The following is a 72089-nucleotide window of genomic DNA, read 5'->3' on the forward strand; positions in this document are numbered from 1 at the left end:
CAAGCAGTAGCAATATGTGGCTGACTCATCCCCTCTGTTATCATCCAGATGCTGTTAGAGATTTCAATTTCTCTTACAGAATATCTCTGTGGCAGTAGACAAAGTTTAGGAGATGGAGTTTTTCCCTTAATGTCATTAACTTTCTTCAGAAACCAGTGCTGATATTCCAGGAATGCAGTGGCTGGGGTGAGATATTGAAAATACTGATGATGCCAAGCTCTTGCTTTGGTAGCCTTCATTGCTTTGGATATCTCTCCTGTTCATATCTGGCTTCTTTTGTGCCATGTATACTTGGAAGCTGGGGAATTTAGCCCCAAAAAGTGGTATGTGACCTTTCTGTTAACAGCACAAAGATGTACCTAATCTACTGAAACTTTCTAGGAATGACAATGGCTCTGCTGGTGTAAATACTTTCTGCATCAAGAGCACCTACCCTGTACCATGGTAGAGGAACAAATCTAAGTGCAGAACACAGCTTTCGATTTTTTTCTTTCTTACTGTTGTAGAGTAAGTATTGAATTGCAAACTGTAAGCTGCTTCTCCTTTTGTATTCCCACCCAACTTTTCTGATTGTTAAACTTACTTGAAAAAGAGCCAGACTTAGCTTGCCCTTTCACATGTGTTAGGCAAAACCACAAACAACAACTATGCCAAAACTTGCCTGGAACAAGTTCATTAACATAGCCTAATGAGACTTGACATACAACCAGAAAAACAAGAAAATATTTTAGCAGTTGGGAATCCTTATTAGAAGAACTTGCCTTTCTTTTTATGTTTTCTTTTTTCCCTCCAAACTTTAAATTTTTTTTTAAATTTTATTTTTTTCTTTCCCCCCCCTTGGGGTTAACATCAGTAAAACATTATTTTTCAAAAGCACTAAATGAGATGGGGAGATCAAGGGCTGGTGCTGAAGGCACTGGTGCATCTCAGCTGGCTCAGGATCTGCCATGTTCTCCCTGTCTGGGCTGCACAAGGGGCTCTTCCAGAGGGTGATTCAGAGCATCTAATTTAGCCTTCCCTGGAGAGCAGTTCAGAGGTGTCTGCCTCTTTGATGAGAGAATTAAAAGTCTGAGGGCAATGAGTGGTTAATCTAAGGGGAATTCATACCACACACCGAGGTGCCAGAGGCATTTTTGTAATGGGATTGAAACCCTTGGCTCATGATAACCGGACTCTTCATTCTGTCAGGATGAGCATCCCCAAACTCTTGATTCCCCAGTGTAGACCCGCTCCCTATTGACTTAGGGCTGTTCTGGCAGGGGCACCGGGCTTTTTTCCAACGGCCTCAGATCAAAATACTTTCACACATATAAAGCACAGCTTTCCATGGTCAGACTACCTCTCTGCACAAAGGATGTAATAATTTCAGTGTCACACCGCCTCAGCTCTGGCCCTAGGATGTTGCTGGGAATATTGCCTGCTATAAAAGGGCTGAATCCTCTTCTGGCCGCAGATTAGAGGATGGTTTAAGGTCAACACCTTTTTGGGCTCGATCAAATGTTCTCCTCTTCTGACTCATACATCAAATTGTTGTTTTTACACAAAGCCATCTTCTCTCCTTCTGAACGTAATATTTTCCGTGTTCAGTGGTGTGACTGTAAGAACGCGCCTTTACTGAGACTTAGCTACTTATTTCTTTGCATGAGGCAGCCCGAGCCAAAGACCAAATACCGTGATCCCCAGAGCCCGCCCTTGGCCAGAGAAACGCGGTATTAGGAATTCAGCTAGCTCAGCCATACATCGCTTTTAGTTTTGCTAACAGCAGGGGGAGCTCAGATCCTGCCTGAATCCAAAGGAAGACGAGAAAGCACAGTTTGTTGAAATCCTTTTCATTTTAACCAGGAGTAAAACCCCAACCACTTGTGAGGCTCTTCTAACAAAATTGCATGTTTTTCCCAGTATGCCATAGGGAGACAATTAGAGCACGCAGAACAGGAGCATTACTGGAATGGTTCTTAGGACCTTCTAAACATATGTATTTAATCTTTTTTCTTTTATGGAAGAAGGTCAAGAGCAATTTTATTTTTTTTTTTTAATGGAATCAGTCCCTATCAGGTTCTGAACTTGGAAAAGGCTGAAATCATTCTTATTTAAAGGAAAAGTAATACCTGGGAATGATACCAAATCCATCCTTAAACCTGGCCGTTCAGAGGTGACTTTGGCTTGAAGGGGTTTAGCAGCATAAGGCTACTTTGTTCTCTGAGTTCTGCATGGGCACTACTTAATCCACTCTGCATCCTCACACTTCTGCAGGTAAATGAGCACAGCCAGGCTTTGTTTGGTGCCTGAGAAATCTGAACACACAGATGGCAGTGACTGATGCAAGATCACACTGTCAAGACAGGATTGGGAGATTAGGATCTGGCTTCTCTGTGTTTCCCTCAGAAAGGCTGGAGCAGTTGTTGTCAAGCTCTTTCATCCAGAATCCAAAATTCATTTGTAATTGCTTCCCCACAACCCCTGAGATTCCACAGCCTGTCAGATCTCTGCACAGGCAGGTGGGGAGGCTCGCTGGGGGCTGGCAGAGGATGACAGGGGCGTTGAAGAGCTTTTGGATGGGTGCACTTTTGGGGAAGATGGCAAGCATGTTAATCCGACTCTCTGGATCTGCTCCAGTGGGGAACCCTGTGGGAAAGTGATGATTTTGCTGTCCTTACATCCTGATGCTGGATGTAACATTGGGGATTCTCTCAGGTATCCCTACTGCATGCCCTCTGATTTGGAAATTTTCAAGTGAACTGAGCAGTCTCTAAGTCTGTAGAATTTTGGGAGTTCTGGGCTGTGCGGGCAAGGTGATTTTGTTGCTAGGCTTGTATGAGAGAAACATATAATCCACAGAGCCAAGAAAGGGAGAGAATAGTCCTAGATGTCAAGCCCTAGTCACAGTCTTCTCATTATTAGCAACATTTCCCTGTGAGATACCTTTGTGATATTTTTTGAGTAACTATATCATCACGAGTGTCTTTGGTAACACACTGCAGGCTGACTACAGTATCCAATGCAAACAATGCCAATGCAGTCTCTAAGGGGAGAAAATAAACTCCTGACTAATCAGGAAATGCAATAATAAAGCGAAACCCTTTTCTTTTTCTATTAATCTTCATTATCTGTTCAACTAATATTCTGTTATTATTTAGTAGGAACTGTAATTTCTTAGACAATTTAAATATAGATTTCTTTTTCTTTAGACCTGGCCCAACTATTAACTTTTGAAAGCCAGTTTAGTATTTTGGGAATTCTGCCTGCATTACAGGATTTGTAGTAAACCTATGGGTGGAAAAAGGAACAGTAGTAGGAGGAGAGAACAGATAAGGGATTCAATTATGAATTCAGTATTCCTTGAAAAACTCAGAGCTACTGATTATGCTGTCAGAGACTGGGGATACATAAAATATATCTCGATCAAGGACTTCAGCCTTTCAAGTGGGTAGGAGATGAAAGCTGGAAGAAGCAAATTTTGGTAGAAGCTGAACTGAGAAGGCCAAAGCTTGATGACAATCTACCTGCCTGCATGATGAACTCTCAACAACTTTGGAATACCTCAGAAAGAAGAAAACCTCAAAAGGGATGAGCAGTTGTCTCCCCAGAGCAGGGGACAGCAGGATCCAGCTGGCCTGCTTGTGTGAAAAGTAGCTTATATGGCAGGTGAGTGTGAAGAGTGCACTTTTACTGCTCTCTGAGGGAAATGTGTCCTTACATGCATTTGCTGCATGCAGCCTCCCTATCAAATGTAGTGAACACCAGACTGCTGTCTGTGAATAGGTAATGGTGCTTCCCCACCACTTCAAAGTCTGTATTTCACTTTTTTTTTCCACCATGATGTTGAAAGAGATGATTTTTCTCCTTTAAAAACCACAGCCAGTGAGAAATTAATAAAGGGTGCTGTTTTTGAAACTCCCAGGGGGGTGATCCTGCCTCTTCAAGCTTTGCTGTGACTTTTGCCTGGGAACCAAACACTGGACTGGATCCTCACTGCTGATTAAGACTCATAACTGCAAGCACAAGTGTCTGAGACAGCATGATGGAAGAGTCAGCACCTGATGTTTTGTTGGGACAAGAAGACAGCAGTCTCGTCATAGGTTTGTGTGCTTCATTGCCCAGCGGTGGATGGCACCAGAACTGAGGCAAATTAATTCTTGGATTGCATCTTGTTCACCCCAACCAGCAAACCCTATATTTGGGTAACATCTGGCTCATTTTCATAACGCTGCTGACAAATATCTGTGTCTTTTCTGTGCCAAAGCAGTGAGACAGCAAAGTCTCACTGTCTTAGAGGAGGCACATGAACACAGCTGAGGAGGATGTGAGGGAGTGGGTGAGAACCATGCTAGGCTGTCTTTTTGCTTTTCATTTAATGGTGAAGGAGCTTAAGGCTTGCTGAATCTTAAATACATTAATAAGTAATTTATAAGTATATGAATCAGAAACGGAATAAAAGAATGAGGAAAGGAAGAGTGGTTATTGACAAGGGGTCAGGAAAGGGAGCTGGGGAGAAGAAAGGCATCTTGTGCACGGTAGGAAAGGACTGCAAAGGGATGTCGGGCTCAGGGAGGGGACATGCCCCACCAGCCCTTCAGAGGGTGGCACAGGGCTGTCACCTGTGCCTGATTCGGGAGGTTGCTGACACCTCTTTTACCTCGGGCTGGTTTTTCCAGGGTGCCGGCTGCCAAACCGGTGTTGCAGAGAGGAGGAGGAGCCCTGGGGCCACAGGGAACTTGTTGCCTGCCTTGTCTGTGTGTGGTCTCCCCTATATAAGCCTGGCCCTGAAGGCTTTAGTGGAAAAGGGCAATCTCTGCTAGGACATGTTTCTTCTGCCTTATCAGTTGCTGCGGCTGTTGCTGTTGATTTATTGTGAGGAGACGCCGTTTGCTCAGCTTATTGACTGGAAATTGCACACAGCTGCAGCAGGGAAAAGCCAGCCTGAATTATCTTACCTGCAAAGGCTATTTAAATGAAAACTTCAAACTCCCCTTCATCCTCCCATAACACTATTTAATTTACAGCTGAGTCTGAGATTCAGAAAGCTTTTGAAACATGCTAATAGATAGTGGTGAATTAAAATTTGGACAAAACTGATCCTTCCTTAGTGTTGCTTTGCAGTTACATGCCATATGTATGCCAGGTAATACGGGATTATGGAGCAACTGATGCTATGGAGCCTGCTGCTGTAAAAGACATAATTTACTTCTTTTCATGAACTTCATCAAACAAGTCAGGTCTATTAACCTCCCCTCCTCCCCCTTAAGTCATATCACTATAATTGAAATACCACTTTGAAAATGTGTGAGTGCAGGAAAAAGCTACTGTCACAATCTGAACCTGGTTGACAGCTTTTTAATAAACCCAAATAAATATTGGAGTCGACGTATTCAAGCAGAAGAGGATTGACCTGGTTTAATTTTGGTTAAGGTAACTTTTCTCATTAAAATCTTAGGCTGTTGTTACCACATCAGGTCTATAACTGCATCTGTGGGTTTTTTTGTTTTTTGTTTTTTTAAGGGAAAAGTGAAAAGTGGAGCTGATTTTGTGGAGGTAGTGGAGAAGGGAGTGCCTAATTTTCCATAACTAAGTCAAGGGTCTCCAAGACAAGAGGCCTAGGCAATCAGTGGAGAGAGTAAGACATTTCTCCGGAGGGGAGTTTATGTATGTGTTAGGTGTCTTCTCTGGAAGCACAAGGGCTCACCCAGAGGATGAGCAGGGAGTGAGCAGCCTCCTGCAGTGAGGATCTGGAGTTATTCTGACAATCCTTGCCTGACATTTCTGCAAATAGGCTTAAAGAAAATTATCGAACCCACAACTTCGGATCCTGATTTTTAGTGTATAGCCTTCACTCAAAGTGAAGCAATGGGCTGGCAATCTTTGCATTTAATGGATCTGTTTAATGACCCCCTTGCAGTTTAAGCTCAGCACCTGCTACAAAGCAGAAGCAACAGTTACCTTAAAGCCAGGCAATAATAGAAGACTTTACACTTAAACTGGACTTCTCCCTGGCATTGCAGTAATCATTTCTGTCAGGTAACATTCATGTTGAAGTACTTATCCACAGCTGTGTAATCATGGCAAATTCTGCCTGTCCAGTAGAAAAGCTGGAAACAGAACTTAAAAAGATTGAACCACTTTTCCAAGAAAATTAAAATCTACTCTGTTGCAAAATCAGTTCTCAGCTCACATTTGTATCCCAGACAACAGGTTTGTGCATCACTGAAATGTCAAAGGACAATGCTTCCAGTACTGACAAGAAGAGAATTACCAGTACTACTATTAAGTGGGAAACCTTTGTGTTTAAGCTGTGATGTGCTTAGATGCATATAGAAATGGCTTTAAGGGACTTGACAAATAAAAAAATAGCAGGACGATATTAACACAAAGAAGTTAGGGAAAGTATTAACTTTTTCTTCTTCCCTGGAGTAGACACAGACATTTCAAAGGAATTCTGACCTGAAGTTGGTAAACAGATAAAACATTTTCATCTTACTGTTTATGAGAAAGAGAAGGCTTGTTGGAGTAGCCTGGCAAAATGACAAGGATTCAGATTCTTGGCCAGTGTCCACAATGGGACTCTCTCTCTCCTCACTGAGTACATCAGACTGATGTACTGCATGCACTGAAACAGCCCCAGAAGGAGCTGTAGTAATGCTCTGCTCAAAATAGCTCATGGAAAATACTGAGATGGTTCATTGCTGAAAATTTCACTAATGTGCTTGTGCAGACTACTATGCAAATATATTTAATACATTAATCTGTTTCCTTAGAAGTTGATTCTGCCTTACAGGGTATGCTGGATTGTGGCCTACTGTAAGTGTTTCAAAGAGTTGCACAGACCTTGACAAAAATAAGCTTAATTATAGCGTATGTAGAGTTCTTACTTTTCAAATGCCATGCATTTGGAGATATATCTAGACCAGCACAGAGGAGAGGATTTACAAAAGGTCACAATATGAAGCTACAGGAGTTTTCTAGGATGAGAAAATCTCAGCCTTTATTTACACCACAGAAACTCTACTAGCATCACCTAGAGTTTTGTGCCTGCAACAGTAACAAAAAACCCTGTGAATAACTGCAAGGGCTGGCAGCAACGAAGAGGAAAACCTAGTGATCAAAATTTTCCTTTCCAAGTAACTGTGCAATAAATGCAAGGGAAGAATAATTTGTCCAGTGGACAATAAAATGCAGCATCATAAAACTAGAGAATTTCAGGCAGCTGATTTAGAGATAGTGAAGAAATCTACTAAACTGTAGAATTGTAGTGGAGGAAATGAGTACTGGGGTTCCTTTGGGGAGATCAGTTGCTGCAACTTCTCAGGGAGATATTGAGGTGAGGTTTGTGGTAGGAGAACAGACACCATAAAACATCCTCCTTGGGCAAGTGGTAATGTATTTTGGATCAAAGGCCTGATGATCCTTGATCAGTACCACATCCTCTGTGCCTCCTTTTGCCTGCTCCCTCCAGGTCAGCACTGGACCAGGAGTGGAGCTGTGAAGGCAAAGCTGCTACAGTTTGCTTTTTTGAAGAAAAATCAGGGCTTTTGGAGATCACACATTCTGAACATTGGGAATCTGCAAAGGCGGGTCTAGTTCAGTGGTCTCCAGGATGAAGATGAGCATCTATTACATTCCCTGCTCTCTTACTGGTACAAGTATTTCAAGCACTGTCCCTCTAGTTTGTAATGTTTACTACGACATATTGAAATTCTAGACATTTAGAACAGTGATCAGGAATCTCAGATAATCTCAGTCAGACATGAAACCAGAAATTACTGGGAACATTTTTAGAGTATCTGTGATCACTGGAGTTCCAGCCAGTTTTCTATTTCAGTACAATTCATACATTACAATAGGAGACTAGAGCAAGGAGAATTCTGGTTTGCTGAACTGGAGGGAAAGACATTTTTGTGTGTTTTTATCCCACAGCATCCCAGATAAAAGTTGCTGGGTGCTTGAACTGTGTATGAATTGTGCAGAGAAGAACTTGATGCACCTCTTCCCAAGTACAAGGGATGTCATTCATAGAGCAAAAGGAGTGAGACCCTCATCCCTCCAGGCTGTATCATATTTTCTCATGTTTCAGTAGGTAATGAGCTATGAAGCTTGAGGCCAAAGGTTCCCAGCACTGGTTGAGGGTATTAATCTCTCCAAACCAATGGCCCTGGGGTTGTGATTCCACTTTCAGTGATCAAAACATTCTTGGGGAAAAAAAGACAAAATGACTTTTGTGTTTTTTTAAACAACCATCATGCCATTAGAGAGGTTTTAGGAAACCATTGTGAAGGAAGGCTGAACAATAGTAATATTTAGGAAATGAGAAGTGGGCAGGCTGCTTTTTTAACTTAAATATAACAAATTCAGCTTTAAGCATGTAACGTACATAAGAGCTCAACATCAACAGCAGAAAAATACGCAGGTATTATGTGAAAAATGGGACACATTTTCTGCATCTTTAGTAGAAAAGGTGAGACAAAAATATGTTTGTTTTTCTGCTTTGTGATCAGTACATTCATCTCTCTAGAAGCTACTGGGCAGCTCAAGTCCTTGTGTTCTCGTCTTCGTTAGATCTGATGACTGCAATCATTGCATTGTTTTAAATCCCTCACCTCTAGATTTTTATTTTTAGGTTGACTGCATGAAGAAATGATCGTGCTCTGAGCTGGTTTCCATTTAAGAAACTTATCTGCAAGGAATGGATGGGTGTTGTTGGAGGATTACATGGCAGGTGGAGGAAAACACGCATTTCTATTTCCATACAATTATAGATATAAGGAACATATCACTAAAGCAGCTCACTGGAGAATGGGATTGGAGCACAACAAGGAGAAGAATGGTCCAGTGGATCTTCACTCAGTATCAAGAGAAAAAAGCTTCACTTGGACAGGTGAGTGTCTGGAGGCTGGTAGGGCCATCTGTCTGTTCCTTTGGGGAGAGGAAGGTACAGCACATCTGGATGTGTACATACACACATGTACATATGTACATAAGCGCCCTTCTAATAGAGCACCACCACCCAAGAACAATAGCAGAACTGAGCAATTGCCTTTCTTCCATGTAAGGCCCAGGTGGTTTGCAGTTCTCCTTGACAACAGTCCTTGACTTCAGCTCTCCTAGTCTGTGCTGCAAAGTTCTGTCTTGGGCTGGGAAACACAGCCTTGAACCAGTTCAGAGTTTCTGTCAGCACAGCAGCAGCCTGCACTATCCAACCTGGGCAGGGAGCTGGCAAAAGGCCAGGGCTGCAATGCTTTGAGCTCTGCTCCCAGTTGCAGTGTCTGGAGTGAGTTCAAAGTTGGGCAAAATGCCTTTGCATCTGTGAATATGAGCTTTTTGCTTTTTTTTTCTATAGTCAGGATGTGGTCCTACGTTGCAAGTTTGGTCCACAGTCCCATCTGTTGCTATAATCAATTATTGCCATTGCACAAAGACTCAGGTAGGTTTATAAGGAGCCATCCCCAAACCCTAGCCTGATCTGTGCTGGACATCTACACAGGAGGTACATATGAGGGAGCAGAAATTAAGCACTATTTCCTTGAGTGGGTGCAGCTGAACGATTGTTCCCTTTACTGTCACCAAAACTGGAGACTCTCAGCATCTACAAGGACATGTTCCAGAATATACTGTAGTTGTTGGTGTGAAATATTATTATATTTCTCGATAAGGTTGATGCTATTACTTGGATCTCGTGAAACAAAGGAAAACACCAACCTGTCAGGCTGATAATCTGATTTCCACTCAGATTCTAGCATTGGCAGTGTATTTAGGGAAATTAAAGGTTAATCTCCTCTCTGCTCTATATTGAAAGTAATAAGATTTTTTTTTCCCTAAAATTCCAAATTATTTTTCTTTCAGGTCACTGTCTGAAAACCTAATGGAATGATCTTACAATCCCATCTGACCTAGGTTTGTCATTATTCATGCTTATTCAAGAAGTGGTTTTTTTGTAGCATCTATATGATAAGCACTGAGATTTTGCAAACTGATGTATGTGGAAATCCCCTAATGGAATGCCTGTGTATTATCTAGCATTCTTGTATGTTGAAGAGCTGTGAATTTCCCCTCTTCCATGAGTTCTTCTTTTGCATCTTGCACAAGTGATGTCAGGCTTCAAGGTCTGTCATTTAAGCAGGTTACTTAATTTAAAATGCTGTTAGAGACATCATTGGAACAAGAAGGAACTATCAATGCTCTCTGATAAACTACTGCCAGGACCTCTCCATTGATTTTTCTAGCTGGGGTGATGATTTGAATCTTTTCTTTTGTCCCATGACAGTAAAAAATCCAGGTATCCCTGTTCATGAATGGATTTTCCAATTTAGTGCTCTTTTTAAAAAGAAACTGTTAGGTTTTAATTTGTTCTTACACAGTTGCATTCAATCTTGAAAACAAATTAGAAATAAACAGAAATATGAAAATAACATAAAGATATTGGGATCTCCTAGAATCTATTGACAGAGGAATTGTTCTGAACTATAAGTCTTCCTAGCATTTGGATTTCTTTCTCTTCAAGGTGCTTAAATTCTTGAATGAAATATGGAAAAGACCCAAAGATTTTCTTTTATATTAATGCATAGTAAAAACCTTCTTAATATAAATCTCAGAATGAATTCTGTGCTATGCTTTGACTCAATGACTGTGTTAATCTGGAGAATGTGATAGTGATCTATATTTTGTAAAACGCTATGGTAAATAGCTCTCAGAAGACTGCTGCTTACAGCCTGATATATATTGCCTTTTATTGGATTTATCTCTTTAGCTGATTTCTTCTTCATTATAACTTTAATCTGTTTCTCTGGTGGCTTTTCTTTTATAGTGAATTAAACTTGTGAGACATTTGAGCACAGGATGGATGGAAACCCCGTGCTGAATTCCAGAAAGTGCTGCAGAGACCGGGAACTCCACAGATGGCGAGATCTGAATCTGGCACTACCCGAGGGACCAAGCCTGCTTGCTTTGTGCTGGATTCCCACTGATGTCCAGAGGATGGTGCTACTTGTCTTATTAAGAATTTCTCCTCTCAGTAAGAACTGCAGAAAATCTGTCCAGTATTGTGGCATTGTTTCCTCAGCATTGCCTGTTTGTCAAAACCAGCCAGGACCCTCATTCTTAGAAATGAGAAGTGAATTACAGCAAGCATTGTCATCTGTTCTGGTTGGTTAAAGACGAGTTTCACTGATTTTGGTGGGAAGTCTGCATTAAGAATAAAATTCTAACAGGAACATGACATTGTAGTGGAAATTTTAATTCAATATAATTTTGTCTTTGTTTCTCACAGGCCAGAATTCTTATAAGAATGTGTTTACTATAATATGCTGTGGCAAGGGACAGGACCATCTCAGAGTAGCCTGGTACAGATGCATCTTCTCTTGACCTCAATGTGGTCTTGAAGGCTGCTACTTATAGTGTAGGATGGAGTGATGTGAAATTAGCTAATGACAAGTTGTAGAGGATTTGGGGAAAATATTTTCTTTTGATGGGAATATATTTCTTTCATGAAAACTGGTTTTGGTAAATACTGAAACTATAAAAGCTTTGTAAAATTGCTAAGATTCCACTTCACATTGGATGCAATCTGTGGAGTGAGGGACTAGCGAGGCAACTTTTTCATCCCTCTGGAGTCTACTGGCAAATGATGTCAAAGAGAAAACTGGAAAATAAGTTTCTACCTCTCCCTGACTTTGGACATTGGCTGTTGCAAAACGTAATCAAAATCCAGGACTAAATGCAGATTAGACTTTTTAGACTAAGAGCACATGAGGCTCTTAAACTTCTGGTGTTTGCAGAGGAGAGCAGCTGTGGCTCAAATCAGTCTGTCTGCTCCACCAGGCTTGGAACATGTTGCATTTGAAAATATGGAAAATGGAATTGATGAGTATTTCAACATATTCACTGCCAATGGGAAGCACCTTCCTGCCTGGGGCACCTTTAGATAAAGAGACTGTTTGTCCCATGGACACCTGGTGAGCCTTGGCAGGGGAGTAGGAGCATGGCGTGCCAGTGGCTCCCAGCTCCCTCCTGCCAGAATTGGAAGCCTGGTGCTTCAGCAGGGTAGCTTTGGACTTTGTAACAGTCCTTTAGTTCCTTCAGCATCAGTTGTTCTTAGCTGGGAACCCAATGACTACAATTTGGATTCCTTTCTTTCACTCATGTTATTTTTCTAAAAATCCTTAGGAACTACCAGGCTGTCCTGGAGCTGCAGTGAGATCAGAAGTGAATGCAGACTTTGTTCCCCCAGCTTCTCCTCCATCCTTGCTCATTCCCTGCATGCAGTTTTCTCTTTTCTTCCAGTTTCAGGAACATATGTAAATAATTAACTTACAAATTATACAAGCTTATCACACTATATCCCAACAGATGGAGAAATGCATTAAGCTGATTTGTTCAGGCAGCCACATGCTAGACGCAGACCCAGAAAAAACAAGGAAATGAGGAGTTACCACTCTTAATGGCATGTAACTGATCTCATGGCTGCTGTTGCTGCCTGTGACATTACAGCCCATTTACTGTAATCCTAACTCTTTCCCACCCAGCCCTTTCACCACACTCCTTCCCCTATCAAATAGCAGCTGTGAAAGTTTATTTCCAGTGCAACGGGGTGATGTGGTTGCAGTATGTATCCAAATCATGCATAACCCAGCTGGGTCACGTCACCCTGACAATTGTGCTGAGATGTGGGCATCAGTCCAGTCTTGCACTCAGTAGCTGTTTCAGAAGCACTGAATCAAGGGCAGTGCGTCATGCATGGGTAGAGATTATAGCTGGTTGACATCTTGGCTTGGTGAACTCATACAAAAACCTAATAATAGTGGTAGATGTGAGACAAAGGTGTTTTAATGCTGGGAGATGCTCTAGCACTGTGGTGTGCAGAGAAAGGGTTCTATAAAATGTGGGTGTCACTATAAAATGTGGGTTAGGAAGAGGTGCCAACTAGAACAGAAAAAAAAAAGGTGGTTAATTTTTTTCAAACCAGCTTGCACAGAGTAACTCTTGCTAGAGCAACAGATTTATTGAAGCTGGGTCTTTAATGAAAGTAAGCCCATTTGCTGCTCTATGTGATACAGGCAATGGCCAGAGCAGAAGTGAATGCTATACCAGGTACAGTTCTTGTGTAGCATTAACATTTCTGTTTGCTTCATTTGCCAAGGGAAATCAGTGGATTACTCAGGTAATCTGATCAGTTACTTGTAAATTTGAAAGCTCACATCTCTCTTGCTTTATGTTGAATAAAAAATAATGCAGCACTTGGAAACTAAGAAATTATTGCTTTTTAACAAAAGGATGCTATGTTGCTGGGTATCCACTCCTCTTCTGTGGCTATTTTGCCATGACACCTCAGCAGTATCGTGTAGATACTCACTGGCTTTTGGATCAGCTGCAGAGTAGTCACAGCAGATCACAGCTCAGGTGAGTTTTCTGTGCCTCTTACTGTGGGCTGCATAAGCTGCTGTAACTCTGCTACTGTGCTAAGATGATCGAGACCACTCCTGAGTACCCAGGACATAAGTAAATGCTGAGGGGAATGTGGTCCTTGAGCCAAAGCTGAGGATCTCATACCTGACCAGCACCACTGCTCTGCACTTACATTGAGTACAGGGATGTTTGCTTTGTGTAAAGAGCTTTGTATCTTTGTTTCAGGGGCAAAACTGCATTTGTGAATACCTGTCTTACAGAGGAAACTTCCTTTCTTTAAATGTCTTTCCATGGAATTATCTTTTTTGCTCTCTCTTCCCTGATGGAGTGGTCCATGTGGGTGCATTTCCCTCACAAGACAGCCATGTCCTGGCAGGAGAGATGATGGGACTCTGGAACTGCTTTCTGTGGCAACACGTGTGCTGTGTGTGCCTGTTTTCTGACATAGGAAAACTGATTTTCAAAGTCTTCTCTTGGCTCTACATGTCTGCTTTTAGCTTCTGGGTCTCTCTGGGTCATTCCAGAGTTTTGTTTCTAAGGGTTTTCACCCTGACCACCTCTGAGAAATTCTTGTGCAGTGTCTACTTCTTGTCTTTCCCACTTTACTTTTATGGCTATATAAATATTACACAAGTATTGCCAGATGACTATCTGATCCCTTGGTGCTAATTCACCCAGAGATTTGCTCTTTCCAGCTCCACAGCTTTTCTACTCATTTGACATACTTACCTCTCCTCCACACCCCCTTTCTGATAAGGAAAAAGCTTTCCTACAGTGGATTCACTGCAGAAACTCTACTGTGACATCCAGGAGCCATCTGGAAGGATACTGAACTGTTCTTTATCCCATCCTCTGGGGCATCTCTGAAATGCTGCAAAATTATCTTTCCCTCTCCCCTCCTTCCCTGCCCCCCCCCCCCCCCCCCCGCCCCTCCCTGCCCAACTCCACCTTTGGAAATGGAAGGCTGGGTTTTCTGGCTTGCCATTTCTCTGAGTCCTGTGCAAGAGTACAAATGTGAGCCCACAGAGCCTAGCCCTGCAGCCAGGAGGTGTCACAGCAGCCCCTTGGAGCCAGCCATGCCTGCATCCTGCCTGTGGCCTTGCCTGCAGGGATGAAAGCCCTGCTGGTGCCCATGCACACGTGCTCTGTGGAGTGCAAGAGCCTGGACTGAGCTTTACAGGGCAGGGCTGTGTTATTTCATAGAATCATAGGACCATATAACCATAGAATGGTCTGGGTTGGAAGGCAACTTTAAAGGTCACCTAGTCCACCCCCCCAACACGGACAGGGACATCTTCTGCTAGACCAGGTTGCTTGAACTCCATCCAAATTGGCCTTGAATGTTTCCAGGAATGGGCCCCCTACCACCTCTCTGGGCAACATCGTCCACAGTTTTGCCACCTTCATTATAAAAACTTCTTTCTTATAGCTAATCTAACTAAATCTTCCTTCAGTTTAAAACCATTACCCCTTGTCCTATTGGAACAAGATCTTCCCATTTGCTGTAATTAGTGCACTAAGTGCTGGGCTGAAATGCCACAGAAATGCCAGATGTTGCTGGGCATGTCTGCTCTGCTATTGTCTGTCAGGGCTGTAGGGAGGTGATTCACTGTGTCACCCCACACTGGACCCTGCTCAGCCTTCCCCCTCAGTGAGACCCACCTTCCTGGCTCACCTGTGCAATGCCTGGGTTTTGCTGTTACTCTTTATGTTACTCTCTGCAACTGGAACAGTGGCTTCATTGAGATATATTCCAGGCAATATTTTGAATATAAATATTTATGGGTAGAATTTTCAAATATTATCTAGGAGCACAAATCCTGCAGAATGTCAGTGTGATTCATATTCCTGCAAGAACATTGGGAAATGCAGCACCACACGTTAATAATGACAAAAAATTGTCTGTTGCTGTGGTTTGAGAATATGGCAGACTAATGGGAGTTCCCTGTAGAAACACCTTAACTTCAGCTGGGGCTGAATGCAGGGCTATATTTAGCTGTGAATAAAGTAGATTTTTGAATTCTAAATTCTGAAATTGCAAAGTGGCATTTAGAAAAGAAAGAAAAGAAAGTATTATTATTCCTAGCTTTTATTCAGTATAAAACCCTACTGCTTTAGAGATTTTTTCCCAAAGCTTTCTTTTTAGTGCAAGATACTACAACTTTTTTAAGCCTTTAAACCCTCTTTTCAAATGATCTCATGATTGCTATTCCCAAAAGAAGAGGAACATTTGCAAATTAAAAAAAAGTATGAGTGACAGTTGCTTACAATGTCTGCATCCACAGCATAAGAAAGAAAGAAAGAGAAAGAAAGAAAGGAAAAGAAAGAAAATAAAGTATTTTTCTTGACTCACTGTTTAAATGATAAAATGTCCATTAATAGTCTCATATTATAGAATTACAATTCTAACCTTTTCAAAGGGTTTCCATCATTGCAGATCTTGCAGCTGGTCCAATTACAGTATGGCACAAACATTTGCTGTAGAGTTTGATTTAATTATAGGAAGAACTTCTGTAAGGTCAGTGCTGTGGTACAGAACTTATATGCAGACATTCACTTTACAGTTTTAGTTTTGATGTTGGGCCTGACTGTTCTTCATATATTTTGTGGATGCTCTCCTGTGCTATACTAGCGTTAGATCACTCACTGCATAGAAATGCTGGGTCTGGGATCCAGTGTTATCTCTGGGACAGCTCCATGCTCACATTTTTGGTGTGTTTTTGTTGCCTCAGTGGGTGAGACCTTCTGTTTTTGGTCACAGAATGGGCTGGAGGTGGGAGTAGCATGTTGTACAGGTTTCACATGTGTAGTAAGACTCAACTAGAGGTCATATTCTGGGTGCTCCTCCCTCCTACACTGAGACTGTGTCCCCAGTGCTTGGTGGATCTGAGTCACTGGCAGAGTCTCATGTGATGGGGCCATGATGTTGGACAGAAGCCATAGCACTGTACTGTTCATTCATGAGGTAAGGATATGTCAGGAGAGAGCTCTGGGGATCTTGATGCCTGGTGGGTGACATTTTGGCAGACCTGTGCTTTGATTCTTCCCCACTGTCCTGTAACTCGTTTGCAAATCACCCACTCCCCTGCTAAAGCTGATTTTGATAAGCCCCTTCTAGAACCTAATCAACACTTTCTGTCAGATTGATTCCATAATACTGCCTACATGATTTTACCTCTTTTCAGTTGTCTTTCACTTTGTAGGGGCTTCCAATGACAGGACTTGTTATTTGGCCCAATCCAGAATAATTCTTTCCAAAAAGCATTAGAAGTGCACCAGAAATACAGGAAGTAGAATACAAGTTGTGGTAGACAAGATCAACTTCTTTTTCTCTCTCTTTTCTTTCCCCTATAATTACAAAATTTGATCATGTCAGGAGCAGAAAAGTCAGGATTGCTGATGTGTCAATATAGTACAGGTGTTCTAGAGACAAACGAAGGAGAGCAGTAGGGGGGAAAGGGATCCAGAGGACATGTGTGCTGCTAAGGGGAGGGAATGGACATCCTGGAGTGCATTTTCTTTGTGTCATGGCTCCTCAATCCTGTGCCCTGGCAGTGCTAATGGGGGGGATACAAACATCTCCCTTTGCATCTCAGCTATTCTCACCCTCCCTGGCAGGAAATCCCTGTGGAAGCCACATCATCCCACTATCATCAGCACTTTCTGTACATTTAGGTGTAACAGTCACTTCTTGCCAGTTAAGGACTGTTCTCTACAGTGTATTCCCTCCTTGCTCCTGAAAAACATGATACCTTGTTTTAGCTGTTTCAACCAATTGGCCTTCTAGCACTTTCCTCAGGAGACTATTCCAATCATTCTGCAAAGAAAACAAAGTTAGAATTTCTTCTTCACTAGGCAGCAAAATGTTTCCTTCACTAAGCTAGGGAACAGTGCTGTAGAAGTGAGCCCTTATTAGCTTGGGAAATGAAGGGGGGGATAAAGACATGAGATATAAAAACAACATGAAGAGAGAGATACTGATAACTGGCTGGACATTTAAGACTCTGCTGGAACATTTAACTTTTGTTTCTTGCATCCATTACTTTTCATAGCAGCAGGAAGGAGGAATATGTTTTTCCATTGTAAAAAGGGAATGAAAAGTCTACTGACATTCTTTTCTAGTGATGGAGAACTCTGAAGTATGATGGTAAAATGGGAAATGGGTTACTATTCAGGGCTGGCAGTTTTGGAGGTATCTAAAGAACTTTGTTGCTGAGCTTTCCCTAAAGCTGTGGAGGAGTGGCAAAGTACAGAAGCTCTTTTTCAAAATTCTCTGTTTAAAGAGCATACTAAAGCAGAGGTCAGGAGTAGAAGACAGGAAGAGTGGTACAGGTATGCACGTAGGGATTAGTTCTAAGGTTGGCAGAAGTAATAACCAATTATTTGTTCTGCAGCTTTGTCTCTGACCTGCATGTTTATGCCAGGCCCCCACTGGGCAAACACACAGGGCAAATAAGGTCTCAAGGATCTTACTTAAATGTTTTATTCATTACACTAATTTTTGCTTGAAGAGTTATTTTCCCTTGGGGATGGAGGCCTTAAGATATGGTTCAAAGGAGTGTGTGTAACTTAGCCAAGAAGCTGTCCCAGAAATTAATGAGAGTTGGACTAAACCCTTTGTACCACTTGGGCATCACTCGCTGACACTCAAATAGGTTTGCCCCACAGTAAAACCCTTTTCTTTCCTGGTGATTGAATTGTTCTTTTGGGTTTACCCTACAGGGTAAACATATCCCACAGTGCTATTCAGGACTGCATGTGTACAGCAGGCAGGAGAAAGAACCCAGCAGCTTCAAGAAATATGAAAAACTATGGCCTTTGATATAAAATAAAGCTGTGAGCAGAGTTTGGGTCATACATGCTGGTCCAGTCCTTTGAGATTGAATACAGCAGTGGACAAGCTTGGATTTCAGAGCAGTGCTGTGAGTGAATTGCTGCTCAAGACTGGGAGCTGCTGCTGCTTCTATTCAGGCAGCATAGAAATCTTCAGAAATGTTTAGAAGATCAACCAGGAAAATAGCTGTTTGAAAACAATATCAGGTGGATTTAAACCCCCAGTAATGCTGTTGCTTCACTCTGCTTTTGCTGGCGTGCCCAGAACAGCTGTGTTTGATAGCTCCCCAAGGGCAGGATGGCTTTGAAAGTCAAGTAGCTGGTTTTGTAGTGTCAGCTTTCCTGGCACATTTTGAGGCTGTGGTTGCTTTGGATAGGGTTGTGAGAGTGCTTGGGAATTATAGGGATAGAAGGGAGAGGGGAAGGAGAATGCAGAAGTGCTCTTGGATGTATGGCACTGATTTGGTGGATATTTCTCATAAGAAAACTGCTGGCTAATGAAAGGTGAGTGGAGACAGTATGGATTTGCACATTACCTGGGAATGCCTTGTGTCAGGATGACAGGGAGGGCAAGCAGGTAGGGGCATGGGTCCATGGCCTTGCAGTTATGGGTCCTTCATGTGTGCATTTCCTAGGGGGTGAGACTGTGAGTCAGGGCAGTCAGAGGAGCCCATGCTTGGCCATAACCCAAAGCATGAGACTTTTGTCACTGCACTTGTGCTGGGGAATAGGAATGGAACTAGAGCTGGAGCTGGGCTATTGTAGGTGGCAGGAACCTCGCTGTGGTCAAACATGGAGACTTCACTCCTTTTTCTTGATCTCACAGTCCAGACAGCATTATTCAGTAGAGAACATGAAGAATTGGTGGGCTACATGCTGTAATTTGGGCCAAGGAGCAAGAGCAAGACTTACTCTAGGCTCTAGAAATACCTGAGAAAAAGCACACAGAAAGAGGGAAAGAAGGGTGAGCCTGGAGGCTACTGAGAACCTAAGCTGTTATTAAATACACCATGTGCAACCCAGCTGAGCTCTGGGCTCTGTTACATATGCCTTCCTGTCTCCTGACTGCCTGCATGGTCCAAAATCTACCTACCTTCTCTAGACTTGCAGCGGACCAGTACAGCCATATTCTCCAATTTGATCCTGAGAGATCCTGAGATACAGCCTTCTTTTCCCCATCCTTGTCCTTTTATTCTCCATGTACTTGTTCCCTGCTCCAAAAGACAAGGGAACCAGCACTACATCTTTGATTCTTGCATCTTTATTTGCTTGAGAACCAGACTTCTGGCTTAAATGTTCAGGGCTAAGACTCTGCATGTTCTGGAGAAAAATCCTAAAGGATTTCTAGCCTGGCAGCTTTTGCATGAGCTGAGAGGATTCCTGCAGTCTCTGTCTGTGCTAGAATTGCTGATGTGGACCCAAAACCAGCTTGGGAAGAAATCTAAGAGGGGGATATAGGACTTTTTTTTTTTTTTTGGACTGCATTTTTCAGGGAAGTCCAGAAAACCTGAAAGCTGTTTTCAAACAGAAAGAGACTAAGGGCTTCTGACAAAGGAAGGATAAAAATCTGCATGAAGCAAGAAAGCAGGACAATCCACCAGGCTCCTCTCTGTAGGTATAAGCTACAGGAGCGGAGATGGAAAGAGGGGGAATGATAATGAAGGACCCTAGAAGTATTTGAACCCATTTCTTGCCCTCTCCTTGGGACAAAGTGAGACATGGAGCTTTCAGAGACTGCCTCCACCACCCTCCCTGCTTCTCTTATGAGCAGGGGTCCAGAGGCTTGGTCAGAGTTGTGTGAGAGGTTTCACCTCCATGTAGTACTTGAGGCAGAGAAGGGAGATGGTGGGTAAACTCTCCCTCCCCTTCTCTCCATCAGGTGCTGGAATGTGGGTGATGCTGGAACCTTCCTGCCCCTTTGTCCCAAAGAAAGGCTGCTCTTTTGTGGGCATGACTGATGGCAGCAGGATTGTCTCATATCTACAGGGCTTCTAGCCTGGCATGAGGAGGGGAGTGATATAGCCTTGGACTGATCTTCTCTGCCTGAATTCCTCATGTGGGGCATTCTTCAGGGGGCCACTTCGCCTTCCCCACTGCAACCAAACTGACTGTTGGCTAAAGAAGCTGTTAGTTGAAGGACAAAACCATTCTTCCCTAAATAGTGAGGTCACCTGGTCCCTTCTCACACGTTTTTAAAAAGCCAGTGCCACAGAACCTCCAATCTGTTAATTGAAAAACAAAGCCTGGAGGGCCACACCCTGGAGATGTTAATATTCCTCCTGACTTTTTATGTGGCATTTCCAAGTATTCTGATGCCACTTTGCCCTTGTACTAGGCAGAATATGTTGCCACCTACTACAGAAATTATGGACTCCTGTTTTTCCTCCAAAGACCTGTGTCTGTGTCTTGGCTTGCAAAGCAGGATGTAGCCAAAAGCATGTATTCTATCACCATCTGTTGAAACCAGGTGGGGCAGTGATATTTATCTCCAAAGGGGGATATCTTCTGTTAATGAACCATCTATTAAAACCAAGTGGTGCAGTGTTCTTTATCTTTTCCACAACCCATCCTTCCTTCAGGAAGATATCTTCTGTTAATGGGCCATGGAGTCCTACTGTAAGACTGATAAAATTACATCATTCCATTGGGAGATGCTCCAGCCAGGGAGAGGAGCCAAACATTTCCTACCTAGATAAAATATGAGATTTGGAACACCAAGGCAGCCTTTTTCCACTGCATTCCAGAGGGAAACTGGACTTTTCCACATCATCACTGGACCCTTGGAGGAAAACTGCACCCTTCTACAAGAGCACTGCTTCAACTGAACTGAATCTGTCATCCAGGAGGATGCAGCCACCATTTAATGGGACTGCTACCAACACCCTGACTGATGGGGTGTCAGGTTGTATTCTGACTCTGTCAGTGTTTTGGGTTTGAGGTTTTTTCTGTGATACTGTATTTCTTTTTTAACTTTTTTCCTAGTAAAAAACTGTTTTTCCAGTTCCCATATCTTTGCCTAAAAGATCCTTAATTTCAAAATTATAATAATTTAGAGAAAAGGGGTTTATATAATCCATTTCAAGAAAGGTTTCTGCCTTTCTTAACAAATGCCTGTCTTTCAAACCAAGGCACTGCAATCTCTTTGTCTGGATAAATGTGAGGGCACAGGATGAACTTTCCCTTTGCTAGACCCCTGTTCTGTAGCTCTCTCCTGTTAAAGTGCCATAGGTGTTGGGATCTCTTAAGAGCCACCTCTTGGTAAATGAGATGAGACAAGTGGAGGCGACCAGCTCAGATCCACTTGGCTCTGACAGCCTGAACAAGGCTGGTGTGCAATGACCTGCAAGGCTGCCAGACCATATCCCCTAGCAGCTCCTGAGTCATGGGGCTAGTCTTAAAATATCCTTTGTCATTAATACTTGCCTTTTTGCTTTCTTGTTTGACCCCTAAATCTTGATGGTCTCACCCTTTGCATGGGTATTTGGGAACATCCATTGAGTCTTAATTGAAGTATTTTCTAATCCAGTGTAAATTTCCCATAGTATCCTGGTGAGCCAGGCTTCTTTCAGGATAAAGCTGTGGTTGCAAAATTTCACTAATTGTTCCATCCAGTGGGACAGAACCTCCCTCTGGATGTCGTGTTTCAGTGTTTTACAGCAGTGTATCACTCTGCAGCAAACATGGGCTCAGTCACAGTATTAAAATCCCTGGTTTTTGTGATCAGCCAGACCAAGCACCACCTTCTGAGCCAGAGCAGTGGCAAAGCATAGGGCTCAGTCTTTATTTTCTGTAGTGATTGGCTCCATTCTCTTTGCATTCCAGACAAACAGCATCCCCTCTGTTTCCTTTTTTTAAAGCAATATATCCCTTAGCATGTGGCATACCGAAATTAACCCCTGGGCAACAAAGCAACAGGAAACAAAGGGTTTGTTAAACAAATATCTCTTTATGCAGGATCAGACATCCAGACATGGCAAAATAAGTTCCTGTATGTATCAGTGACTAAGCAGTTCTACTTTGAAGCTACAACAAAGAACATATAAGATGAATGCATTTTTGGGTTCCAAAAAGTTGATGTGTTTTTGAGATGAGTGATTTTGCAACCAGGACAATAGAGATAGATGTTCATCAGAGGAAAGTTAGTGCAATTCCCTTCAAAAGTTTTGGTTATGTCTGTTTCCACTGTGAATCTAGCTCACAACTCTTTCAACTTTAGGCACTTTCTCGATTTGAAGAAAGTGATTCTTTAAGACAAAGCCTGACTTTCTTAATTTTCTTCATGTTGGAAATCATGTGGGAAGATTTAATATATTTAGAAGTTGCCTCATATATGGACTTTTAAGCTCCAAGCTGAAGGGAGATTATTTCCACGGTTTTTCCCTGTTTGAATGTTGGCACAGCATCAGTGAGCAGGAGGACCTGCAGAATCAGCCCTCTTTCCCTTCCCTGTTGCCTCAAGCTGAAAAGTCCTGTTGTGTTACATTTTACACACTGCTCAGTAAGACCTTGAAGCATAGGTGCTAAACACATTCTTAAGGCAGTTTCTCTCTCCCCTTGTCTTTTATTTTCCTGTGCCTTGTTCTGCTCGTGAGGTCTGCTTTTAAAAATCCGACTATTGTTCTGGATTGAAGAAATGTCCATATTTCCAGGGAAAGAATACATCTTTCTAAATCAGCCTGTTGGCAGGTAATTTCTCCTGCCCATTGGACAGGTCTGGGTGTCTTTGGAATATTCAGAGCTCCTTAAAGATTACATAAATTTAATCATAATTGTGAAAAGGGGACCTTTTCATTAAAGTTTCTTTCTTGCCTACTTTTTATTCAGCACAGAGTCTGTGGGGTGTGGTGTTTTCAGCTGAGGTAGATTTAATTCACCTTACAGTGGCACAGATGACCCAAACTGACCAAAAGGATATTCCAGACCCTATGACATCACGCTCAGTATATAAAATGGAAGGAAGAAGGAAGAAGGGGGGGGGCATTTGGAGTGATGGTGTTTGTTTTCCCAAGCCACCTTCATGTGTGATGGGGCCCTGCTCTCCTGGAGATGTCTGAACACCTGCCTGCCCATGGGAAACAGTGAATTAATTCCTTGTTTTGCTTAGCTTGTGTGCTTGGCTTTTGCTTTCCCTAGTAAACTGTCTTTATGTCAACCCACAAGTTTTCAGGCTTTTACCCTTTCGATTCTCTCCCTGATCTCACTGGTGGGGGAGTAAGCAAGTGGCTGCCTGGGGCTTGGCTGGGGTTAAACTGCAACAGGGGTAAAAGGGAAAAAGCCTGTCCTGCATGTCAGTATTGTCCCCTCTCCACCCTCACTAATTGAACTTGAAATGTGTGGTGATAAAAGGCTGAAGATATTAGATTAGGGAGTCTCACACTTCAGTGAGCTGCCTTGATCTAAGAGGGAGTGAAAAGGCAGAGGATCTCGTGTTGAGAGATGATGAACCTGATGTGGAAGTATCATTGTGGTGTTTTGCCGGTCACACCACAGAAAAGTCAAAAAAATGAGTTGAAAAAATGGATGAGTTTTCTTCATTGTGAAAGAACCTCCAAGCAGGAGTTTCTGAGAGGTGTGTTGAGGGCCCGAGGGAAATGCTCAGTAAGTTAAATATTGACAGCTCTATTCATTATTTGGCTTTCATTGTGTAGTGCTTAGTGATGCACAAAGTTAGGACCTGCTGTGTTTGGTGCTGTATAGAGCAAGGAAAATTTAAAATTGCCCTTGTAAAGGCCTTGGAATCATAACATATAAGGAGCAAATGTGCACATAGTTTTTCAGGCAAAGAGTTTTGCTGTGAGGGAATAAATGAGATGCACGAACAGCTTTAACTCATTAAAAAAAAGTCGATGAGGTGAGACAATGAGGTGAATGGTGAGATTTCATTTCAAAAGCCAGAAGATGCAGTGGGACACAGCTTTTGAAAGCTGTAAAAACTCAGCAGGGTTCAGTCTCTACTGCTAATCTGACACTTGTGGCAAGCAGCTTCTGGCTCTAGAAGTTAAGCATCTTCTCCTGTTCCAGAGGTGGGGGGATTATTTTGGAGGTGGAGACTGGAGAAAGATGTACAGATAACACTGCACATAGTGGCATATCTGTAATTTATGAGCTTTTCACACTGGAGGAAGCAGTTGCTCAGTGATGTTTGCTGAGATTTTCAGCACTTGCGGTTGCTGCAGAGCTTAAAGCAGCTTGTGAAAGATAATTGCACAGTGTGAAAGGAAGAAAGAAGTTCTGAGCAGGTGGAGAGACCAAAGTACAATGAACAATGGGAAGGAAAGATATTTTACCAGAAAAGAAAAGTGATGTGTGGGAAATCTTTGTAGTTAGCTTTTGAAAACGGGAAGAGGAAGACTATAACCAGGGAGAGAAACCAAGCTGTGACAAGGCCTCTGAATGTGCCATAGCAAGAAAAGGCTATAAAGATGAAAAGACAATAGTCACTAACAATATTAGAGAGACCAGGGTGCTGAGAACTCACAGCATAGATCTCTTCACAGACATTTTGGTCTGAAGAAGAGCAATGGGTATCTTTGGAAGATAACAGGTTGATGAAAGAAAGAAGTTGCTATACACAATCTCTGAATATGGAAGAACCATTGCTCAGAGGATGGGAACTGGAAAGGCAGATCATTTGACTTTCACAGCTGGTGGCGCTATGTCCGTGGTGTGAGTCTGGAGATTCTGGAACACAGGTTGTCTGTGGCTTGACAGAATTATAAAAGGGTGACATTTGAAGTAGCTTGTGACTGGTACATAATCTCTCAGTCTCCTTACTGTGATTAATGAGAAGTTAATGTGTTCACAGATCTATTTTTGAAAAGTTGCTATAGTTTCTTACAGTGTAAATGATTTTGTACCTTTATTACCTCTGTGGGCTTTGCCTAGCCACTTACCTTTGTTTTGTTCCCTTGGGCTTCAGGACTGTTGAATGCATCATATTCTGTCAGCAGCTGATTTTGCTGCTAAGCAGATCCCAAAATTGAAAGCCATAACCCTGTTCAGGAAGGGTCAGGAGTGGTGAGTCAGATACAGTATGTGCATTTTAAGGCTATGGTAGTATGTGACAAAATTTCCTAAGTTGCATCAGAAGAAGCCAAGGTGGGAGGCTAGAAACTGGCATTTCTCCCATGCCAAGAGAGCTAACGAGTCACAGGTGGTCACAGCAGGAACATGAGAGGAGCATGATTATGATGGGTTGTGGTGATAGCTTATGTGCACTTGCACGTTTCACCTGCTTGCTTTTCCTAGCAGTTCTTAAAGTATTTTACATAGCTTGCTATTTTTTTTGGGTAAAGTACAAATTGGGAATTATCGAAGTGCAAAGTCCATTTTAATTGCTTGACTGGGCTTTACCTTCTTAGTGTTCTTCCTGTTCTTTTGCTTTTGGCTTGGTCTAATACCCCTAAGGGGATGCTGGCCTTGCTGCAGCCACATAGAGATACACAGAAGCATGAAATGGAGGAAAGAAATTTTGTCTTGAATGCAAATATATTCTCAAGGGCTGAATAGAGCAAAAGCCTCAAAATACTTGTTCTGCCAAGGAAAATGCAGCTACATGCTCAGAATCCCTGTACAAAGTCTCCTGTTTGTTTACATGGAATGAGAAGCCACCTGTATCCTGTAATCTTGCTCCTATCACTGACCAAATTTTGTTTTAAAATATCAGGTTTGGTGTTACTGGGCGGGGGAAGGAGGACATTGTTACTGTCACTCCTATTAGCTTTGCTCTTCTGAAGGGATTGCATCTCCAGACTGCTGTGAAGGTGGAAGTGTGTTAAATTGCAGAGCAGCCTGAGGGGGACAGAGAGTTGGACCACAGATCTCAGTTTGGAGGGCAGTTTGTTCATCCAGATGTGGTGAACAGATGGGAGGGAGAAGGCTTTATATGCATCACCAACATTCTGCATTGGCTGGCAGCTGCCCATGCCCTGGACCCAAGCAGTGGATTGTCAGTGCCTCAGTGGAAGAGTTTGCTTGGATCTGGCTTGGGCTACTCAGCTGAGGTGCATCACTTCAGCATCCAGAAATGCTTTTTGTTCGTCTAACTTGGCTTCCAGGACATCACCAAGACTAATAAACAAATCCCTTTGGATCCAGCTCAGGTCTTGGCATCATATTTCTAGAACACAAGTGCAGCCAGGGCCACTGCATTTAACACTGATTTTAGCTGGGTTTTATAATCACTAGCTGTGCACAGTCTGAGGTGGTTTTTCCCAGAAGTTCTGCAGCTGCTTCCCAGCACATGGCCTGGAGAGCCTCTTGGCTGCTGTGTGTGGCTGCTACAGACAAGGAGTGATTTTTTGGGCTGGTCTGCACCATGGCCCACCCAGCTGAGCAGGACGTTGTGCTGTGAAGAGGCTCTACCCTCTCAAACACAACTCCAGGACCAAGTGATGGAGCCTTGAAAAACTGAACCAATGTGGGGAAATTACTAAATTCCTTTAATTATTTAAAAATACCAAACAGATTTCCTATTATGCAGGATTGTCCAGCCCACCTCTTGACCAAAAATTGCAAAATTACAATCTACAGGTTTGAATTGCAACGAGACCTTAGGGTAACAAAAAAGATCCAACTTGAGCTCTGCAAAATTAACTAAGATTTGAAGCATTCACAGTTTTCACTGCCTGGGTTTGTGGCTGATCAGTGCTTCTGAAAGTTAGGCCAGTGTGAGCTAAAAAAGAAAAGCAACCAAACCTTCAACAACTTTTAAAGAATCTTCGTATTTATCTCTTTGTACTCAATTTCTTCAAAAGTTTAGGATTAGTATCCTGAGGAAGTGTTGTGATAATTCACAGGGGCACAGGAGGTTCTGAGATCTTTACATGGGCAACACTAGAGAAACAGCCACTTGTATGATTTTTCTGGAAGAGGGAAGGAGAGAGGAAAATTGCAGTGTAACTGTGCCTGGACAAGGGTGGGAAATAATCATTCAGTGTGTAGTGATTGAGCTGTCTGCAAGAGACAGTGTAAAAATGCTTATTAGAAGCACATTTCAAAAGACCTCTCATCTGAATTGCTTTGCAATATAAAGAACTTGATAAGTTGGTAAAGAAATAAAGAATATTCTGCGCAGGCTTTTCTAATTAAGCCTAACTCTAAGTTTTAACTGAGCAAGGAGCTCCATCTGCTTCAACAACGAGATTTATGATACAATAGCTTGGCTTCCTCTGAGTGCTTCAGAACAGTGAAAAGCAGTAGCATATGTAAATACTTCCTAATTATGCACAGCAAAGGGAATTCACAGATGTGTAACACCCCCATCTACAAAAGAACTGCTACCTGTAAATCCTCCTTGAAACAGTCTTGTATTACAATGGATTCTGGCAGGTTTTTGGATGGATTATTAAGATTCCACTATCTAAAATGAGTTTCAGGCAAGGGTGGGTTTGAGTTTGCTTTTATAGGAGAATGTGTTGCAGACAAAGGCACGAAGTACTGAGCTGCACTGCAGAATAGGGCTGCTATCCTCTTACAGCAGAAGCAATGTTTGCTTTGTGGGGAAGGGAATAGGAATTCGCAGATGCTTAGTGCTGTGCTTAGACAAAGAAGCCACTTCAATGGGGCCATTTCTTTCTCCTGTAATAGGATGAAATGCCAATGAGTTTTGCACTCAGTTGGCTGTCAGATATTCTGGAGATAATTAGGGGTGAGTTCAGAAGTAGGGTTAATATCAGTGAGTCTTGGCAGTCAGTCCAACCTGAAGTGAATAGGAAATAATGGAACTGGTACTCAGAAGGTAAACCCATCTGAGTTAGCCTTCTCAGCAACCTCACTTTCAGAGACCATTATCATTTAGTCTCACTAAGTCTCTCATTGGAGTAATTTTTCTGTCAAAGTATAGCTGAATGTAAAGTATTTAATTTGTTAAAAATATAAGAAATCCAAAAGTATTTGGAAAATCCTGGGCCTGAGAAAAGTTCATGAAAGGTCAGTCTTATTTTCCAGGAACAATAGAACAGTGTACAGAGCAGCTTGTAGTAACAAAGAGGTTGGTTTTTAAAAAGATAGCCTTCTTGATAAAGTGAAAAGAAGGCAAATAATATCCATTATTCTGCACTGCCTCCCTCTTTCCTGCCCCCTCTCCCATCAGCTCTTCATCTTTTGAAAAATAATAAGGCAGTGAGTTTAGGAGTTCAATGACTTAGTAATATGGAAGAAAATGTTTAATAAACATAGCAAAAAATAACCACCAATGGAGATTTTTAATTCTAAAGTGCAATAAGCAAGCTTTGCATGGTGATATAACATAACAGCATTTGCAGTGGGTTTGCCACAGGATGTGTGGTCATCTGGGAGTATTTTAGTAACAGGTTTGTGTAATCAGACCCTTGATCCACTGGGTGAGAGAAATGTGTCTCCAAAACTGCCTTGCAGTATTTGTATTGGTATCTGTACTAAGTACAATTAGTTCTTATTCTTAAGCCCTGAGGATGTGACCAAGATAAACTAAGAGAACCATAGGCACAATAACTGTCAGGTACAAGTCCTGCCTCCTGTCTTGGTCATTGGTTGGTAACAAATGCTAACAGCAAGTATTGAAGTAAAACAATAGTGTTCAAGGAGATCCTACATCTGGATCATTTGTGTTTGGTGGATTCTCTGAATTTATTCTTATTTGAACTTGATTATAAACCATTGTATCCTGTGGTGACAATTAAATTCTGTAATTAAATTGTGTAATTTAATTATTGCTTTGTGTGTGTTTCTTGGGGGTAGGCAACTTCTTTTGACTTATTCTCATCTTATTGCCTGGTAACTTCATTAGTTGATTCTGTAGTATTGTATAGTAAGAAACAGTTGGTAGTCATTCCTTGTTTCTCTCCTTCACACCTCCTGTGACAGTACAGATGTGTATACTACTTTTTTTCTAGCTGACCTTTTTCTTAAGCTGAGGAAGCTGAGTTGAATTGATTTTTGCATGGAGATACATACTGAGGGAAATCAGATTCAGTGGCTGCTGAGTGGAAACCATCAGGCTACTAACTTCATTTGGCCCCTCAAAATGGGGAGAAAATTCAGTGGGGTCAACTACTGCTACCCCATGTGGAACTCAGGTCATTTCAAAACTTGTTGTGTTTTTACAGCTTTTTAATTAGGGCAGCTTGCATTTTCAGGAATTAATTAGCCCACTGGCATACCAGTGCAGTGCCCTGACTCTCAGCAAGCACAAATAATTGCTGGCCCAGCCTGGCACAGGGGCTGAACCAGATTGTCTCCAAAACGTCCACTAGTAATAGGAACTACTACAATATAAATAAGGAGGTCTATACAGTCCTAATGTGTCATTCTCAGAGGTTACTAAATTGCTCCCATAGGCTTCAGGGGATTCATTACAGTGCCCACATTTTAGTGTCTTGAAAGCTACCATTAAAAGTAAGTAAAACAAAGACAAATGTTGCCTCTCAACACCAGTGAGCAAATCAATAGCATAAGAAGGAAAAGGTATATATTTTAGCTAGTATCTTTGGTTCAGGGGTAGCTACTTCTACTTCTCAAATTTGTTATTTTCCTGAAACAAGAAGTGGTCATTTTGGTACTTTGTCCTTAGATAAAAATAATCTTTGATTTACAGTGTTGGCACAATAAGACCAGGTAGAAAGCAGCACCTGGATCTAAAGTCACTTCTGTGAACCAGGACAGGATAAAGTGAGGCAACCCTTTCAGTATTGCTTTGTTTTGATTTTTTTTTTCTTTTCAGTTGATAGACTCAGGTATTTCTTCCCACCTGGATTTCTTGGATATTATAAAACACAGAGAACCAAACTCTCTATGGATATCAGATTTTGTTTAAGCTGATTTGCCTGTGGCCATTTAACAGAGGAATTTAGCTTAGCATTCTTCTTTTTTCCTCTGTCTTATCTACTAGAGGTGACATTCTAAATTAGCAGTTGCTTGTTGAAGTTTGATTATGAAATGCAAAGTGTTTGATTTAGGTTAATAAATTATCAAAGATTATCTTAAAATGTTCTGAGGAATTCAAGTGTGATTGGAGGCACCCGAAGTTAACCTGTTTTAGGAAGCTCGTGGCCCTGAATTGCCCTCTACTGCAGCTGAATTTCAACAATTCGTTTGAATCACCTGCTGGAGGGATCTGTCTCTGCATTGATGGAGAAGGAACCTAGGAAAGCTTGTGACTGCTCCCTAAATACTCAAACAACCCTAGTCCTTTGTTGGCTGCAGGGATGGGTAGTTTTTTTTTCCTAAGCAGGCTGGTTATGAACACTAAATTAGTCAGAGAAAACACAGCCCTGGAAGATGTTGTAGCCTTCCCACGCTGCTGTGCAGTTCCTTCAGTTCAGTTTGATTGATATCAATGTGAAAAATTTTTGTGAAATATAGATGGAAACCAGCAGCCAGATGTCATGGAGAACTGAACCTGGTGCTCTGCATTACACGTGTGTGACAAGCTAAACTTCGACCTCACTGGTCCCTTTTATGCTAATATATCATATTGGGTTTGGTTTTGGCACTTATGGACTGTGTCCATGCTAATAGATGCCTTTGTCGTCCAAAACAGAGTAGCCACACCCAAACTTTGAATTACAACAAGTCCTGGATCTGTGTCAGCTCTTGAGCTGTGCCTGGGAATTGTTTGGTAACTTCTGGCCAGAACCATCCAGAGGATGTGCCTCACAGTTTAACACTGCAATGTCTGAATTCTGCTTCCAGGAATTAGTCCCAGATACTGCTCGGCTCATTTGTGTAGCCATACCCAGAAACTCTGCTCCAAGCCTGGGTCTTTGTCAGCCACCTGGGTTCTGGCACTGGAGTTGCATTTCCACACTCAGCTATTGGTATGAATTAAAAAAGGGATAATAACTGATAAGGCTTTTGATCTAAAAGCCTTATCCTGTCAGTTCTCTGGTGCTTCCACGTCACATTTTGACTATAGCAGATGCCCATTTAGCTGCAGAAAAAAGTATGAAGCAATTGAATGTGTTGCTGATAATTTTATGGCTTAAATGCTGAATGTGCAGGATCCTTCAGGCATAAATCATGGAATTTGGTAAAATAGAACAAACATGGTTAGAAATTTGGCAGTTCACTAAACCAAAATGTCAGTTGCAAGTCTGGGAATGCAGATTTCCTCAGAGGTTTATTTCAACTTTTTCTCTGACATTTATTATAGAGTTATGGTACAGAAGTGGGAAGAATGAGAAAATTGTGGGGTTCTTTCCTCCTTGTTTCCTTTCCTTTATATTCCTATTTCCATGAGCCATCACTGTGGCCCTCCATAGAGATGTTACTATTTTGTAAAGTCAGTGGCAGAACTTTGTTGCTTTCTCGCTGTTGGGAATGGCACCTCCTTAACATGAAATGTAACTCCACACAGTTGATGACAGGGGTGGCAGGAAGTGAGTGATCAAACATTTACATGGCTCTACCTCTTGGTTACATAAAAGAAAATGAGTGTAATTTTCACCTACATACTTTTATCATTTTATAAGTGAAACTGCTTATAAGCCAAATAAGCCAGAAGGCAAACTGTAACATATTAAGGTGAGAGAGAAAAAGAAAAACAACTTCAATATTTTCAGAGCTATGTGTTAAATTTGAATACATTTAAAACTTAGTGATACATATAATTAATGCTGGTTTCCGTGGTTACAGAGTCAAAGATACAGAAGTTGCAGCTTCATTTCTTATCACTGAAAAATCTTCTTAAATCAGAAATGGAGTGGATCCAGGTGGCAAATATTCAATATGCTGGAATTGGCATCACCCATCTTGTGTTCAATCTGTTAGTCACATAAATTAAAATGAGTCAAGATCTCTGCTTTCTAATTAATGTATTTGGTAAACAAGAATGTAACCACCACTGAAGAGGAAAGGGGATCCATTTTATGTTTATGAAATGGCCCCCATGAAGCAGATCCTCATGTTTATATTTGGCTATATCTTCATGTTTGGCTATATCATTGTCAAAGAATTTGAAATGACAAGGTACAGAAGGAGTCCTAGAGACAGGACTCTTTGTGGCTCATTTAGGGTAAGGCTGTGTCATACTGAGGGATCCCTATTGCAGTTATTATTTGGCTATTGCTAATTTCTTCATGCTTCAACTCAGGAGTAAATATCTTCTCATTGCCTGTCACCATCCTAGCAAATATAACTGGACCATGACCACTGGGCACTGGTCTATGCTCCAGTGATCCACCCATGCTGTTCAATTGTTTGTGTGCTCCCTGCATGTCTTGGGTGCCAACACTGAGCACAATGATGGCACCTATAAAATAATGCCTTCATGTTGAGATTCCAGCCATGTCTTTTCATACAACATTTTTTATTTGTATGAAAGGTGTGTGTGTATGATTTATGCCAATTAAGAGACTGTAGATCAGAGCAAAAATAGGAATTCCTGTATTGTGGGAAAGGGTTTCAAAACTTGTTGCAAAGTGATGTAAAACTAGCAATTTTGAAATTTCGAGTGGAGTGGAAATTTTTTACATCTTTAATGCTGGATTTCTTGAGGAATTGTGTTTCAACAAAATAAATACCATGTAATTCTTACTTGAATATTGGTAGTAGATGTATTTTACAAAGATCTCAAGAAAAAAATAGAGTTAAATATAGGTATTGACTTAATATAAGTATTGTAATTTGAGGTTTCAGTGATTTATTTTACTTTCTCATAACAAAGTTTTTATAGAAATCAGGATTTCCAGACTGAAGGCTCAGGACTATAAAAAATGGTATATTTCAGTACAAGAGTGTCCTCTGGGGAAAACTTTAATGTGCTGTGTTAGGTTGTAACTCTGACATTTCTCTGCAGCCTGTCTCATGCAGCCTTGCTGCCCTGTTTGTGGGGTAAAACAGGAGCATATTAACACCACCAAAAGCAAGGATGACAGCAATGAACTATCTCAGGAAGGTGCAGTTTGTTCCACCCCCTGCTGCTGCCTCCCAGCCACAAATACATTTACCACATTCACCCATGTGGTTTTAATTTCAGCTTGGCTTGAGAATGAGTTGCATCAAACCCCCAAAATTTATATCTGATCAGAAGCTTTCCTGAGCTGCAGTAATTCAGTGAGCTTTGATCAGTGAACTTTGTGCAGAGGACCTTTGACCAGCCAGAGGACCTCTGAGGTTCCTGGTTGCTCTGCAGGTCTGGTAAATGGATCTGCTCTTGGCCAAAACATCCCTGCTCCAGCAAATCACAAAGAATCTGAGGACATGCACAGAGAGCTTGTCGAAGAGAAAATAGTTCAAAGAAAACAGATTTTTCAGTACAACTTAAAAAAAGCAGAAACTTTTCTATCCCATCACAATCTGTTTCAGTGTGGGACAGACCACCTGCCACTCAGGATTTGGTTCTTCAGCTTATGATGGAGAGCAGATCCTTGGAGTACTCAATTTAAGGGAAAAAAAACAACCCAAAACCAACAAAACAAGAGAAAGGAATAACCAGTAGCAACTGGGCACCAAGAAAAGGCAAGTACCCAACTTATTGCATGAGTACAGGCTGTTTATTTATAACATCTGTTCATGTTTGGTACTTTAATGTTAGCATGAAAAAGTGAACCTACAGAGAATATGAAAAAATGCACAAAGACAAGTATTTTTCTTACTTTACATACCATACAAAGGTTAAAGAGAAATAGCTTTGAACTTGCATAATTTCTGGGCTTTTTGCATAATTATTGAATAATTTAGTGCACAAATAACATTCATAAACATACTGGGCTGGTGTTGCAATTAAAGGTAGACCCTGGTTTTCAGAATATTTAATTTTGTGATGAATGACCTGTTATTCCAGTGCCTTATTTTTGTCCTGCTTTTTCTACATAAAGTAATTTTGAAAAAATAGCTTTGTAATGTTGGAATTGATAACCATAGAAATATATAAAGCAAAATCACTGAAATCTCTCCAGGCTCAATGTATTGTCCTTTGCAAAATAATTTTGACAAATGTACAGATAAATCTTTAAAAATCAAAAATATATTATAATTCAGGTGAATTCCTGATCCTTAAAATGTTATTTTAGCTTACTGATACTTTAGTAACCTTTTTTAAGAATTCTGGTCTCTTTGCAAGGGCCACCAGCTCATTGGGTGGAGGCTGCTGTATGAGTGTTTTGGGGTCGTGTCATTACTGGGACTTACAGATGTTTGAATTTCAGGAACAGGCTGATTGATGGCACAAAGGAGTATTCTTTGGAGGAGTCACTTTGAGGGTTTTTTTTCACAAGGATGAAAAACTCAGTGTAAAGTACAACAAAAGGACAGCAAGTAAATAGAAGATCTATTTTTACTCTTTGTGTTATTAGAGCGGACAAAAGTTGGAGAAGTGAATGTTGAAAAGTTGCACAGTGAATGTTCACTGTTAAGTCCAGATCCTTCAAAGTATCTTCCTAAAAGATACACTCTTACTAAAAAGTAGTTCTGCTCTGCTTTCTTGAATTGCTGGTCAAAAATACTTCAGTATTTGATGCTTTTGCAGAAATTATTCTATGCATTACTTGAGTGCCCATCACCATGAAAACTGAATTTCAGCTCAAAATGGAACAAGGGATCAGTGAGAGATGATCCTAAATATGTTACTTGATGGTTGCTCATGGGACGGGAAAAGGGCTAAGTTCAGTAAGGGATCATTAAGCAGAAAATCTCCTTTTGGAAGCAGTGGGTTTGTGCTTGCTGCATTTCTCTGAGCCTGGACCTTGCTGTTGAGAGGGCTCTACCATCAGCATATATTTAGATAATGATGTTTTAGACTGGCACTCACTGACTGCAGAAGATTACACCAATATTGAAAGGCATGGCCAGATAGGACTATTTATCATATCTTTATTGCATTGCCATGTGAAAAATACTTGTGAATATGCTGGGAATAACATTTAGGGAGATATTTTCAAATGGTCTAAATGGGAAAATCTGAAAAATCATAGTGGATGCCCTAGATATCCATTGTGTAAGGTTAAACATTCATTTGAAATATGATCTTTATTTTTACTAGAATGAATTGTGTGTTGTCTGTTGTTTTCTGGTTTTTTTTCTCCTGCTATTCTATTCAAACCATTTAAAATTTATTCAGTCTTACTTATTGAAATATAAATGTTTAGGTTATGAAGCAAAATAGATCATAAAAAACTAGAGGTAAATCCAAAGCAGGAGTTATTTTGAAACTTGTTACTAATCAAAATTATTAGCTACATTTTTTACTTCTCCTGTAATAAAACAAGCTTTCTATGTCTGCAAAATCATGTAATTTTTTTAACTTGTAAGTTTTAGTTCAAAGCAGGGCTCTTTTTTCACTGATGAATTTTAAAAATTAGGCTTATAATAGAAACCCTGTCATTTGCTTAACTGCAGAGGTTCAGAAACCACTATAATTAGCCCAATGACAGCAGCAGATGAGTTTGGCATTTCGGCATTTATCTAGGGATTTTGCATCTATTATTTTTTTTAGCAATGAACTAAAAGGCATCTTTTGCATCTGAGTGCTAGGTTTCTATTTTAGTATGTTTTCCCCTTTTTTAATAAACACCTGTTCCTGATTCTTCCACCCTGGCAGCCTAAGCTACATAGTTCAGTTTCCTCCAGGGATTCAGACTTAACCTATTAAGTGCAATGGTGGTAAAGTGGAGGATAATGGTCTCTGGAAAATCAGCTGGCCCCACAATCTCAAAAACCACAAGACTCTTCCTTTCTGTCTTGAAACAACTGCTTTGAGGATGTTTTTCTGCTCCAACTCCTCCACCCAATTGTCTTTTACTCGTAGTGGAAAATTTTAAGGATCCTTTAAGCTATTCCTATATGAAGGTTTCTTAAAAGATACACCTATTGAAATATGGAATTTGTTATTATTATTACTACTACTATTATTTTTCACAGTGGAAATCCCTCAGAACTAGGGAAATGCTTTTCAGGAATGAAAAATACAATTGAAATACTGAATTCTCTGGTGAGGGAGCTCAAGGCTTATGTCCCAGGTCCAAGTGCAGCTTTGCATTACTGCAAAAATCCTTGTGATCAGAAGTAGACCCTCTAGCCTAAATGGCAGTGTAGAAACAAAAGTGTGTCTGGAGTGTTGCAGGGCCCACAGGCAAGAAGAGAGAACTGGGAGGGCCTTGGTCTCAGTTGTTAAAAATCAACACTTAATAAAAGGCAAAGATACCTTTTTATTTCTGTTTCAAGTTCCACTTATGCAACATTATTTTTACTGAACCTGGATTTCTAAAAAGTCTGAGATTTATGCAAACAAAGAGGAAAGGGGAATAGGCTCCTCCAGCATAAAATTTGGCATTTGGTGAAATAACTTGTAGATAAGTCAGAATTTTCAGACTCCATGGGAAAGGTGGATTGTGGTTTTCTTATCTGTAATTTGAAGTGTTCAGTAACACAAAGATACTTTTTAAAAAATAAACTGACTCAACTCCTGTGTGAAGGCCTGCAGTGATTAGCCCAGTGTCTGCTGTGGTGGGACCATGAGACAGCCAATCTGGGCTAGCAATTAAGTCTTTTTTCACAATGGGAATTCAGCTGCACATGAACGGCAAAGGACTACAGGGTAAAAGTTAACCAGTCATTGTTCTTAAATTCAGCTAGTTTCTTGTAGCTTGAGGTTAGAAACAGGGAGATCAGAGGAAATTTTCTCTAAACAGATCGACAAGGTGACTTAAAAGAAAAACACCACTGCCTATAGCAGTGAAAGTGCCCTAAAGGGAAGATGTAGTCCCTACTTTATTTTAGAAAAAAAGGAAAGTTTTTCTGGTCTTGAGGAACAAGGTGAGATGCATTGCCTTCTTAACTCTCTTTTTCTGTGTTGATACTGAAGGCAGAGGAGATGCTCCCTGCCTTGCTATAGATTAATAAAGAGGAGAGGAGGAGATAAAACAGAAATAGAACAGCAAATCATTGTCTCTAAATCAGGACAGCTGTTGTTTGTTGGGGTTTTCTTTGGGTTTTTTTTTTTGCTGTTTAGTCTGAAGGAGTGTAGACTACAGCATTTGTCTTCTGACAAGAGAATGAAGTGGGGAAATTTATTTTTTTTTAAATTTTGGAGTGGATTGAAAATTTTAACAGTTTCAAGAATGCCTGGGGAACTGCACTTGTCAATAGTGGCCAGTGAATTATTTATTGCCAGGACTATAGTAAAGCCAAAATACTCCACCCTAATGAAGGTTACTTCCTCCTCTCAATATCTTCTATTTTGGCATGAAATTCAGAAAACTACCCCTCAGGCTGTGACCCAGAAGATTATGATTAAGATTATTGTATGTGACCCAGGGAAGGAAAGCTGGTCCAGAGATCTGGACACTTCTCTGAAGAATGATGTTATTTAGCTTTGTTTTCTCTCCCAAACTCCTGGTGTCATAATAGACAACCACCACAATGCCATATAGCTGGGTAGGGCTGGAAGGCCTTAATCTGAAAAGGTCATCCTCAAAACTTCAGCTATTGCCTAAATTGACAGGCTCCATCTGTATGATTGATTGATCCATTGATCCATTGATCCATCCATCCATCCATCCATCCATCCATCCATCCATCCATCCATCCATCCATCCATTCATCCATTGATGTACCTTGTTCAGGAATATCTTGACTTGTCAGAACTGAAGAGTTCAGTGCTTATCTCCCATCCTAGTGCCCTTTGAAGTCATAAACTCTTTTCTTTTTTCTCAGTGTTAGCTGGAGGACTTCACCCAGGGAATACATTCTCACAAATTGCACCATGGAACACAGAGGGTCGTACTGTGGGGTAAGCACCACGCCTGTGTTTGTTTGCTAGCAGAGAAGTCAGGCACTCAAACACATGGGGTAACTTCCTTAGGGAATTCAAATCCATGTTTCCCATGGATGAGGGCACAGCCTAAAAGCAGTTACAGGGAACAGAGAGAGAAGCCCCGTTTCAGAAGAGGCAAAGGAACCAGGAAATAAACCCTGGTCTTCTGTTAGCTGGGCAAGTGATCCTACATGATGGCTAGTAGCCAAATAGTGCCTACCTAGAGCACCACTGATGGGGCAGTCAGGCAAAATGACTCCTTCCACGAGCAAGCAGTAGGCACACACTGCCAGCTGTGCTGGGGCTGAAGCATGGGAATGCTTGTGAACAAGGTGTGATGCACCTTGTGCCTCTGCTGTGTCCAAGGTGCCCTGACTTGGGTCTCTGCTCGGGGTATTGGGACTGTGCTTCCTTGTGGCAGTGCCTAACTCCCTCCATAGCCTTATTCCAGAAGTCTGAGCACATCTTAGTGATGCTTGGGGCAGACCCTGCAGTACGTGGCAGTAAGATGTAAGTTGCTTACTATCAAGTAAAAATTCTGTCATTTCCGCAGGTCTCTTTGCAGTGATACCTTGATCTCTTTGTTGCTTTCTTCATCCTAATTTGCTGCTTAAAGCTCAGGCCCTGCTTAAGGGGAAATGGACAACTCTTGTAGGTGTGAACTGTACTCGGCCATTAGGGATCCCAGTGCACTGGAGGATGCTGCCTGGAGTTCTTAGAAGCCTGTTGACCCCAAAGAGTCCATACCTGTGTCTAGGTTTTGGTCTCCCTCCCAAGACTTTCTGAATTGTGGTTTACATGTCTCTACAGTGAACCTGAAGGATTTATGCTCTGAAGTTCTATTTATAGCAGTTTTACTGTCCACAGTTTTTTTGAGATAAATAGCAGCATTATCAATCAATTAATTAGACCTGCACCTGCTTCCTATTCCTTTAGAGACTGGAGACATCAGGGTATGCAGCTGATATGACCTTTTCCCCAGACGACGAGGAGCAGAGATACAGCATTTTAAAAGGTGTTTCTCTGTAGAGGGTGAAATCAGAAGTCAGGTAGGCTGCTAATTCCACACCCGTGGGAGAGAGAAAGAGGAAAGGAGAGTGGCAGTTTTGTACACAGATTTAATAATTTCTGGGTAAACTTCTACTTGAGGAGAGAGAAGCAGAGTTTGGATGTTCTGACATGCAGAGCTGTGTCCCTGTCTGCCCCCTAACAATTGACTCACTTTAGGCTGCTACTTGCCACTGGTAGCTGATTTATCAGAGAACCTTTAGTCCAGTTAGTAAAAATGTTCCTTAACTGCTATAAAAATTATGTCCCTTAAAAGTGTGCTATAATTGTTTCCATTAGCATTTAACAATCAAAAGTAGATTTAGATATAGTCCAGTAAGTCATCTGAACAAGCACATTCTGAATTCGTAATGTGGTTTTCATTTGATTTGGTAATGTCAGATTTTTGGTCCATTCATTCTAATAGGTTGCTTCTGGTTGGGAAATAAAGGAGAGAGGCCTGGAAGGTGAAGGAGCTGCAGGATTTCAGCAAAAATTCTTTGGGTTTGAATAATAAATGACATTAGAATCTCAAAAGCCATATTGAGTACGTAAATTGAATTCTGTGGCATTGTTGAAAGTCTCAAAGCCTCTTCAGCTACAAATTGGGCTTTAGCATCGCAAGACATTAATAGTCCCATTGAGGGTATCCAAAGTCACCCAGTTATGGCCCCTTTGGGCTTTCTGATCATCTGTCCCCTTTGTTTCTCTCCTCTGTGGTCTTCTGTAGCCTGATTTAGTTGTTGCTGGATTAATCTTTACATCTAAAGATATCAGGAACAAACCCAGGACCTTTGGAGGATGGACTGTTAAGTGTTTGGCTATACAAGCCTGAAGGGTCTTAAGAGACTCAGGTTTGAGACTGTGCTCAGAAACTCAACACTGGATCTTGCTGCTCTTGGAGGAGAAATGACAAATTCAGCTTGTGAAGCTGTTTTACTTCTTGTAAAGAATTCATAGCCCCTTGGAGCATGGTCTTGAATCATCCTTTCTCAACCATTTAGTTTTCCTTCCTCTCTGGCTCAGAGTAATTTTCTGGTGAAGTTTAACAGCTTCAGCAGAGTTTTAAAAATCCTTAACTGGGAATGCTTAATAGACTGGTGATAGGAGACCCCTTTGGGTCCAGTGCTTTGCTCCAACTGGGACATAGCAAAGACTTGTTTATGCATGTCTCCTTGCTATAGTTCAGGGAAAATGGAGTAGGCTTTCTGTGCTATTTGTTGGCAAAGTGGGTCTACTTTAAAGGACTGGGAGCCTGGGCCTGTAGGAAAGTGAGGGAAGGCTGTTGTCAGTATAGGCTTGAGTTAAATCTCTGAAAATATCATGACATCAAAATTTAGGTAATTTAGTCCATGAGTTCATGGAGGAACATAAGGTTTATCCTGATGAGCATGTCTGAAGATCTCAGTGGCTATGCTCTGTCAGAGTTCAGAGTCAAGGACACCTCTACAACGGGGTGATTCAGCTTCCTAAAATGCTCTGGGTGCTGTGTTTATAAGCCAAAGGAATAAGGTTCCTTTTCTAACTGTTGTATCCTTCAACTCATGGAGACAAAGTCCCTTGCTACTTCAGCTTATTCCTCTTGTGTTTTCTGATGTCAAAATGATAGAGATAAATATAACAAATAAAATGGAAAGTCCTGAAGGAATCTTGATGGCCATAGACTGACCTCACTCCCTCCTGAGTTCTCAACTGTTTTGTTGCAACCGCTCCTGATTTATGACTATATAAGTAAAAAGTAGACTGGACCTGCTGCAGGTCTCTTGACCTTCTCTGCAGAAAATCTCAGGAGTGGAATTAAAAAAAAAGTGTGCATAGAAATGTAGAAATCCTGGAACTTCAGTTTAGGTGACAGGTCATCTGCACCCTTGGATCTGCTGCTAGACAGAACAACTGGTGTGTGTGTGTAAGTGCCAAAGTTGGTATCTGTTGCAGAGAGAGAGAGATTTGAGGTAGAAAACCCTCCTCAAACACCTGACATCAGGTTCTGTTCATGCCAGCCAATGTTGCTTTTTAAAAACCCAGAGTTATTTCTACATGAATTTTTGCAGAACTGAGATCTTGGGATATGAGCCCTCTGGGGCAAGAATTCCTTCCTGCTTTGGCTTCTAATTATTATTTGGTGCCAGTGAAATAAAAGTAACTACTGAGATAGCATCCTTTGGGTTCTTTGCCTGCCACTTGTACTTCATTGTCTTTTGGATAAGATAGGGAGGTCAGATAGACTCATTGCTATAAGTTCATTACCTTGTTGTTTATCATGATAGAAAGAGTATATTTCATCAGCAAGGTAAAACTTTCTTAAATTTCTTTTAAAAGTGCTGCAAGTGGCAGTTCCTCCTGCGCAAAAATAAAATTTATACAAGTTTCAATATTGTTCCTATCCACAAACTTGGCTTCCTTATGGGTACTCATATTTTCCTTCATTCTGTTGCTGGATTTTTTTGTGCACAGGGCATTTTGCAGTTTTCATTATGTTTCCTTTTATGCATGCAAAGCCAAGAATTTGTGGTTCTGTTAGGTCCTGCATTCAGTATAAAATAAATTAAATTGTCTAAGAAAGCCATTACCGTTGGCTTCTTATCAAAGAATACCAAACAGTTTGCACAACATGACTACAGTTTTGTATACTAAATTCTTAATACAAAATAGCTTTGCTAGACAGCAGAAACTTTCATTTTATTGCTTCATTCTGATTTACTTCTGTGCTCAGCAGGAAAAGCATCTATTCCCGTTTTAACTCAGAATTTAACACCAAGAATTCTGGGTATATGGTTATGGTGTTCAGGATAACATGAACCTATAACTAAGAGTGGAAAGCTCTGGCTATTAAAGAGCTGGCTGAGCCCTGCCTGATCCTGGCATTGAAAGCAGCCACAGACACTACAGATTTGTGCAGATACTACAGGTTTAGGCTTTGATTTTTCTTTTTAAAATCTGGTCTTTTTCTTGGAAGCTACCACTCGAAAGTAGGGATAGTGGTGAGAACTCAGAATTTCTGAAATCAGGCTGATTTTAGTCAGATAGTTTAGGTGTCAAAAAGAATCAGCACTGAAAATGTAGATTTTCCTCAGTTCACCTACATGCAGAACATGTCTAAGACTCCTGCTTTTCTGCATCCCTTTTCAAGTATAAGGGCTGCCTATTTGAATAGTACATTTGGATTCTATCATTAGAATTGGGAAAGAAACACAAAAAGATTTCTTCTTAATCAGATATAAAAACATGGCTTATGATATTTCTGGAAGGTGCCTGCAAGTCTGAACACTTTTCAGTTTCTTTCAGTCACTGCTATTTGCAGCTTCAGAGAACACCTTAGGAAAAAGGCAATTATTAAATTTTTCAGAATGGTACCATAAGATACGTGGATTGTCCTTCAGGCTAGCTTTCCACTGATCTGGGATACATGGTTTGAAATACAGGGTATTGCAAGATACAGATGGATGAAATAACTCCTAATCTCATGCTCTTCACTAAATTTAGAGAAGAAGAATGTCTCAGTGGTATGACCCTGGATGGTTGATTTGATTTCAGTTCTCCTTTTCAGTATGGAGTTAGTATGTTCCCTTGGGAAATTTTTGTACAGCAGTGAGGATCACACCGCCTTGGTGTTCACCAGGATGCTCAGTTTGAGCCCCATATGCTGTGTTTGCAGACTAAAAACTTCTGTTAACATATATCATCCAGAACACAGGATTTGAATTTCCCTTTGTCACCTTCCTTCTCGTGTTGTTTTCGTCACTTCTGTTAATTCCTTCTATTTTTTTTTTTAAACCCGAATCTTCCAGCCAGGACCATCACTCTGAGCCTGGAAAGCAACACTTTGTCAAGCCTGATACAACAACAATTCTGCAACATCTCAGATTGGCTTGTAAAACTGAGTGCTGTGCTCAAACTAAGGTAAAAAAGAGAGCTACAAGAAAGAGCTGTTACCTGACACAGACTCTGCATCAATCTTGTTTTCCTTGCTTTTATGTAGTTTGTCTTATCTTCAAGGAAACGGAGTCAGATTTTAACAAAAGCAACGACAGCTGCAGATCTTTGCTCTGAAAAAAGGGCACTGGTTACCATACTTCGTGTCATTTGAAAGCTTCCAGGAGTGGTCTTACTTTACAACACTTCCTTTCAGCCAAATAAAAATAAGAGTTATCTGTGAATACTTTACATTGCAAGTGTTACAACAAAGTCTTCATGAAATGTTGGTAAGGATTTCTAGTAATGGCTGTTGCTTTAAAATGCCTGCACTCAAAATAGTGGGCTATGTGTAATTTTTTAATTCTACAAAGTAACAGGGCCACATCAATATTTTTCAATCCTTGAGAATTTATCATCCATTTAAAACAGTATGATATTGTTCAAGTTTGGAATACCACATAAGCATCTCATTGGAGGCTGGATCCTACATTGTACTTGCACTATATCAATGGGGCTATTCATGTCAAAGAAATAAGGAATGTTTGGCCTCTGGTAATGGAATGAACATCAATTATATATGTGAAACTTGGCTCAGTAGAATTATCTTACTACTTTATTTCTTTTATTATTAATTTCTCATCATATTTAGTAGCTTGAAGCATTTGCAAAATAAACGGTAATATATTGGCCATAAAGGCTAAATGGGTAATGCTTTAATTATCTAGTGTCATAAAGCCAAGTCTTCAATAACCATATATGAACACCTTTGGTTCATTTCTAACAACTGTGAACATTTTCCAATAATCGTATATTCTGATTACTTGTCAAGTTTATCAGCATATTCCATGACCTGATAGGCCTTATGGCTAATCTAAGAGCAATGTTATCATAAATTAATACATTCCCATGCTAGATAGTCCTTTCTGATTATCTAGCATGACCTCTTGCATTTCAGAGGCCATGAATTGTCAACCACTCACAGCTGTTTCAAGCCAATCTTTTGTGACAGTCACTAAGCCTCCACTTGCTCAGTGTTCTGCTGAGGAGCACAGGATGAGTTACCTAAACCTCATGGCTGTGACACAGCCCCACTGCATTCACTTTCACTTCACACTTGGCTCTGATTTAATCAAGAATTTGATTACACTGGTAAGTAACAATTTTTTTCCATATTCTTCTCCAGTTCATGAGGATTTCAGTCTACTTGTGAACTGGTGCAAAGCAACTGTTGCCAGTGTTTCACAGAAGTGAATGGCTTCACTTACAGACAAAAAAAAAAAAAAAAGAGCAGAATTTAGTAAAGGAATATTTTTCTGCTGATGGCTTCCTTTTTTTCCCCTGCCCCAACTGTGTATAACACAAACAAATAAAATTCAATTTAGAACAAGTGCTAAGTGGAACCTGGCGAAAGGATGTTTAGCTATCATCCTTGAATGTTTATTTGTACTGCTTCTGAAAGAACATCACAGACAAGAAAAGCATTTATTTAGAAATATGAAGGCTCTGACTGAGCATCTGCTCAATCTACTGCTGTGTCTGTTCACAGGGGAGTGGATATTTTGCAATGATGCAGAGCAAGTGTGAGCTAGGTCTGGTTCTAGTGGGGTTTACTTGCATAAGCTACTGTCATAGTGGGGGCACTGGCATGGTCCACCCTTGGCAAAACAGCCCAGAATACAGGATATATGGGAAGACCCAGAAAACAGCAGTTTAAACAGCTGTAGATTGTATGGTTGGTTGTTTGGGTTTTTTTTTGGTTTTTTTTTTTTTTTTTTTTTTGTTTGTTTTTTTGGGTTTTGGGTTTTTTTTTGAGGGGAAAGGAGGAGTGGTTAGGAAGAAGAACTGCATAAGTAGTGTAAGGCATAGTAATTTTCTGTTTGGCTCAGTGATTTATTTTACAGTTTCTTATCTGACACTGCAGATTCTGATTTTACAGCACCTCATACCCAGTTTTAGAGGAAGCCAGAGAAAGCCAGTGGAAAGGTTTCAAATGGCCACAATCAGGGTGAGAGTAGATTTTTTTTACTCTCTGTTGTTTGCATCTGTTGCTCTCAGATGTGGGCTGGCACTCTCTGTGTGCTCACAGCCAGCTACACCTGAGCAAAGGTGTCTGGTGGGGTCATCTTCCTTCCCTTGGAGGCCCAGCTGCCTGTGAGCTATATTTATCATCAGGGAGTAATTCTGCCCAGGAAGTTGGATCCAGCCAGGCTCCAAGACTCTAAAAGCTGTGAGAGTTAAGCAAAGGCAATGCTTGGCTGAATAGTCATAGATTGGCTCATAGTAAGTTGCCAGAGGAATTACTTTGTACTCAGGCTATATATGCTATATATATGCTGTATGTGTTTTTGTAGCAGGCAAACATCAGCAGAAGGAGGAAGCACAAGGTGTGAAGTGGAATCACTCAGACTCCAGAGAAAAGTCACCATTTAGCATTCAGGATGAAATTCTAGGGTAGGTTTGTCACCAGCAGAGTGGCATGGGGTAACACACAGTATGCTGTCTTTGTCACTCAAGTGACAGTGCATGCTGGAGAAACTATGCCAAGGAGAATCTTTTATGTGGTAGAGCTTGCTCCAAAGAAATCTGATCTGGTGCTCAGGATGAGCTGTCATGAAAACTCGCAAGGCTTTTCTTGCCCTGCCCTCACTCAAAAGGCAGTTCCAGCTTTGGTGCAGAGGTGGGCTCAGCTGGTGCAGCTGCATCTGCCATGTGCTCTTTTGTTTTTAGGCAGCTGAACACTGACAGAGGCACTGTAGAAGTGTCTCTAACTTCTTGCAAGGTTTAACCCTCCTTGCTCTGAGAGTTCATCCCTTTTTGTAGGCAGATGTCAGGGCTTGCAGGGTGTCTCTGTCTTTGCACCTGGGCCAGGTTGACGTTTTTTTTTTTTACCCAGGAGTTTTCTAAGAATTTGTTAGTCTCTCCATCCCTCAATTCACATCCATCTCTGTGGAAAAACGTAGTTATTCTTCAATTCTTTTTAAAAATCCTTTCCTCCCCTCACAACAAGGACACGAGGGATATTTGCAAAAGCTACCAAGAAAAAAACCAACAGGCTTCCCCTTGAAATGCAGGAAATTGCAGCATTAAGCAGGCTGAAAACTTCTTTCAAGGGCAAAGATGCCCGTTCTCCAAATTCATGAATTTCCATGTAACCTTTATCAGATACTGCAAAAGTTGTGTGTCTGTCCAGTATTACTCGAACAGCAGATTCTACATGGCAGTGCACATACCCGGCCTGGGTCCCTTCCCTTCCTTCCCTGTCAGAAATAATGATGATTTCTCTCAGTCAATAAAATAATTTTTTAGGTTTTTGGCTAATTACTGCTCTTCCTGGTCTTTATCCACAAAATATTTTTAATTGTTCCTATTTGTCTCCCATCATTATGGGAAAACTGAGAATTGATTTAGGCTTTTGGTTGGCTCACTAATCCAATCAGTTCAGGCATTGACTTGGAAGTGCTCAGTCCTTCTAACCATGTATTTAATTCCTGTTGGTGTGACCAGGACTAGCCAGTGAGTGTGGGCAGACAGTGTTTTCTGGGAGACCCCATTACTGCAATAAGACCAGCATGCTTTTGAGGCAGAGACAATGCTGTCCTCATATATTTTGCCTTCATTTTTCTTGCAGAATGACACTCCCAGGGCTACTAATTCCCCTAGAATAAGCTGTAATGGTGAGAAGCCTTTTCTCTGATTTAGTTTGCAAAATACTGTGCTGCTTCTAGGAGGAAAAAAGACAAGACAGACACCCCCAGTCCTCTGGGAATATTCACCCCTTCTGGTTTCCATATTTCCAGTTTGTGAGGGATGTCAGATGCTAAGTGCAGCTTTGCCTTCTTGTTTGCTTTTTTCTCATCTGCAGGTGCACTGATGGAGCCAATGTGACTTTTATGGGGCAGAGGAAGGAGAGATCTGCAGAGCCTTCATAATTAAATAGCACACCATGAAAGATACTGCTGTCCTGCAATTTGTCCTAGAGTCTGGAAAAATGTCTTTCACTGTTAGTAATGCATTTGGGTTTATGTAAGATTGTTTCAGGCTTTACAGGGCTTTACTGGGCTTTTGCACCACTAATTAGTGGTTTGTCTCAGTCTCGTCTATTTCTGTTCAGAGCCAGCATTATTAGAAAGGCAATTGAGCTGGATTCTTGTGTTCGGACTTGGATGTTTATTATACCTTATCAAAATTTACAGAAAACATAACATCACTTCTTGCTAGAAGTAGGCAAAATGGCTCCAAGCTGAGCCTCTTTCAAGGCCTTTTAAAGCTAAACAGTCCAATAAAAGTTTTATACCTATATTATTTATACTTTTAACTCAATAATAGATTCCCATGACCCTCAGAGTGACTTTAGACTGTCCAATCTAAAGGTAACTACCTAAGTTCTGTGAAGAAGCCGGTAGAGAAGAAGATGAACAAGAAGAAAGACACCACCCAAAATTCTCCATCTTGTCCCCTAAGTACCACTATACATAAAAACCTCAAATTTAAAACCCATCACCCAGTGAAAATACACACATCTAACCTACTACACATTTGTGATCTCTAACTCATTTTTTATATTTACAAATTATCTCCAAGGTTTCAAGTCCAGTGCAGTGTTTTCCAGGGTGCCTGTGCCAAGAAGCACAGAAAACTCAAAAACTACATATTTCTGATATGCAACAGGTTTAGACTTGGTTTTAGCAACTAAGCTTGAAATTTGGGATATTTGTTTTATTATCTGAATTTTTACCTCTGAGGTCTCACAAAAGATTCTCAACATAGCCAGATGCTACTGTTATACAGTAGACTACTGAGCACTGAGTAAATGAAGCAGAAGAATATTGCATTTTTAGTCAGAGCTCTTTCTAATGTAAATGTAAATATTTGAACACATGTTCTTTAAAGTTACCTGTGTCTTGCTTCATTTGTTGACAACTGAACAGCACAGTAAACAAGGTTTATGAGCAACAGTTTATATTAAAAACCCCAACATGTCTTCAGGCCAAGTATGGCTAAAACACAGCAAGAACAGTAGTGATGCAAGTAAGTTCTGATGTCATCTGAAGCAGCTGGTCCTGCCATATCAACAGAGGTGTTTTATGTGCTTTATTGTGCTTATGAGACCCGCATACAGGGAGAGTTCAAATACAATCTCGTTTTCTGCAGCAGCAGAGATCTCAGCCTTCTTTTCAGAACTCATTGGATGGCTCTGCACAGTTTGAGGCATACATGGACATATTGTAAAAGACTGGGGCTGAGAGCCTTGTAACTTCCTCCCCACCTCTGTGAGGAGATTTGCCTCTGGACATGGCAGAGCAGGGAAGTGGAGTTTGCTGTTTGCTTTTGTTCTGCCATCCTGTCTACATGGCTTGCATGTTGGTTTTCAGAGGAATGGAGTACTTCCAGTCCTTCATGAGTGTATTCTTATGAGTTTCCCTATGTAAAAGGTAAATCCAATTGCATAAGCCTCAGATGTAGGTCCCTGGAAACAGGAGAAGCTGACATGCCCCACTGATGAGGCAGAAAAAGAGATCACAGCTGGGCTTGGGGCTCCATTCTCCCCTCTGTGTCCACATGATGTGACTGATTTAAGAGGTGCAGTTACTGCAGCTGTAAGGAGGAGAATGGAGGCTGAGGTTGGTCTTGGGGCTTGGATGGAATCATATCTGTTTTTTTGAACATCCACATTGACATATTCATTACTGGTCTGGGTTGATTGGTGTTTTGTTTGGTCTATTGGTTCTCTGATTTTTTTTTTTCTCCAGAACACCGCTGAAATAACATTTCAGTTATCTTGATATTTCCTACAACTAAATTAATCTGGAAGTGTGTCTTTCCAAGAATAGACTATGCCTCTGTCGACTTGGAGCCTTCAGCCTCTCTGTAACAGCCTCTGTTACATGACTGTATTGCATTCCCTTTTTTTTTATTCTATCTGAAAGCGTAGTTCATACTAAATTTCTGCATGCAGAACATGATTTACTTGAGAGCACTGGTGCTTTGATCCTGATAATCAATTCTATTCCTTCCAATACAATGCCATGCCAAGACAATTTGTGATTTCTATGTCCTCTAAGTTAATCTCACCTTTTATGCTTTGAAGAAGACTCAAAAAAAAAAAAAAAAAAAGTAGGATAAACAAACAGGTTTGTTTTCACTCTCTTGCTTTTATCTGTTCTTAGAACTGGAGTGGGATCAGATGTCAGGAAGGCAGAAAATTTTGCTGCTACAGAGTGATTTGGCTATGTGGCTTTTCTTTGTGTTCCAAGTCTAATATTTTAGAAAATTCAGTAACCATCTAGTGAAAGTGACTGCATTGATCTTCAGCATAGAAAAGCTGATCTGGATCATTTTGCATGCTGGTTAATATTTTGGCCTTTTATATGTCAGTTTTTTAATCTTTCCATTGCAAACCATTGATAACAAGGATTACTAACATAAATACTTCCTAAATTTCAACCTTCAGAAGGAAGGACTGTTCTGAAGTAATACTGGCTTGTAATTCAGGATTTGTGAGGCATCACCATTGGTAATATCCTACAAGTATTTGCATGATGGGACACATGCAAGTAAACTGACATAGTTAGCTAAGAAACAGATTTGTTTCTAGTTAATTGTAGCAGTGAGCAGATGCACATTGGAAAAGGAGGCAGTGGGAAGGTGGTTCTGTAACACTGGAAATGTGCTTGGCTAATTGTGCAGCCACCTGTGGTTGTGCAGATGGCAATATCTGTGCCACAGCTGCAGTGTTCACCAAAGCCCTGCTATCCCTGGCAGAAGCAGCTGTAGCCTTTAGGGAGGGGAGAAAGGGAACAGCTCAAGCTGGTCTCACTTCCGGATTCCAAATTACCAGTTGCTGTCCTCATAAACCATGTCTAATGTTTCACACTGTGCTTCAAGGCTTGCAGTGTTTCTGTAGGTGTAACAGGCAAGAGCAAAGGAATAGCTGAAATATTTAAACCAGAAGTTGCTCAACTCTAATTAAAAGAACTGAGGCAGGACTCTGCAGTGTAGTCAACACCTGCAGTGACATGGAATGCTTTGAGTTCTTTATTTCTTCTTCTATCTTATATATTTAAGTGAATGTGGAGGTTTATCAGGTTTAATTACAAAGGTAAGAAAATCTGTATGCTTTTAGTTTTAGAGTTCCTGATTTTATACTTCTAAAACCTTTGTAGCTTTTGTCTTCTGCCAAAACGCAGTGGCGTTTCTAGCCATGTGATCACTGGAGTTGACTGCTTCTGAAGAGGTAGGTGTTTTGGATTACTTCATTTGATCTAGAAATGTGATTCTTGTTTCTCTTGAATTCAGTACTGGAGTTTCTATTTTCAAGGGTAATTATGATCTTAACTGATGAATGCTTAAAATATGAATCTCCTCCAAGTCTCATATGCTTGTCTCCTTGGCTCTCTTCTCTGCTCAAAGACGTCAACTGGAATTCCATGCTTGCTCTTTGTTTTACAGGAAAACACAAGTGATCAGGGCTGTGCCACACAGTACATTCTCCTTTCATGTAATGAAGTGTAACGCCAAAATGCTGGATTTTGAGGAAAGACTCTTGGACACTGGGAATAGGAGTTATTGGACATTGCTTGGAAGGATGGGATGTGCAGCAGGTCCTTCCCTCTTTTATGCATGAGAAATACTTGACTGATGCAAAAGTGCAGTTGGAGGTTTTTCTCTTGGCCACCTGCATAAGAAGTTTGTCTAGAGGGTGGCCACCATGTACATGTTGTTCTTGACACCTTATCACAAAATGGCAGAAGAAGGGTCCTCAGGATGGTTGAGAGTTGGAGCACATGCCACATGTGGACAAGCTGAGGGATCTGGTCTTGTTCACTCTGAGGAAATGAAGGCTTTGACAGACCTGAAAGGGGTCCCCTGGTACCTGTGGGGAGGTAACTGAGAAGATGAAGCCAAGCTCTGCGTGGCAATGCATGGTGTGAAAATGAGAGTCAGGAGGTGTAAACTGGAACAGAAGAGGTTCATGCTGTTTACAAGGGAGAAAAATTTTCCCCATGAGGGCAGTCAAGCAGTGAAGCAAGTTATGCAAAGATATTCTACAGCTTCACTGCTTGTGGGTTTTCAAGACCCAACTGGATAAAAGCCTGAAACCATTGTCTGATCTTAAAGCTATGCCTGGTTTGGGCTAACAGTTGAACCTCTTAAGGTCCCTTCCAGTCTCCACTATCTTATGGTAATGGGATTTGGTGTATTTTTGCTTGCCACAATTTCTGCATGAAATATGAACTTGGAGGCCCTTTTGGGTTGTAGCACCAGCATGAGGGAAATGGGAAGTCATGGAAGAACCACTGTGACTTCCTATTTTTCATCAGCAGTTTACACAGCCTGGAGAACACAGGCTTTTGATGACACCCCAGCCACAGTACAAATTACATAGATATTGCTAACTGAGGATTCATGAGACCACAGGACAGGAAGGGAGTGCAGGAGACTCTGACCATTGGCCTCTGTTATTGCACACAGCCATGACATATCTACCCTTTTTAGAAAAATATCCTCTCATTTTAAAATCAAGCAATGTTTTACTGTTGTTCCTGTGCCAAGACTGTTCCAGAATCTCTACTTTCCATTTGTTAGAAAACTCCTAATTTGTAGTTCGAATTTATTAATGACATGTATACATCCTTTTGTTCTGCTGCCATTTTTAAATTTTCCTTTTTCTTTTCCTTTTTTTTTTTTTTTTCTTTTCCTTTGCTATGGTTTAAATAGCTCTTCTGATATTATTTCCTTGAAATGTCTGTAGAAAGCAAACGAAATTGACCTGAGACTGGATTACCAATATAGTCTGCCACATTACTCCTAATGAGATCCTTCCAAAATCCCATACAGTGTGGTTAATATTTGTGCAGATCCATTGGAAATACTTCAGTTAATGCATCCTATGACTGCTTTTGCTCCAGGCACCAGGACTTCTTTGGCAGCATCTGCTTTTACAACAATTTATAACTCATTGCTAGTGTGTCTTCCTGTACGTTGTTCGTCTACCTTTTATGGTAATTTAATCTTTTAAATAGTTCTCAAGGTTTTCTGCTTGCCTTGCTGACAGTCTCCTCCACTTGTGTGCTGTTGATGACTCCTCTTTTCATCCTTTATAACTGGTGGCATGGATTTATTCTTGAAGAACTCTGCTTTTGTGGGAGGTCTTCCTCCAGCCTCATACTCCTCCTTTTCATTACCACTGTTACAAATTTTCTAGGTCCTTACCTTCAAGGGTGATCTCCTGTGCTAATCTCTATCTTCACAAATTTAATTTGTAATTCTTTACAGAAGTTGAGATGGGTGACAGCTGACAGCATTTTTCCTAAGAAATGCAACCTGATGGTGGTGGCAGCCCTGTTCATGGCAGGAGGCTTAGAACCAGATGATCTTGAAACTCTCTTCAAACTCAACCCATTCTATGAATAAGTTATTGGAAATCTTAGGTTTCACTGACAACACATGTCCTTCCTTATTCTTCTCTGAAACTCTGATGTTGCTGGAGCCAAGCCCAGCTGCTGCTGAATTATGCACTGCACAAACACGAAGAGCAGAAAGGCAAGTAGTTCTATGACCCACTAAAACCATGGGAGAGAATTCACCAGGTACCTTGCCCTTACCCAATGTGGGCTATGTCCAAGGTGCACTGTTAGCACTCTCTGTCTTCCCCTTGTCATTAATAACCAATAAAAGCCTCTCAGTTTTCATTCTCTCATTTCAGTCAACTGGACGTGCCAGCCAAAGCACTGACTAATGGACATTGATTTGACACTGACTGATGGATAACTTCTAGCTCTTTCTGATAGTAAAGCTTGGTAAATGGCATTCCTGCTTAATAACAAGAATAACAGCTCACAGAGCTCACAGACAAGTGATGCATGTGCAGAGGAAATTTTGCTTGCTAAGCTTTCCTCCTGAGGCATCTTTTCATAGAGCAGTAGGTATGTAATATTAGTGGTAATATTATTTAAATTGCAAGTAATCCTCACATAACACTTCCAGTGAAGAGATAGAACTAGGCACCATTGAAGCACCATGAGTTGCAAACAAATAATGATTCAGGGCTGGAGGTGCTAGAACTTTGTGTTCTATCAATTTTTTCTAAAGGATAACAAACAAAATCAGGCTTCCAACAAAATAAATGACTACTTCCAAAGGCAATGGTGCCTATTCTATGTGGTACTTGCTCCTGCTGTAGCTTCACATTAGTCTCTGCCAAGTAATCCTGAAGTTTGCTTTAGTGGTCAGAGCTAGTGGGAAAGCTAGTCAGCTGTACAAAGCAACAGTTCCAGGGTCTGAATGAGAAAAGCTTCCATAGAACTTGAAACCTCACTTAATCCTTCGCTAGTGTACAAATTGACATGATAATATTGAGCTTATCTGGTTCCTGTGGTTAAGAACCTGTTAGGCCCTAGATCAGTGATTTCTGAGAAGTGTTAGTGAAGCAAAGCATTAGGGATTTCTTTAGCTCTACTGGCTCTCTTGATGTTTCATTTACTTTTTGCTTGAATGTTTCTCTCATCTGCTACAAATGCCTGCAGGTAGGCTGGATTCTCCTTTTAACAGGAAAAAAATTCCTGCTGGAATTAGCCATAAACTGGGCCAGTTTGAGTCTACATGCATATGTGTTTTCCCAGCAAAATCCAGTGCCACTGAGACAAAAAGTACACTTTCCCCTGCTTTTGTTGTTATTGACAACAGAGAACTTTGGGCATTTTGGCTTTCAGCAAAAAAAGAGTAGATTTTGATAAAATCCTGGATGCATAAGTGAAAAAAAAAAAAAGGTATATTTTAATATAAAAACCAGTAAAATTTCAACAAAAAAAGTGCAGTAGCAAATCTGCATCCACTTTGTTCCCTAACAGCTCTCAGTTCTGAGTTTATGGAGATCATGGAGAAGGAAGGAGAAGGCTGGGTGAAGGCTTGTCCCTTTGGCTCTCTCCATGAACTGTGCATGTGCAGGATGTGTGATGGAGCTGTGTCTATATTGCAAATCCTACTATGCCTGGAACATTTGATTCCTCCTACCAGAGCATGGAGGAGGCAGGGACGCTGCACTGCCTGTCTCCTGGTGTGTGTTCAGGTTTTGAGGCTCCTCTGGGTAGAGGGGAGAGTGGAGAGGGTGGGACTGTAACCTCTTGCACGTCTCCAAGGTCTGGCCAGTGAAGATGTGCTTGATTCAGGACTTAAAACTGGTGATTTCAAGGGAGTTACAGTGACATGGTAACCAAGACAGAACAGTTGTATGTGCTGTATATAACAAGAATAGAACTGAAAACTGTGATGCTTTAAAATTTTGCTGGTGTTTTCCCCAGGAGCCACCTTTAACTAGAGTGTAATGAGCTCCCAGCAATAGGCACAAGTAGGAGTAAAACACTCACGCAGCCCACTGTGCCAATTAGTTCGATGACAAAAGTGATGACACTTTTTATCATGATTTTCATGAAAACATTCCAGATATCTTTCCTTACAGGTTCTCAGATGAGATAATAAAATTGTGATTAAAAAAATTCTGAGACGGTAAAATCAATGCAGGCTTTGGTGTCCCTTAGTTTTCTAGACAGCTAATGGATTTTAGACTTGTTAATATCAAAATAGTTGTATTGGTAGATTGTTAACAAACTGATTCTTTTCTTGAAGTGGCAGAAATAAAATCCTCATTAGGAGGGAGTTTCTGTTTCATGTAGCTAAATTTTGTTTATATCAGAGCAGCAATGCTGCCATTATCGTTTTCATCTTAACCTGGTGTTAACAAAAGCCAAAACAAAAGAGTTCTCTTTGCTCATTTATGAAACAGAAAATGAACCAATTGTATTACTAGAAAAAAATTTTCATAAATGAAATATCAAATATGAAAATGGTGTATATGGTGTAGCAAGCTATTTAAAATCTGAAGTAGAAGATCTAGCCAACAACAGTAATGACTCCTTAAATGCAGCTCTGTATAAATATTTGAATGTGTTTATATGAACATGCATGTGCTTGTGGGTGTGTGACAAACAGCACTTTCCAAAATCAAAGCTTTTGAAATTTGAGGAATCTCTGAGTTAAGTCTTCTTGTATGTAAGCAGTAAGTGTAAAATTCAGTTCTAGAGAGAGAGCCAGGGCTCTCTAGGTGCACAAGTCATATCCCACTTACATCCAGTTTGATGGTATGTACATGATAAATATTGATTTTCAGGCTCTGTTTATAGAGATGTTTCATCTTAGGTCCCGGACTTGCAGTCACAGAGTTATATTTTCAAGTAGTATGGTGCAATAGGAGCAGATTTGTAGAATGAAACACTGAATGCCAAAGACCTGCTGTTCACCCTCTATATTCCTCAGGGTGCACAGGCTCTTTTGGATTAGCTACCACCTGTTTCCATGGATTGAATGTCCATTGGAGGTTGGAGTGCTTTAAGTAAGTGCACTCTTAAAGTCCAGCATCTGCTTTAGTTTCATCAGGAACCCAGTCTATATGCTCTGTAACACCTCCAGATGGGAGAGAAAGCAGAGAAATGAGACTGATGTAGAGAATCAATGCATGAACTGCCTTCTGATTCAAATGAAAATGTTCACAAAGCTCACACTTTGATATGTCTGTTCAGGTTCATGCAAGCCCCATGGAAGGTCCTTGCAGGACGGAGCATCCACAAAAGCAGGGTCAGTTCTTTTTAATGCCAGGTTTCTAATGACAGTCACTTAACTGTTTCTCGCTCTGTAAATATAATGACTCTATATTGCTTCAGTAAAAGTTACCCAAATAAAAAGCTTCTGGTTAGTTAGAAGCCAAGGATGGTTTTCACTCAGGTAAAACATGAATGTAAATATCCAATTAAGCTCATGAACTTGTTTACAATTAGACAGAAATGAAAATCTGTAAACAATAATTTGTGGGCAGTAGATTAATGGAGCCTGATTTTGGAATAGATTTGATAATGAGTGACCTAGTAACTGACTCACACTAACGTTTGTTTGTAATCTTTGCATCTATCTTCACCTTTTAATCTCATCTCCAATGACCATGGTTTCTAGGACTCTTTTGTTGTGGATGCACAGTAGATTGCCTTTGATCACAGAAATTGGCTGAGGAGCTTAAGAGCTACTGGTGTGAATCTGTGTATATTCCACCTATTTCTATTGAGGTGTCTTGCTTTGTCAACCTTGTAAGAATGTAAATACCATTGAGGAGTCTATTACTTACCCAAGCATGGTGGAATTTGAACAGCAGGTTTCTTAATTCTTCATGCTATAGGAAAGCTGGCTAAACACAGTGTGCCTGCTTCTCTTTATGGCTTTGATTTATGATTAAACCATGGTGTTCATCTTCATTCATCTACTTGTTCTAGTGTGACTTTGACACCAAGACTGTTCTACTTGGTTTATATGGTGGGTTATGTCTGACATGGATGGTAACCTTACCACTGATTTTAGTACCATCAGGAACAGAATTTGGGTGTTTGCTAAATGAAAGCTGAACAGGTCTGAAGGCTTTCTCTTTTAGATGGCAGTGAAATCATCTGGTTAAGTACTCTTTGTTGTTTGTTGAAGAAAAATAACTCAGTCCGAATAATATTTTGCATTCAAACACTGAAAGTAGTTCACAGCTTTCAAAACTGAATATATTATGACTCACACAACTACAGAGGTAGGAAGGGACCTCTGGAGGCCATCTGGACTAACCCTTCCTGCTCAAGCAGGACCTTGCAGAGCTGGTTGCCCAAGGCTATATCCAGGTGGATTTTGAATATGTGTTTTAGGTGTTCCTACTTAAGTCCTCTTTGTTGTTTTTTTTCTCTTTTGTTCATATCAGCCCAAGTACTTTACTTATCAACTGTATCCATCACTCCCTCAAAGGAAACACTGTCTTTCTGCACTCATTCCTGCATGTCCTTCAGCCTGAGACTTCCAGGGCTGTGTCCACAGCCTAAAGCTCTGTCTGGGTTGTCTCTACCATGGCAGGGACAGATGGTCCCATAAGTTGTGGAGACCCGATGCCTAGAAGTGTTCAAGGCCACGCTGGATTGGGCTTTGAGCAATTGGTGCAGTAAAAGGTGTTCCTGCCCAAGGTAGGCAGTTGGAACATGATGCTCTTTTAGGTCCCTTCAACCCGAGCCATTCTATGATTCAAGTGCAGAAGTGAGATTTTCCCAGCTCTTTCTGTCTTGCTGTGGGAATCCAGTGTCCTTAGTCCTTGGAAACCCTTTCACACAGAAATGCTGTTTATTCTTTGCTTGAACAGTACCAGTAAGACTAAAGGAAAGCATAGACTTAAGTTGTCCTTTGCACTTTGTTATGCTTTGCCACTAAGATAACAAGTGGGGTGAACCATCTCTTTCTCAGCATGATTGTAAGTGTGTCATGCTTACTGCATAAAAAGGCAATTTCAAAACTCATGCTGAGTAAAGCCTTTGGCCAAAGTCCATCTTCTCTTGACTTCACTCTTCCAGAAACAAAAGAGAAATGCTGTCAGTGGAAGTGACAACCTCAATGACATGAATGAAAGCCCTTGTTGAAATTTCGGATTCCTGTTTATGTGTGCAGGTGAGAGCAATGATTAACTGCTGTTCTACCTTCCATTCCTCTTACTGTATCACCAGTAGCCTGAGGACTTTGAGAAATTGTCCAGATAGGGATGAGATTTCTCTCTTTCTTTTATTGGAGCACATAAGAGGCCTAAAAGTCAAAATCTAGCTGAGTTGCTCTTACAACCCTAGGATTGGAATAAATGAATCTTAGGAGAAGGAAAAAATCTCCAGAGGGCAACTTTGGCAAGTTCATAGAAACATTGAAGCATAGGATGATTTGGATTGGGAGGGACCCTAAAAATCATCTAGTTCTAGGAAATTAGGAATTATCCATTAATAGTGCTTTTAGGAAAACAGTGCTTGATCCTTGTTGGAAACTGTCAGTGCTCACCAGGACATAAGCAATGACTCTTTTCTACAGTTATAAACCTGTTATGATAGAAACAGAATGGCCTGAGTTGGAAGTGACCTTAAAGATCATCTAGTTCCAATGTCTCTGACATGGGCAGGGACACTGGCAATAGACTGCAGCTTTTCATTTCAGTGGCAACCATTCAGTGACAGCTTCAGATCAGGATGACCTTTCAGTGAATATCTCTGTTCTTTCTCTATCTGGGATAATTCCCTGATCCAGGACATCTTTGGCAGAGCTGGTTTTTTTTCTCCAGTTATCAAAAATTACAGTGGAAATACAATAGCTTAAATGAAATAAAGATAAATAATGATGATGACAAAATCAGTGAACAAAACTGGAGTCTCCTTTCACTTTTATTGTGCTTCACTACACCTCAGCAATAATGATCATGGTTACAGTTAAACAAGAAAGGAATATGGTGAAAAATATCTTCTGACTTCTTTTCTTTCTTCTCTAGGGAACTTGAGAAGATTGTTTTAGCACAAGTGCCTAAACATTGGACTGAAGGCAACAACGTGACAATAAGGAAATAGATTTGCAGTTCTGCTATGGTAATTTTAATTTGTATTTGTTAATTCCTAATCTCACTGTTCCTTGGATTGGCCCAGTGTTTTCTGCTTTTGACATGGTGTTTGTCTTTCATCTAGTTTCCCTATAAACAACCATAGGTTGTTTTTATTTCCTGAGGCAAACGCTGTTTGCCTCTTGGAAATCTGACTGGTTCTCCTTGCTGTATTCCCCTAAGGTTTGAAACATCCTGGAGGTGGGAAGTGGGGTGCTTTATACAAAGAGCTTGTCATAGAATCATAGAATCATTGAGGTTGGAAAGGACCTCAAAGATCATGGAGTCCAGCCATTAACCCAGCACTGACAAGTCTACCACTGAACCCTGACCCCAAGCGCCATTAAAATACCTCCAGGGATATTACCCTGCTACTTCCCTGGGCAGCCTGGTCCAATGCTTGACAACCCTTTCTGTGAATAATTTTTTCCTAATATTCGATCTAAACCTCTCCTGGCACAGCCTGAGGCCATTTTCTCTTGTCTTATAGCTTGTCACTTGGCAGAAGAGACCAATCCTCACTCTGCTACTATCTCCTTTCAGGGAGTTGTAGAGACCAACACAGTCCCCTCTGACCCTCCTTTCCTCCAGGCTAAACACCCCCAGCTTGCTCAGCCTTTGAATGTCTACAAAGTGGAAAACACATTTTCACTATACTGCCTGAGCAGCTTTCTTATTTTCCACTTACCCATTAATTTATGCCTGGGAACATTCTAAAATTCTAATAAGTACACAACAGTTATTCCAGGGTAAAGATAATTCATGCTTTTTCTAATATTATTATGTATCACTGTTAATGAACTCTAGGTTCTATACCAATGCTTCCTCTCACCTGTACCTGCTATTCCATGAGGAGCTGTGAGCAAATTAAAAGATGAAAATTGTCTTGGATCTGGTTATTGTTATATATTTTTTCATTGAGGCTGTCTATCCACTCTTTGACCTTAGGAAAAAAAAAGCTAACATATTGGCTGGAGGATATTTGCTCCTTGAAAAAGAATGTCTGGAGATACTTTAGTATAGAGTTATAATCAATCTTACCCAGACATTTTCCATGCATGACAGAATCAGAAGCCCTGAATAAATGTATTTTCTGAAGTAACACCTAAGTGTGCAGCAGGGTGAAACACTGAAACAGGTTTCCCAGAGATGGGGTAGGTGCCCCATCCCTGGAAACATTCAGGCTAGTTTGGCCTAGGTCAGCAGACTAATGTAGTTGAAGATTAGACCTAGCTCATTGCAGGGAAGTTGGACTAAATGACCTTTAGAAGTTCTCTCCAACCCAAAATATTCTCTAATTCAGTGATAATTATCCACATGAACATACATGCAGACACACTGCTGCAAAAGAAACTCGTGCATTAAGAAATGAATTACTATTTCTAATTGCTTCTTGTAGGTAATTACTTCTAATTATTACACTGAGTAATAAATTGCTACTTCTAATTACCTGTGGGTACAGTCATAGTAGTTAGAAATGCAATTTGCATGGTTGTTTACATCACAAGCATGTTTAAGTAATTGTGCTCCCTTAATTATATGAAGCAGTCGATGTTAAATAACATACCACGTTTTGCAGCTTCATGCTCAGTGTCATTAGTTACCATTTATTGTGGCTCTGTTTCAGAGAGCTGGGGAGTAGATGCTGTATGTGACTGGGGAATAGCTATCTTTACTTGGAGCCTAAAAGCCCTTCCTGTGGCCTGACAGGCATTTCTAGGAACGTGCACTTGTATTGTTGAACTTAAATTACAGCTCTACCTTCTCAGTCTGAGGAAATCTGAACCACTTGGAGAGGACCAAATCCCATTGTCCTTAATCAGTCTCATTTTCCACGCCCCAGGCTTCTGACACCAGATGTCAGCCTGAAGGTCTTCACTTGCCCTGATGCTGGCAGTGGGTATTCACCTCAGTTTGATCTTTCACTCAAGCTCACATGAGCATCTATATATGATGTCTGTCCAGAAAGAAACACATTAGGAGCCTGTTGCAGAGAAGATTGCAGTCAGGGATTCCCACCAAAAGCTGTATTAACTTTCCTGATAATCTCTATGGGTTTATTGTGTTCCTCTGCTTCCGAAGACCTTCCACACTTTGATGTTACACCTTGCAGCTTGAGGAGGTCCTTAACTCCTCCATTAAAGAGGTCACAGAGCAGAGGAGATTGACTGTCCTTTTCGAGGAAGCAAATGGATGCTTTCTACACAAGGCTTTGAAAGAAAAGCCAGGGCTCGAGTTCTTTCTTAGGCCTTCCTCTTATGTGTAAGTTCACAGGAGTTTACTGGGACTTAGGAATTGCAGAACGTTGCCTTTTCCTATGATGTGCATACTTATTTTCTCATATTCCCCAGTTTCCATCTCAATTTATAATAATATTCTATGATATTAGAATTGATTGTAGTAGAGAATAAATGTGTCCCAGTAGAGGTGGAAAGTCTGCCATCAAGAAAGAGACAAAGAAGTAGGGAAAAATAAACTAGAGAGAATCAGAAAATATTGCTTGTCATTCACATGTCCTTGGAGAGGGAAATAATTCAGAAAATTTTGGACACAAAGAATACATAGTTGTTAAACACAATTTTTCAAGTTTTATGAGAGACATCAGTGGAATGTAAAGTTAAGGAGCTGGAAAGTTCATTCAGTGCCTATACACACAATAGATTTGGAAGAGTGGGTTTTGATATCTGAGGAATATCCTTGGTGCTGGTAGAACCAGTCCCCAGCTGATGCAAGGGGTTTGTTTTTTGAGTAGCTTTTCTTTGTGTGTAATAATATGAAAATATTTTTGTGCTAAAGCATTGTGTCTGCTTTGGTCGGGAGGGAGATTCAAAGCAGAAAACAGCACTGGAAGTGGAGTTTCCTAAAAAGGGGCCCACCACTGTATGTGATATGAAAGCTGCCATATGGAGAGGCCTGTGAGAGGGCTGGCACTGTCAAAATCCATATTTAATACATTTGAGAAGTGAAACTAAAAACTTAGAGGACACACCTTGGCAGTGTGTGTGTGCCAAGGAACAAACGTCAAAAGCAAGTTTAAAGATCTGCTGTCCTTTCTTGCCTCTGAGAGGAGCTGATTCTGGCTCAGTGTTGGCAGGGATTCAGAATATGATTTTGACTGGAAGTGGTTATTGTCTTAGAGCCAGACCCTGCAAATTCTGCCACAGAGCCTGCAGGATTGGGATCCATGTGGGCCCTGTGCAAGGTACAGAACACTGCATCTGTAAGAAGGAGGAAGGACTGAAATGGTGTTAACAATCTGCTGTGCTGGATTACTGTTTTATTCTGCTATTTGTACCCATTAGACTCAAATTCTAATCAAGGTGTTGGACTCTGTTTCTCAGGAAGCCAAGATGGAAAGTAAAGTTGGTGGTTATAAAATTGTGGCTATTGTACTCCCTAGTGGGGAATAGAGAGCTGTTATTCTGCTAATTATCATAACTAATTAGCTGCATTCAGAAGTGAAAAATCAGACGGGCTAGATCACCACCACCAACTGTTAAAAATGGGTTATTGAATTGCAGTACATGAGACCAGAGGGACTATTACTACCAGTGATGAGCAAGGGATGTGTTGCCTGCACCATAATATAATTCAGCCCTGGATTTTCAGAGCCGTTTCAGGAGAGGAAAGTACATGCCAGTCCTGGGGGGCAAAAAGATCAACTTCAATACCATGAACTCAGTCATCAAGCTGGGTCCCCCATGTGTGGAAAGGACCCCCTTGGACACAAACTTTGTAGAGCCCTAGGGGATTCAGATAAGCCATGAGGTGCTCTCTTCTCAACCCTCTATCCTCTTGGAAGTAAGGATGTTTCTGCAGGGCAGGGCTGGTCTGTGCTGTGAACTAGCAGCAGACAAACTGGAAGTGACCTTGGTGTAAAGCCAGGTCTGAGTTAATTAGCCCAGCTGATGAGCTTGGTTGTATCACTGCACTGCACTGCTCTCACATCTGGTGTATGAACTGTGTGTTGCACTGCACAAAGCCTCACAGATGTGCCCTCTGGGCCAAATGCTTAGAGTCAGTTTAAGTCCCTCGTGTTTTTTACCTGCATGAAGTGGATATCTAAAAAGGGGAATTCAGGAGGTTCAAAGCCAGCAGGACATAGCCCCATCCATGTGTTCCTAGAAATCTACAGGCAGAAAGGCATTCAGGCTGTGTTTTGATAGAATAACCAAACCACTTGGAATCAAGTGTCAATCTGACCTGAGACAATGCCATTTTGGCTTGAATAATTTCAGTATGTCTCCCCTTGAGATAAACAAACATCTTATTATCCCAGCTGTGACCATTAATATGGCAAATTCAGCAGAAGCAAGGGAAAAATCTTTTAATAAGATTCACACAGGACAGCTGGAATTGATGGTGTAGGGGATCTAGGAATAGAAACTCCTGACTGGCACACCAAAATCTGTCTGGGTTATTGGCAAGACCTCTAGAGTTGTATTATGATTATAAATGGATTTGCAAGGGCCCTGGAAAACTTTTAAAGTATCACAGATTTCACAGTTCAGATGTAGCTTAACAAACTACATACTCCACTCTGTTTAATTGTCCTGGGGCAAGAACCTTCTACCACCACAGGGTCACACTTCCATGGGAGCACACAGAAACTGGCAATAGATCACAACCCTCTGAAAACCTTTTTGACTGAGCTTGGCCATGAGTCTGTCACACTGTGTTGTGCTCATAAGAACTCTGATCTGTTGTGGTGATGTGAGTCTGTGTAGAGGGTGGAGCTGTAGAGAGTTGAATTGTGTGTGCAATCCCCTCTGAGCTCTAAAGACCAATGAAATTCACACTCTTGCCCTTTAGAGCTGCCAGGCTGTGGTGTCTACAGTCATGAAAGAAAGAAACTGCCATGCATCAGCAGAGCATCTCTGGACTGGATTGTGTTGGACTGTGTGAAGGTGGCTCCTAGTTCCTTCCGTTGCCTGCATAATCTACTGTCTTCAGCAAAACTTTAATTTTTGGAGCCAAAACAGTCAGGATAGATACATTGTGTTCTCTACAAAGGCAGTAATGTCCAACAAAGCTCATTCATGGAGGTCTTTTAGAATATGTGTATTCCCACCCACAATGTGAAACAAGCTGAGAGTGATGAACCTTCTTTGTTCCTGCACTTCAGCCTCTGAAGGCTGAAGGAATGTGGTGGTTGCTTGTCCTTGCAAAAAAACACATTGCAGGCTTTCACAACTGATCTCTGGAGGATGCTGAGGATGAGAAATTACCAGGCTGAACATATAAGATGTGGAGAAACTTGTGAGGAGTTATTTCAAGAAGTTATTACCAGAAATTCTCCTAGTCTGGATCCAGAGGCTGCATGGGAAGGCTCTGGCACTGCCTCTGGTGCCTGCAGATCTCTTCTAATAGCCTCAAGTCTATTTAACCTTGAAACAAAAACTGTACTTGTTCTAGAACCCTACATGTGCTAGGAAGACAGAAACCAGGGTGATGCCTCTGGGGGAAGGGGAAAAGTAACAGTGAAGTGTCAGAGATTTGAGAATACCACTGCTAAAACACAGAAGAAAAAGCTGCTGCATGCACATCAAATCAAAATCAGCTGGAGATTAGGAGAAAGTTGGCAAAGTTGTGCTTGTGCTTGTGGTGTTTGTACTAGTCCTAGGTGACCATCTGCTGAGCTGTCAGGCCAGGCTGGGCTTCTTTTTAAAAATGTTTTATATTATTTGTTTTTCTGTTCTTTTAAAATTAATTTTATAGTAGGAAATAAAATCATTTTGTCACTTCAAAACAAAACCATCTGAAAGATGATTTAGGCTGAACATCCTTCCAGGAGCCCTGTCTGCCTGGCACAAATGCAGCTGTAGCACAACCCCTTGGTCTCCCTCCCTCTCTATGACTGTCTGCCAAGCACAAATTAAAGGATCCATTGGCCAACAAGCTGGGCCTATTTTACTATTTCCTCAGCTCCTGGCATGTATTCATTGAATCATAAAGTGGTTTAGGGATGGGAGAGACCTTAAAAATCCTCTACTTCCAACGCCTCTGCCATGGGTTGGGCTACCTTCCACTAGACTAGGTTGTTCAAAACCCCATCCAGCCTGGACTTGAAAACTTTCAGTGATCCATGACTTTGACTTCTGGATCTCTTTACAGACTGGCAAGCCTTTGTATTGCTCTTCATTCCTTCTGCATGAAACAATCCTTATGATTGTTTCTTTTTAACAGCGTTTCACCTTTGATATTGCACAAGAATTTACTCAGAATTTACCCATTCATTCATTGTGAATCATCCTATCATTTGGTTCAGGTGAACATATCACCATGTCACAAGCATGGAAAGTCACAAGTGGCTTAATAAGCCAGTTTTGAACCTAAAATTCTGCATCTGATAAAAGTAATAAGGCAGAGGCACAAAAAGTTGGCCTGGTAAAAATCCTGAAAACAGGTAAAATAATACAGATTGCCCAAAGGAATTCAGGATTCTCCTGGGCTGAAGAAACTGCCAAGTTCCCAAAGATGGAGAAGCATCAAATGCTGCCTCATTTCAGTCAAAGAGCACAACCTGTTTCTAAGCAATTCTTCTCTGGATGCAGTTAACAAGGCTGAAGTGCTTTTGTTGTATTTATTAGCTCAATATGATTTTATCAAGTATCTCTGCCAGTCACCACTCTCTGCCTTGGAAATTCAGCTATATTTCAATTGCTGTGGTGCTTTACAGGCCAGCACTTGGGCATTAATCACACACCAGGAGTAATATGGCAAAATAAAGTCACTTCTGTCCAACATGAAAAGAAATAATACAAGATTAAATAACCTAATTTGAAAGCACAGCCCACACATTCCCTGTTTGAGCTGTTAATAACAGTTCAAATTATTGAAACTGAAGTAATTATTAAAATGCAATTAGTTTACACTGTTGGCAGAATGTGTTTGTTTTTGGCACATCTCTCAACTTGAAGCACTTTCAATGCACCCATCATACAGAGGCCTGATTTCACATTAAGACATGGAGCTGATATTCTGGGAACCTGAGCTTGATTCCTGGGTGTCTGATAAAATTCCAGTGTGACTTTCCTTGGTCTTATCACTCCTCTGTGCCTCAGTTCCTTGTCAGTAGAATAGATACGAGATGGAAAACATCCTTTGCCTGACTGCTTGCTCCATTTAACTAAAAACCCTTTAGGTAGGGGATTGTTTCTTAATATGTTTACAGACTGTCAGATAATGAGGACTTGATCTTGTTTGAACAACAAAATGGAGACTAGTAGACCACTGTGTTACTGTATGAATCCAGAGAGAATTTTTTCATGCTGTTCGCTGCACAATAGAGGAAATATTTTAAAATATTTTTTTTAACACTGATAGCATGACGTGTAATATTACCTAAAAAACAGGCAATAAAAGAGTAGGAGGAAGCTTTTGGATGCCTAGCAGATGATTTCTTAATGATCTTTGTGAAGAAATAGTGCTGTGAAATAAAATTTTTAAAAAGCCTGTTGTTTTCCCACTGCATTACACACATACGAAGTCCCACATTAAGATCCAGAAATAGTGAAAATTAGCTTACAGCATTTTCCCTGAAGGTGGTGGTGGATGTGTGTGACTATTTTGACACAGATCTGCTTGCAGCTCCTCTGCCCCATTTTGGGCTCTGTGAACAGGCAGTGCAAGTGCTGCTCACCCCTGGGAATCACCTGGCAGCCTTGGAAGCTTTGACTCAGGGAAAGGGCTTACAGCACCTGCTTCAGTGCCAGGGATTTCAACAGGGCTTGGAGCACATGCCTATAGTTAGCAATGTGATCAGCTTCCTTCCTGAATACAGGCAGTTTCCCTGTCCTGGACTCTATATAATAATGTTTGGGTTCCATTTTGATGAAATGCACAGCCGTGTTCTTCTTGACCACTCTGATCCCCACAGCTGTGCAGACAGCTCCAGTCCTGGCAGCACTCAATATTAGTTAAAAAAACAGGGCTGGAGTGCCACTTGGAGCACAGACTCTGCATGTCCCAGTTTGCTGAATAACCAAGACCCTGCCACCAGGACTCAGACTTGTAATGGCTGTTGGTTCCAGACATCTGTGCACAGCTTGGGGAAGAGCCCATGGCAGCAGGAATCCCAAGAGACAGCCAGGGGAAGGTGGCAGTAAGTTTGGCTTCTCTGCTGTACAGTCTTCTAGTTTTATCCTACCAGGCTTTGCATCCTCAACACCCTTCCATATGCCCTGACACTGCCCCACTGGCCTGTCCTCAGCTGCATGGCACAAAAATGGTGCCCTGCTGGGTGGCAGTTCAGCCTTCATGACGTTTCACACACAGATAAGAAATGAAGGATCACAAGGGTTGGGATCCCTTAGGGCTTTTTATTTCTAGAAACAGTAACTATGCAAGCAACACAGAAACATGCTTCATGATGTCCTTGATGTTTTTTTAGTGGTGTATATACAGCATGCAGACTGCATGACCACTTAAAGTGCATCTCTCCAAAACAATGGGTTTCCAACCCTCCAGTTCTGCCTCAGTTCTGGTGCTGAAGCTGCATGAAATCTGGTGCAAATTTATAGTCACCTGATACTTTTATTGTAGAAGGAGTAAAGAAAAATATATTTCAGAAAAATGGAGGTTCTTGCATGAGAAATCTCAATTTTTTTTTCTGTATTATTTTTGACAAAAGACAAATACAAAGTATTTTGTTTAATTACAATTTCATCCTATTGGAAGGGAGTTAATTTTAAGACATAGAATTTAATTTATTTCCAGAAAATTATAGTCATGGCACATTTGGAATCAAAAATGTTTTATGTGAAATTTTCTGTGAAATTTGAATAGGATTTTGTTTGTCTCTTCTGCTAAGCAATCCTCAGATTGTTTTACTTTTATGGATATTTACTCAGCTCTGTGGATATAAAGCTACTTAAAGTTATCACCTGCTTGTTTTTTAATAGCTGAAACAAAAATCTATATTTCTTGCATCACTGAGAATCTCTAATGATTAAACAGTAATGAAGAACTAATGATATAGTAGTAGTGGCGATTTGAAAATAATTCAGTCTTTAACTTAGCCATGAAAAAATATATTTATGTTAAAGAAATAAGTGGTAATTTGTTTCCATCAAGGACAGAAAATATCTTTGCTGCTCAAAATACACAGCTTACACCAGCAACTGCAAAATGTCTTGAATTTGCAGAGCTGCATTTTGTTGCAAGTCAGGATGGTAAGACTCAAAGAGAGGATACCAATACACACCCTCCTCAGTAAATCATTCAGGAGATGGGAAATACAGGGTCTTCAGCATCCACTGGAGAAGATCCACTTGGCAGAATATCAGGAAGTGGGGATAGAGGGGTGTCCTTCTTCTTATCATTTCCATTGTCTGGTTGAGGTCTCTCCTTACCTGTATCCCTGCCAGTCTCCATGTCAGGTCCCTGCCTTCCCATGCTAAAGGAAATCCCTGTGTCCTTCATTCAGGCCCTGTGTCAGAAGTGTTGGTGTTGGGGGGCAGCTTGAAATGCCCCTTGGGAATAACATAGCTACCCTTTCCCCAAAAAGGAACCTCAGTCAACTTCAACTGTGTCCCAGCAGTCAGGATCCAGAAACCAGGAAGGGTTCATCAGGGAAGCAGAAGTACCTGGAATATGGAAGTGGAGCAAGTGGCAAATTTCCATCAGCTTTGCTGCAAGGATGAATGAGCTGTTTCGACTCCTTGATGCAGAGTCATCTACATCTTGATAGCAGAGAGACTGTTAGGGCTAATTGAATTTACCCTGTTGTTACTGAAATCCTGTATAATAATTTTATCTACTTACACCTACATCTTGCAGATAGCCTGGTTTTAGTGCAGTGCAGAGTTTCTAATGAATAAAAATCTGCATGCTGGCATGATCTATAAATAAGAGGTACAGTCCAACAGCAGAACTCTGAAATAGCTAGTATTTCTGGAGAACAAACAGTTGCTGAGTGCTAGCATAAAACTGCATGCTTTTTAGGACATAAAATTTAATGATTAATCTGAGGCACAAAATTCATATTCCACCTCCAAGGTTTAAAATGTTTTTTATTTGGATGTGGAATTTTGGCCTGGCACAACATAAAAGGAAAAAAAAAACAGTTTGAAAAGATTGGTTGCAGCTCCAGTTCTGATTAGCCCTTTGAATTTGGAGATATATAGTACAGTGCTTCATTAGGAGCATCATCCTCATAATCATGCTTATTTTTTTCAAGACAGCAAAATAGCATTCTAGCACTGGATTAACAGAAAGCACAAGAGTGAGAATCTTGGGCTGACAAGTGGCTGCAAGATAATCTCAGGTTTCAAATGAACACTGGAACCTATTTCTCCTGTGCCTTTTCTCATAATGTGCACTCTTCACAAACACTAGAAGGAAATCTGCCACTTCTCAATTTCAGTTCTATGTCAAAGCTATGCCTTGAGGTGATCCATGAAATACACAAAAGGACACTGAGGAAAAAGCACAAATCAAACTGAGGCTCAAATTTTATTAGGTCACTGGTGGTTGCACTCTACCTTTGGTTCTATTTTCACCTCATACAATATCTTCTCCCCAATGTTTTAACTCAAGCAGAAGAAAAGAGTCTCATTTTTCTTCTGGAGTTATTTTAGATGGAAGTTAAACTGTCTAATTAGAGCTTTCTTCAAAAACTGGGTTTCTTGAATTATTCATTGACCTGGTGGTATGGGGCAAGGTTAACACAGCCTCAGGTATTCTCTAACTTTTGTTCGAGAAGTTCTAAAAAACTGCAAAGAAATAACTGTCCTGAAAATATAAAGTAGGGTAATAGGAAAAGCTTTCCTTAATTCAGATTTATGTAACATATCTAAGAGTTTAGGATGCTCTAAATGAAGTTATTGCCATGGAATCAGAGGTAGCTGCATTGCTCTTTTAAATAGCACTGAGAGAAAATGTATCTACCTAGATTTTTGAGAGTAGTGAGGAGGGACTCCCTCTACCTCCTGTTTACAGAATTTCTTCCTTCTGCAGTTTGTTGCATGAAATCCTAGAAATATTCACCCAAGGCTGCCCAAGGGACATATAGAAAGTGAATTGTTAATTGTGAAGATCCTTTTTTCCCCCCCAATTTTCTTAAGGTTCCATGGAGAACAGCGAAGAAATATTGAAAAACGTTTGCACTAACAATGCCATTTTGTGATGCTTATGGGCCCTTTAAAATTAAATTACAGATGTCAGCTCTCTATCAGACACCAGGGTGTTGTGAGCTTCTGGATATTCTTAGTGTCATTAGGTATTTCTGACAAATAAAAATTTCTCTGAAGTATATGCTTATTTTGCATTTATTGCAAAGTTTTAACCCGAGTTCTGAGAGAGCAGAAGTTGTCTTTACCTATGCTGAGCCAGAGTATGAGAAGAGCAAGACCATATTTGCAATTTGCTGTGAACCACTCTTATATGAATATTAGATTATTTTCCTAAATTTCAGTTTTATGTGCAACTGGTTGCTGTTGTCTTTGTAGCAAAATTGTATCTTTATGGAAAAATAATCTAAAAGTACTTTTAATGTTCCCTGACTAGGGACTCAGCATCACATACCTGGAAGTTAAACATATATGCAAAAATAAGGATCTGGAGAGGAATTTCCAATAAGTCCCTCAAAATTTGTGAATTTCTGTAACGAGAGAAGCTGTGGAATATGGAAGAGACAAGCTTAATCATATTTTGGAGAACATTGTCTATTGAATGGTCCTATGGGGAAATGGCAAAATTGAGGCAATGGGCTTCAGGAGGTGACATTTTAGATTATGTTTTTTTAAATACCTAAATACTTTGACATGTGTCACAAAAAAAATACTTGTGTTCCCTTTTGTGAGCTGGCCCAGACACAGAAAAATGCATTACAGAACACGAATGGCTTGAGGAGAGAAGTGAGATCCCTCAGCCTTTGTTCCCTAGGGAGGGGTTGTTCACAACTGCTGTAGGGAGAAGCCACCTACAAAATAGAGAGGGGAAAATAGAAACCAGGGAGGTGGCTGAGCTAAGGAGTGAGAAGCCTCTCTCTGGGACTTTGCAGACTCTGTCTCTGCTGTAGACCTTTAGATGTGATCTCTCTTCTGGCATGAGAGTCCTGGACTTTTCTGGCCCACGGGAGAAACTGAGCCCCCTTATCTTAGACTGCACTGTAAATCATCTGATCTTTGCTCTGTCTGCTTTGAAGCAGGAAAGCTCTTAAGGTGGAAATTTGATCCAGATAAGACACCTGCACTGAGACACCTACCTGTAGGTGCCTAGGATGCCAGCATACCCAATGGAGACTGACCCTACTGTGCACAGAAGACAGGACGTGATTTATCTTCAAACTGCAGGGTATCAGGTAATGGAGGCACATGGAAACACAAATGAATCTTTTTTCTCCAATGTCTGCCTTAAATCCTGGTGAAACAGGTTGTGCCCTATCACAGGCACCAGCTCTGGGTCAGCCTGGATGACAATTACATGGTTGACCTGGAGGACCAGAGGGGTAGAGGCAGAATTTGTCACCTGTAGTCATTAAAGTGCAGCATTCATGATAACTTTATTGTATGAATTATTCTAGTCAAAGTGATGACTGTTTGTAAATTAGTGCTCTACTTTATGCTACTGTCAGTACCTAGCACTGCAATTGTTTAAAACTTATGGAGTGATTATTCTAAAGCCTAATTTAAAGAATAATTAGAGAAAGATTAGTTTCATCCAACATATGATACAAAAAAATCCAGCCATGGTAAACATGTTTAGCAGTGTAGTTAGTGAGGGAAAATGTGAAAGATGAGCTTGCATTCCACAATCCAAATCACATCAGTAAAATCACATCCAAATTCCAAACAATCACATCAGTATAGCACATACTCTGAGGGGAGATTTTCCAGGAATACAAGGACTTTTCTTCTTCCATTAGATGATTAGGAGAGGAGACAGGCTGCCTCAAGGATCTGTAATTTTTATAAGGTAACATTTTGTTGTAATGCTGCATAACGAATCAAACTGAATTTATCTTGAGGAATATAAATGAAAATACATAATTGCTTGAGCCATGAGACCAAATGATCACATATGACAGTTCCCTATTCTTCACCACTTCTCAGTTTCATTACAATTCTTCTGTGTTACAGCTTTTAGTTTTCAGCAGTGGGCAAACTATGATTTTTTCTTGCAACCGTCTTCTGTGCCTCTGCCTTTTTTTAGCTGAGAGGCTCATGAGCACCACAATCAGTGCCCTTATATCTTTGAGCTGAAATAGGTGAGATCTATTCTAAGTGACTGAGAGGAAATTTTCTTAATCAAGATCAGGTTTGGGTTCCTCCATTGCTCCAACATTGTGGTGGTGGTGTAGCAGGCTTGGCATGCTTAGTCAGCCTGCTGCTCTCTTGCAGGAACCAAGGTGGTGCTGGCTTAACAGCTGGACTTGATCTAGGATGCCTTTTCCAACCTGAATGATTCCATGAGAACTGCAACACAAAATGTACTTTGTGCGCTGTGACTTCCATGCAGGTGATCTCATCACTGACTTTCACAGTACTTCAAATGTTTTGAACAAAGAAATCCCATGTCCTACCTAGTTCTAAATAATGTTTACATAAAAAGGTCCACACCTCTTGACATCAGGAGCACTCCTCGACTCACTTTTAACAGCATAGGGGTATTGGACCATACTAATCTTAGGCAGAGAAAAAGGCAAGACAAATACACATGAAAAACTGTAATCAGTATAGTAATGTGCATGGGGGA

The 72089-nt window shown here is 40.9% G+C and overlaps 1 long non-coding RNA gene across 1 annotated transcript; it reads left to right on the forward strand.

The window, feature by feature from the left end:
* Nucleotides 1–3362: 3362 nt before the first annotated feature.
* LOC148225574 (uncharacterized) lies at nt 3363–11194 on the forward strand. Its single transcript, XR_015804846.1, has 4 exons — nt 3363–3645; nt 8612–8869; nt 9835–9885; nt 10796–11194. It is a non-coding gene; the product is annotated as an uncharacterized LOC148225574 (long non-coding RNA).
* The last annotated feature ends 60895 nt before the right edge of the window (nt 11195–72089 follow it).

This window comes from Sturnus vulgaris, chromosome 1 (assembly GCF_052056855.1).
Source record: "Sturnus vulgaris isolate bStuVul1 chromosome 1, bStuVul1.hap1, whole genome shotgun sequence".
Lineage (NCBI taxonomy): Eukaryota > Metazoa > Chordata > Aves > Passeriformes > Sturnidae > Sturnus > Sturnus vulgaris.